General features: G+C 47.0%; 3 protein-coding genes across 4 annotated transcripts in view; all 3 read left to right on the top strand.

The window, feature by feature from the left end:
• Positions 1 to 7,956: 7,956 nt before the first annotated feature.
• On the top strand, positions 7,957 to 18,003 carry LOC121020774 (stromelysin-1-like). Of its 2 annotated transcripts, none has more exons than XM_040460784.1 (10): positions 7,957 to 8,060; positions 8,686 to 8,931; positions 9,023 to 9,171; positions 9,282 to 9,407; positions 10,863 to 11,027; positions 11,214 to 11,361; positions 12,916 to 13,049; positions 15,630 to 15,786; positions 16,514 to 16,617; positions 17,903 to 18,003. In XM_040460784.1, the coding sequence occupies exons 1-10, from the start codon at positions 7,957 to 7,959 to the stop codon at positions 18,001 to 18,003; spliced, it is 1,434 nt and encodes a 477-aa protein (XP_040316718.1). The 2 variants fall into 2 exon arrangements, with proteins under 2 accessions (XP_040316718.1, XP_040316719.1); XM_040460785.1 differs by having other exon boundaries at positions 7,957 to 8,066; positions 8,692 to 8,931.
• Positions 18,004 to 32,631: 14,628 nt separating this feature from the next.
• On the top strand, positions 32,632 to 47,740 carry LOC121020786 (interstitial collagenase-like). The gene is made up of 12 exons (XM_040460796.1): positions 32,632 to 32,655; positions 33,074 to 33,318; positions 33,406 to 33,554; positions 34,004 to 34,129; positions 35,130 to 35,286; positions 35,625 to 35,783; positions 37,195 to 37,316; positions 37,822 to 37,986; positions 38,527 to 38,636; positions 38,795 to 38,894; positions 47,397 to 47,423; positions 47,550 to 47,740. Exons 1-12 carry the CDS (start codon positions 32,647 to 32,649, stop codon positions 47,738 to 47,740), a joined length of 1,560 nt encoding a protein of 519 aa, XP_040316730.1. The 5' UTR covers positions 32,632 to 32,646.
• An 8,194-nt stretch (positions 47,741 to 55,934) lies between these two features.
• MMP8 (matrix metallopeptidase 8) overlaps positions 55,935 to 63,280 on the top strand; it is a 17,305-nt gene continuing 9,959 nt past the window's right edge. Inside the window, exons 1-5 of the mRNA XM_040460783.1 lie at positions 55,935 to 56,214; positions 58,141 to 58,385; positions 58,951 to 59,099; positions 59,187 to 59,312; positions 61,831 to 61,992. Of these exons, the coding sequence (XP_040316717.1) occupies positions 56,080 to 56,214; positions 58,141 to 58,385; positions 58,951 to 59,099; positions 59,187 to 59,312; positions 61,831 to 61,992 (817 nt within the window). The 5' untranslated portion in view covers positions 55,935 to 56,079. The remainder of the gene's footprint in view (positions 56,215 to 58,140; positions 58,386 to 58,950; positions 59,100 to 59,186; positions 59,313 to 61,830; positions 61,993 to 63,280) is intronic.

Below are 63,280 nucleotides of genomic sequence, written 5' to 3'. Positions count from 1 at the left end.
AGCTAATCCCATCTCAAGGCAAAGGGACCAGCTTTTGTACCCCTGTGTCCTCAGTCATCAGCCGAGGTCTGGTTTGGGGGAGTGGGGAGGGTGCATAGCTCCCAGGCAAGATGGCTTCTCTCTGGCAAAGAAATGGGACAACTGAGAATTGCGAGCCACCAACCCTTGAAGAAGCAGGAGGATGGGCACACTGGTGCTAATGGGGGTCTGGAGACACGACCAACCGTGTGTCCAGTACATTCTCCATTTCCCAGAGGCAACCCTCATGCTGACCTGGAACATCTGAGATTAAATCTGCCTGTTTTTGAACTAAATTAGATCCAGTATATACTCTCCCGTATCTCCCTTGCTGTGTTCAACATCATGTTCCTGCACCTCATCCACTGATGATGGACTTTGATTTGTGACCATCTGGGGGCTCTCATACACTACTGCTCTTATGTAGGCACTTCTGTTGATTTTATACCTAAGAGTGCAGTTGCGGGGTCATCCAGATTCCCAGTGCAAACACCCTCTTCAGATTCTCCCTTGGCCTCCTGTCTTGTGTTCCAGCCACAGCAGCAGTGACTGGTTCTGTCCAGGTTTTAAAGCAGCTTCTGAGCCTCTAGCTGTTCTCATCAGGCCTCTGCTTTCTGCTCTAGGGCTCCTGGCCTTTCCTGTTGATGTTGCATCAAGCACTGCTGTGGAACTCACTCAGAACACAAGCAGTCTGTGCGAAGAGCAGTCATTCGTGGAACAATCATTGTACCAGTGCGACAGACACAGATGAGTAAGTGGATCTCCCTCTTTCCTCGGTGGGATGGTCGCAAGATGGGTTCCAAGTGGGTCCTTGGTGCCATTCTGAGCAAGATATTTCTCATCTCTGCCTGGCTGACAATTCATCTTTGTATTGTCTCTTCCACTTTCCCTGTTTTGCTCTCCCCAACCCTCAATCCAGCCCTCCCTCCACATCACATGCCTTAATAGGCACTTATCTTTAAATTTTTTTTCAAGTTCTGCTTTATGAAAATATCAGATTAAGTCCATTTGTACTAGAAGTGGGGCATTGATAACCTTGGTATGTAGTGTCATCACAGTGGTGGAGATTCTCATCTGTGGTTGATTGTGAAGGAATAAAGGTGAATCATGAGTAATGGGTGATCAGTTGGCCATAACCCCTGAATGACATGGCAGGAGTGGTGGTTATAGGAAGTGGGGAGCGGGCTGGTTAACCACCCTTGGAATTTGATAAAAAGGAAGTAATTAGTTCAGGGCAGCTAAATGTCAACTGAAGAGCCACTGTGAAAGTCAAAAGACATTAATGACATTTAAGGAAATTCTCATCTATTGCAGGCTGTGCTGAAAATCAACCCCAGATCTCATTGCAAATTTGGGCACTTCCTAGCTGGAATAATGGGGGTACCAATCTGAAAATATGGAACACCTAAATTCTCCTGAAAGTTCCACATGGGCAGCAGTCCCTTTGCCAGAGGAAGGCAACGTCCCCTTGCATAGGGAATCAACAAAGCCCTTACCCGAGTCAGTACCTCACAAGATAATGTTCATCCTCCTCTCAAATTCCTTCCTTCACTAGTTCCCAAGCAAATAACTAGGGTCAGGTCTTAGTATAGTTCAAATTCTAGCTATGGCAGGAAATTGCTTATAAACCAAAGGCATTAGAGGATATGGCCCTTGAGTGCCATCAGGAACTAGGGGAACATGTATGAGAATGGACTTTAAAGGCATTGGACCAGGGTGGGAGGATGTAAGCCTGGACTGAGAAGAATTTATTAACATGGTGCACTCATTCTGGGCTCAAGAGTCAGTTTTCTGGCAAGGAAACTGGGACTTTGTCCAATACTCAGCTGATGTAAAGTCTCTAATCTTGAATGCAATGATGTCCTACAGTGTATGAGGTAGAGATGCCAGCCCTTTTTGTAGCACGGTGTTAGGGAATGAGCCAGAAGGCACAAGGAGATGGGAATCTTGAATGGATTTCCCATCCATTCATTTCCCATCCCCCATGAGATTGGGGGACTCACCCCCAGATCCTTTCTGGTCCACATGGCTCTCCATTCATTGAGGCTGCACAGAATGCACTAGTGAGGGGATGTACTGGTGTCTGAGATACACAATGATGGTTGCTCTCTGTGGGCTGGGGTGACAGTATGAGGTGTGGCTTGGCATTGGGCTCTCTAGCATCATAGGGATGCTGTGATTTCAGGATGTCAAGGGCAGGTGTCCCACCTAAACATCAAAGGCAAGGTAAACTAAAGCAACTCTCATTAACGTGGAGACTAGACTAGGACTAGAAGGCCTTCATTTCCACAGATCATGTGTTTCTAGCAGTAAGTAGATGAGTACACGGTAAAGGTGCTGCTGAACTGATATTTTAAAAATTAAAAACTACCGGTATCAGTTACTGCAACAGAAAAATCCTTCTCAATTTCCAAATCTAAAAAGATTTACAAACTCAAGCTCATTGATTGCAGAGGAGTCTAGGTCTCCTTGAAGAAGGATCCTTCTTCATACTTATGTATTTGTATGGCTTAAACAACACAAGTTTACTTTCTCATGATTCTGGAGGCTATGATTTTTTTGTTGGTTGGTTCTATTTATTTTTGAGAGACAGAGCATGAGTGGGGAAGGGGCAGACAGAGAGGGGGACAGAGGATCTGGAGCGGGCTCTGCCCGTACAAAAGAGAGCCCGATGTGGGGCTCAAGCTCACAAACCAAGAGATCATGACCTGAGCCGAAGTCAGATGCTCATGTGACTGAGCCACCCAGGTGTCCTGGAGGCTGTAATTCTGAGATCAAGGTGTTGACAGGGTTGGGTTCTTCTGAGGCTTCTCTCCTTGGCTTGCAGATGACCATCTTCTCCCTGTTTTTTCCTGTGGTCTCTCCTTTGTATGCACTGGTGTCCTAATCTTCTCTTCTAAATACAGACCCCAGTTACATTGGATTAGGGCCACCCTAATGATCCCATTCTAACTCAATTGGCTCTTTAGAGACCCTATGTCCAAATTCAGTCCCATCCTGAGGGATGGAGGGGCTAGGACTTCAACATATAAATTTTGGAGACAAAATTCAGCCCACAATACGCAGCCTGTGTGCCTGTGTGTGTGTGTGTGTGTGTGTGTGTAGTAAATTATCCCACAAAAGGACTTGTGTCCATTGACCAAGGTAACTGTGCTCTGGGGAAAGAGAAACATCCAGATTTTTCAAAAACAACTGGATACTAGATCTGAACTGACAATGACAAAGAGGCCACAAAATAGCAACTTGATCTTCTAGTTTAGAAAGGAGCCTTATGATATACCTGAAACTAAGAGTACACTGTATGTTAACTAACTGGAATTTAAATTAAAAACTTAAAAAAAACTAAAGAAGCCTTATGAAAGTTTAATGAACAAAGTTCTGACTCAAGCTCATCGTGGGTCCAGTGGGTCCATGGACACATCCTGTGGCCATTTTCTTGGTCAAACTTTCCTCTTGGTTTGCTTACTTGTGGCATCAGAACCTTATGTGGGAAGGATCAAATGAAAGCCTCTGAAACGGCTCCTCCCTAAATTCTCTGGCAAGATGATAACTTAGAAACACCAAAAAACCAGTACCACATCCTGGAGGATTGCATAGACGGGTAATAAAATCAAAGACTTCAAAACAACAAGGAGAGTGGTCCCTATTGGAACTCCATTCGATTTCTCCCTCTGGCCCCGGCACAAAGTGGATGGATCATGGTGGGTGATGGCAGACTTCTGTAAACTTAACCAAGCGGGTGGCATGCCCTGTGGCTATTGTATCAGACACAATTGCTTTACTGGAGCAAATCAACAGAGCCACAGAATCTCAGCATGGAGTGATTTAGGAGGAAGGTTTGAAGATTTCCCTTCTTCTATGAGCCCAGATGCACTTTGAAAAATAGAGTATTTGCTTCTTAGTGTTTTGGTTTGGTTTTAGCCCCAAATCTAACTTTTCCAGTTGGAAGCCTTGGGAGAATTTAGAATTTACCGTGATAAGGGGCAATAGTAGCTTTTTTTTTCTAGACCTCTTCTATGCGTGTTGAAGAGGCAGCATTCTGGCCAAGAAATTGCAGCGAAAGCCAGATCTGCTCTACTCAACTCTCTGTGATGTTAAGCAAATGATCTGGCCTTTCTGAATCTTCATTTCTTATCTGTGACAAAAGAAACATAATGCAGGGTTTTCCTGAAGATGGACAAGTCTACATCACCCAGCAGAGACCTGTCACATAGAAAATATCAAATAAATGAGAACTGCCTGTTCCTTCCCACACCCTCCTAAGCCCAGAGTTTTTCACCACTGTTACTTGCCTCACTAACAAGTTTCTTTCTACCAAAAAAGCGCACGATACTAATGACCCAACTCAACAATGAACCAGAATCCAGATTGAAAATACAGTAACATTATTTTGCGTATCCAACAAGTATTAATAATAGTGCTTATTATAGGTCACCATGTATAATCATGCCTCTGAATATTTACAAGAGGCACTGAAGCCACAATTCTGAAACTTGTCTAACCCCTGCTTTGACATTTTGCCTCCTTAGCTGATAGTCTTTATCAGGTCAGAAACTTGTTATCTAAAATACTTACCTAAATACCAGGAAGGAAATACAATGGGTGAAAATTCAGCAATAAACTATGTTCCCACTCTGCAACAAAGTGCTATTTAAAAGCATGGGAAAGGAAGTGGACTTCTCATTGTCCTCACCTTTGACCCAGAATGATAACCCCAACCTGTAATAACATCAAGACTTTCCAATGAAAGAAGAAATTGCACATTATTGTAGCTGGTATCATGACACAGCTCACTTAGGGTTATGTGTGTATCTACAGTCTTGGAATCAGAGGTTGCTGGATGTTGAAAATTGATAAGTAACCAGTTTTTCCAAGAACTGGACCATCTCTAAGTGGGGAGCGTCCTACATTTCTCAGGCTTGGTTACAGGACAGGATGAATCATAGACAGGTTCTATCTGGATGGCATCCGTACAACCCCCACATAAGGGTGCAGGCCACACTGAGTCCATTTCTCGCCCCCCCACCAGTGCACAGGTGGCATCCATCTTAGAGAACTACCCTGTGACTGCACCACTGTGCCCCTCGCTTCCTAAGAGCTGGGGATAAGGAGCAGAGAATGGGAGAGAGGAGGCGGGGGAGGATAGCTGTGTGGTAGGGCCGCACAGGACCTCCCACCTGGGTCACCCACCCAGCTGCCTTGTCAGTAAGTTACCCTGAATAAAACTCCACGTGAATGGTGCGCAGTGGCTTGCCTGGTTTTTCGGCATTACAGTGACTTCTCAGGCTGGAGGACACATCGCTGGCCTCCCTCCGCCTTCCGGCACCAGAAGGTCAGGTGATGGAGCAGGTGGACACAGACCAAAGGAAAAGCCCGGATTCACAGGATGGTCAGAGCATTGAGAAGACAACACAAGCTACAGAGGTCAGTTGAAGGCCCTTTCCCAGGTGTCGAGAATGAGAAAAACCAACAAAAAGTGTACAGAGGTGAGAGAAAGGCATTGGGGGCAGAGCCAAGGTTCAAGCCGAAAGGCTCGTTGATGGAAATGTAAGTTGCAGTGGTTGGGATTCTGAGTAACCACTTATCACTTGTTTGCTGGTTTACTTCATTTTTCTGATACTAATCTACACCACGGCATTGTTTTGAGCGTGGGAAATAACACACTTTTAGGGCCTGGCATATCCCTAGAAAGGTTTCTCCTTTCTTTAAGGAGCAGTTCCATACTTGCCTGACCATACATACGCTTTAAGAAGGTTGACAAAGCCACGAATGACTTATGGACAAACCTATAGCGCTCTTCCCGCCCCAGGTCATCAATTCCTTCGCAGTGTGGTGGGTGAGTGGAGGACACGGTACATACCAGCACCGCTCGTGTGAGGCCTGTGCTCTGGTGTTTCGACAGTTGTAATCACAGCACTTACCACCACATTAATTCTCATTGTGTCATGGCCACATCGTAAGATCCATCAACAGGATGCTTGACAGCAATAAAATTATGACTCAGATAAAGACGAGGACTCCCAGAGTGTGCCCCATCCGTGCCTGGGACCATTGCCACGGAGCTGTCAGGCCAACAAGCTTTGTCTGGTAAGAGACTTGTTCCAAGCCTAAAACAACCTCCCTGCGAGTCGGGTTACATCCACCCTGTTTCTACAGAGGCCAAAACAGTGGTCCACAAAAATGATACTCTAAGTCCCACTGACTTTCTCAGAGCCCCACGTCCCTCATTCTCCAGCTGAGGTCCGTTCCATGCCACTGTGGTAGAGCCGACCCTGTGGCTCCATCAGCCACAGGTGGACGGGACTGGCTCAGGGCACCCCCACGCTTTTTCCAGCTCTGTCTGCCTCGGTGGGGCTTAAATGGCAGGTGATTAATGGCAGGGCTTAAATGGCTGATGGGTGATTCCTGCACACTCATGAACTTAGACTCCTATCATGTAGAGTTAATTTGTCTGTAGCGAGAGAAAATCCTAATTCTACTCTACAAGAATTTTAGGGCTGTCTGTATTAATAGGTTAACTGGGTAAAAATAAGCTGTTGCAGACGTACTATGTGAAAAACACTGTATTTGGCTGAGAAAAGGAAAGAAAGAGACAAAGTGCTGTTTGTGTGCAGAGGTGAGTGGCTGCGTGGGGAGGGTCTGACATCATTCCCCGTGACATATCTCAGTCCGTCTTCTTGCCCTGTGTACTTGCAGACGAGGAACCGAGGAGATTTTTCTTAAAGCCAAGAAGGTAGGAGGTATTTCCGTTCCAATTCAATGGGTTTTTACGGACTGGTTTCTGTGAGCGTGTCTTTCCTTCTGAAATCCACAGCCTCCCATCCAGCACAAGCCGGGCCACAGGGGAATCAGTAGGTGCTCCGTCCTCCCCTCTGCGGACCTTCCTTTCCACCACCTGCTTCCTTCCCAAGCAAGCCCCACCCCAGGGACAGCAAATGCATCTGAAAAGCAGTGGTGACTGGGTTTTACGACTCAAGAAATGAAATATCTCTTCTAATATCTTCTAGATAACAATGCCCACATTTAGACCAAAGCGGTGTCTGTCCTTTATTTCCATTCATCTACTTCTACCTAACCTGCTTATATTTGAGTTTAAAATAAAGTCTTTTTTTGGGGGGGCGCCTGGGTGACGCAGTCGGTTAAGCGTCCGACTTCAGCCAGGTCACGATCTCATGGTCCGTGAGTTCGAGCCCCGCGTCAGGCTCTGGGCTGATGGCTCAGAGCTTGGAGCCTGTTTCTGATTCTGTGTCTCCCTCTCTCTCTGCCCCTCCCCCGTTCATGCTCTGTCTCTCTCTGTCCCAAAAATAAATAAACGTTGAAAAAAAAAATTTTAAATAAAGTCTTTTTTTTTAACGTTTATTTATTTTGAGACAGAGAGAGACAGAGCATGAGCGGGAGAGGGTCAGAGAGAGAGAGGGAGACACAGAATCTGAAACAGGCTCCAGGCTCTGAGCTGTCAGCCCAGAGCCCGATGCGGGGCTCGAACTCACGAACTGCGAGATCATGACCTGAGTCGAAGTCGGACGCTTAACCGACTGAGCCACCCAGGCGCCCCAAAATACAGTCTTTTTAAAAGAAAAGGTCACTGCTTCCAAATGTCTCTACATATGATGTGTTACTAGGCTTTTCAGCTACTTCTCAGGAAACACACAGAGGTGAACAGTCCTTTGTTTTTCCTCTTTCCAAACACAGAAACCATTTCTTGAAAATTAATCGCGATTACATTACCCAATTGAAAAGTTGACGGGAAGGGAAATTCTGATGTAGACCAGATCAGCTTTACATTAAATTTTTAAGAATATTCTTGATGTTCAGATAAAAAAAAAAAAAAACACGGGCATGAATCATGCTCTTCGGATATAAGCACCATCACCCTAGAAAGGGACGGCCCCTGGAGGGTAGACACCCAAGCCAATAGGCAAGATATTTTCCTGAGCTATGAAGCATCCTGCAGTCCTTGTGCTGTTTTGTCTGCCAGTCTGCTCTGCTTATCCACTGAATGGAGCAGTGAGGGAAAAGGACCCGAGCACGGATCTTGTCCAGGTACATCGTGATGGCGGCCACTGCAGCCGCTGGCCAGTCCCCCAGGGAAAAGGAAGCTGCCTGCTTGGTCTTGCAACACAAACTAGGCTGGTTTGATTGTCAGTCACTGTGTTGGACTAAGGTAGCATCGGGCACCTCGAGTGCTAGAGGTGGGTGTCCCTACGCTTGAGCAGAGAGGAAAGAGAGGTGCAGGAAGGGAACAGGGACTAGAAGTCTGAGCTCCTCGAGGTTGTAGGAACACACCGGCGGCTGCTTTGGCGCTAAGGGGAGGGACAAATGGGAAGTGCTCGAAACTTCTCTGGCTTTAGAATTTCTTTGGTGGAAATAATTAGGGCCGAGGAACATGCTCATTGTGACTTTCCAATAATTTCAGGTAATACTGTTCACATCGTTACTCATCATGTTTAGGCAAAAGATTTTATCCCCGTTAAGTCTTGAACCAGGAGTGGAGTAACTGTATATTTCTGCCCCCTTCCTGCCTTTAACACCGTTCCTTTGCTCTAGGTGGACAGACGTCCTTTACACTCCCTGGATGGGTTGCTGACTAACTCACGACCTGTTCAATAAAGCCAGTTTGATCTTTTCAATTCCTCAGTGAAGTTTTTGTTGTTTAACATCCCACTGGCAATGCCTGGAGAACTACTACGACCTCGCCAAGGATGTGAAACAGTGCATCAGAAGAAGGCACAGCGGACCTGTCGTTAAGAAAATCCGAGAAATGCAGAAGTGCCTCGGGCTGGAGGTGACGGGGAAGCTGGACGCTGACACTCTGGTGATGATACGCAGGCCCCGGTGCGGCGTTCCCGACGTGGGCCAGTTCACCACCTTCCCTGGCCTGCCGAAGTGGAGGAAAACGCACCTCACCTACAGGTAACGGGTCCAAAGAGGTGTTCACATCGCACTGCGATTTTACCAAGTACCACCGCAGGAGAAAATGATCTCTTCAATTTTTTTCTTAAAGGATTGTGAATTATACACTGGATTTGCCGAGAGAGGCTGTTGACTCTGCCTTTGAGAAGGCTCCGAAAGCCTGGGAGGAGGTGACACCACTTACTTTCTCCAAGATTTACGAAGGAGAGGCTGACATAATGATCTTTTTTGCAGTTAGAGGTAAAAAAAAAAAAAAAAATTACATGGATCATTTGTCCGGCGCTTACTGGAAAAGGGCATAAAGAAATTCTAAACACTTGTATTACCATTATTTTTTTTCCCTCTGCCAGAATGTGGAGACTTTATCCCTTTTGATGGATCAGGAAACGTTTTGGCTCATGCCTATCCACCTGGCCCTGGTTTAGATGGAGATGTTCACTTTGATGATGACGAGCTGTGGAGGGAGGATAAATCAGGTGGGCACCAGGTTCCCTGGATGGTTTCAGGCACAACGTCTAACGCTATCCAAGAATAGTTAGATCATTCAGCATGAGCAGTAAATGTGACATCCTAATAACTAAAATTTGTGACGGTTTGGGTGCTAACAACCAGAAGCACTGGTGTTTCGGTCATCATTGATGAACATTTTCTAATGTCTGCGTTTGCTTCTTTGCTCCCAACAAGCACAATATGGGAGGCACCATTCAATCTTATTTCCACAGCTCAGGGTCCCACGGAGCTTTTTTAGGATCAGCATGTTAACAAATGCTTCTCATGCCTTTAACTAGCAATGACAAAGGTAGAAGGAATTGCACTGAATTGGTTCCAACCTAAAATGTGCCCTGGGGTTCCTTCTTTTCTTTCCATTTGCCTCCTTTTCTCTTAAAAGATCAGGAAAATGCCAGAAAATAAAGGAAATTGTTAAGTCATCTCTTTAAGGAAACATATAACTATCTTTAGATTAGGAGCCTTTTCTTTTTCTAAATTAATTCTGAAAGACTTTACTAAGTTTAAACACAATGACCAAAATTAACTACATTTTTTTTCGAGGGGCTTCTGAAGTTTGGAAACACACAGTTGAACAACTGTTATTTTCAAGGTGGGTTGGGATGATGTTCGGTGCAAATGCAAAGAGCATCTTTGCTGAGGGTACACACGTGCCGTGAGCAACGATCTTGCTTTATTGGAACGACCATTCTTTTCTGCATAATTGCTTGGAGACTTGCTTAAATAATTTCTACTATTAATTTCAATAAAAATTTTTAGAAGGTAAAGAAAAGCTGAAGCCAGCTGTGTTTGTGCTGCAGAAAGCCGTTATTGGACATATTTCTATTCTAAGCTAGAGATTGTACCTATCCATTGGCACTGACTACAGAAGACGTTTGTTAACCACCAAAAATTGTGTGATTATGTTTGAAGAAGAGGAAGGACAAGTCAGATTAAATCCTCACAGGAAATGACCAGTTTTGTTGTGTAAGAGTGGAGGAACACGGCAAATACCCTGTGATTAATTTGAACTTAGGTTACAGCTGGCACACGTTACTAAATTTGAACAATAACTAACTTTGTATTTGTAGAGACAATGAAGAGTTATCTGTATTGACATGTAGTCTTGGTACCTCCAAAAAATTATTTTGGAAACAATGTTTATCACCGTCAGTCCAGGCGAAATGACCAGGTTTTCCTGGCTAAAGAGAAAACTGGGGAGGAGGAATATGGTGAAACCCTCTCTTATTATATTGACTTCAAGTCAACCTTGAAAAATAATTAAATTTCTATGAAGTATGGAATACGCCAATCAACGAATGAATCCACAAATAAGGAGAATAGTACCACGTGGTCCCAAGGATAGTCACTGGCATGTGTTCGTACGTATGTGTTCACAGAACAAACAGCTTTTCGATTCTGAACATTTATGGTTTTTCAAACAGGAACCAACTTATTTCTCGTTGCTGCTCATGAACTCGGCCATTCCCTGGGTCTCTATCACTCGGCCGACCCCACAGCTTTGATGTATCCCATCTACAACCCACGCACAGACCTGACCCGCTTCCGCCTTGCCCAAGATGATGTGAACGGCATCCAGTCCCTGTATGGTGAGTGATGCTGGAAAAAGGAGGCATTGGAGCTTTGCAGCCATGGTCTTCGGGAAAGCTTTAAAATGCTGCACAAAGCATTTGCAATTCGTCTCAATGCACTCAGAGAGTGTTTGGGAAGCATAGAAATCGACGGAAGCATCCCATTTCGCCTCATGTTCGATCCCCCACATCTGTTTCCTTTAGGACCTCCCCCTACGTCATCCCCTGATGGCCCCGCGGGGCCCACGGAATCTGTGCCTCCAGAACCTGGGACACCAGCCACGTGCGATCCTGCTTTGTCCTTCGATGCCGTCAGCTCTCTGAGGGGAGAAATCCTGTTCTTTAAAGACAGGTCAGACCAGAAGATTCTATTTCCCTATCTATTCTTTTAATGTACAATGCTTCGAAAGGAAAACAGAAACTTGCCAGAAATATTTAAATAAGATATTTCCTCTACACTTTACAATCATTCAGATCTGGCTCTTGTTGCATTTTATCATCTCCTTAAAGTAGCCTGGATCATTTTTTTTGCAGACGTACGAAGGATGATTCTGGGTCACTAGAATGTAAGCCAGGTGAAGGCATGGGGTTCTCTCTGTGTTGTTCGCTCTTTGATCCTGGGGGCCTATAACGGGCCCAGGACATGCAGTGTGTAAGGCGAACAACTGAATGATTGATTGGTGTATTTAACTATCATAAACCAGGTAACTTCTACTTCTGGAAGTCGAGCCGTACCTTGACCTGTGCGAACAAATACTACTATTTAAATTGATTAATTTGAGGGGCGCCTGGGTGGCGCAGTCGGTTAAGCGTCCGACTTCAGCCAGGTCACGATCTCGCGGTCCGTGAGTTCGAGCCCCGCGTCGGGCTCTGGGCTGACGGCTCAGAGTCTGGAGCCTGTTTCCGATTCTGTGTCTCCCTCTCTCTCTGCCCCTCCCCCGTTCATGCTCTGTCTCTCTCTGTCCCAAAAATAAATAAACGTCGAAAAAAAAAATTAAAAAAAAAATAAATTGATTAATTTGAGAAAAAGTGATATATGTTTCTGGCACAATGTTAACATAGCACCAAAAGACACAGAAGGAAAAGCGAAATCTCTCTCCCGTCTCTGACCTAGGTAGTCCCTATTCTCCCCGTAGGTTCAACCACTGCTAACAGCTTCCTTCGTCTCTTTACAAAGCTATTCTATTCACATACAAACATAAATGGGTATGTTTTTTCTTACTTTTTAAAAAAATACTAATGAGGGCATAATATACATACCATTTTATGGACTTCTAGAGCGGTGTAGCTTATCGATTAAATAAAAGTTACTTAAGAGACAGCCTGTGCAGGAAATAAATCTCCAGGGGAAAGGTGCCGTCTCTGTACCAAGCGGTAAAGACACATCTTCATCCCCAGAGATGGGACGTTTAGAGCCAAGAAGGCTGGGTAAACAACCCTTGTTACTTTTCACTGATGTGCTCCCCCAGCCCAAAGTCCGTTGAGGATTCCCTACTAATTAAAGATCCCACAGTTCAGTTCTCCTTTCTCGGTCAATGCCTCACAGATTTATGGTTTCTTTGTCTCGAAACTACGACAATTCCCTACGTCACTCACTTCTCTGGGTCCCAATTTCATTATTGGGCCTCCACATGCACGTAATACAACTTCGGGTTTTTTTTTCTCTGGTTAATCTGCCTCACATAAATTTAATTCTACCCGAAGGTAGAGCAGAATTCTCCTTCCCTTCGATGGGCACTGAGCTAAGTAGTTATATTACCATGGATTTCATCACCTCGGATCATAGGAAAGAAGACGGCCCAGTACAGACTTCTGAGTTGTCATTGATGGAAAGAGAGAGAATATGTTCTTTTATATATACACTGAAAGGAGAAAAACAATTGTAATTAATTTTTATGTTTTCCAGATATTTTTGGCCTAGATCTCGCTGGAACCTTGAACCTGAATTTCATTTGATTTCTACATTTTGGCCCTCTCTCCCATCAGGCTTGGATGCTGCCTATGAAGTTAATAACAAGGATACCGTCTTTGTGTTTAAAGGCAAATAAGATATAAGAATTTTAAGTTGTTGAAAAAGTTCTCTTGCCAAAATTTCACTGACGTGAATTTTCTCCATTATGTTAAATTTTATATGATTTATTACTGCAAAGACCTCGTGCCAATACTTAGACAAGATGTGTATAAGAACATTCTAAGTTTTACTTTCCATTATTCAATGACACTGGGGCACCTGGCTGAGCATCCAAATTCTTGATCTCAGGTCAAGTCTTTTTGTTAAAACAACTTTTTTTAAATTTTTTTAATGTTTATTTATTTGTGAGAGAGACAGACAGAGTGTGAGTGGGGGAGGGTCAGAGAGAGAGAGGGAGACACAGAATCCGAAGTAGGCTCCAGGCTCCGAGCTGTCAGCACAGAGCCCGACGTGGGGCTCAAACTCACAAATTGTGAGATCATAACCTGAGCCAAAGTCAGATGCTTAACTGACTGAGCCACCCGGGTGCCCCTCAGCTCAGGTCTTGATCTCAGGGTCATGAGTTCAAGCCCCACGTTGGGCTCTATGCACCAGGCATGAAGCCTGCTTAAAAAAAAAAATTCAATGATACCTAAATAATAGAAGCTACCCCACGTTCATGAACAGGGAAAGAGTAATAATGTAATGTAGGAAACATAGAGACCGTGTAGTAAAAATGTCAACTTATCTATAAATACAAGACATTTTCCATTCAAATGCCAAAATAGTTTTCATGGAACTTGACAAATCGGTTCCCTAACTTGCGTGGCAAAGCAAAGGCTGAGAATAGCCAGGGTACAGCTGGAGGAGAATGAGCCAGGGAGGACAAGCCAAGGAGGACGAGCCGGAGACGATGGCCGCATGCTGGAACCGGAGTGGAGAACACCGTGTCAGCGTGTTGACAGTAACAGGCGGCCAGGACTCTCTGGCCCTTTCTCAGATTTTACACCTGCTGGTTCAGTCTCTTCCACTGTGAATATGCTCTTTGAGTTCTTTTACTTCTGGAGTCAGCGTTGCTAACGTATCTTTCTAGGAATGTGTCCATTCCGTCCATTTTCAAATCGACTGGGATGAAGCTTTCTGAGCATTATTTTGTTATTTCACTTATCGCTGAAGTTCTGTTCCCTTTCCCCTTCCTGCTCTTGGGTCTTTGTGCCTCTCTCTTCGCCCATCTCATCGGATTACTGGATACTTAACAATTTCATTCGGCATCTCAAGGGACTCTCAGCTTTGCCATCCCCTCTACTGCATTTTGATTTTCTGTCCACATCACTATTGCCCACGTTTTTGCCATTTTTGAATGTGTGCTGTTACTGTTTTTTATAACTTCAGTTTGGTACTCCCAGCCCTTTCTTCTTTTCTGGTATAAACATTTATGCCTAAAAATATCCCTTTCTTCTCAACTTTTGTTCCATTCCTGCAAGTTTTGATGTGTAGCAGTTTCATTGTGTTCATTTTTAAGTTTTTAAAAAATTTTTTCCATTTTTGATGTTTCCCCTTGCTTCAGAGTTGTTTGGGAGTCTTTGTAAACATCAAACTGTGTGGGGATTTTTAAAAGTCAGGTATTTCTGACAATCTCACTTTTATGAGGAGGAAATGAAATCACCTGAAGTTGCATTGGCTACTGTAAATGTTCTCTAACTCTGAGGCGTTGCTTTCACCCGGGAATTTATGTGACATTTATTTATCCTTGCGATGTGCCAGTCAGGGTACTCCTTAGTGTAGTTCAAACCCGAAAGAGGCTCCTACTCCGGAGAGGGCAGCAGGGCTGAAATCGAGCGCGTTAGGAAAGATAAGAGCTGGGATTGAGGGAGCTCGCAGGTGCCGTGGGGGACAGCGCTGGCCCCGCATCCAGGGCTCAGCAAAGACCCTGGGACGGGATGAAGGTCAGGACGAGTGCTGAAGGAGAACTTTGTTGTGTGGAAAAGGACCGAGTGTGTAGAGTGGAAAGGCCTTCAAGGAGGAGGGACAGTCTACACAAAAGCAAGAGAACATCTGGAGATGCCCAGACAGGTGCAGGTCATTCGGGTGACGCAAGACAGACACAGGACAGACTGGTGTTTTAGGTCAGTTACCCTGGCAGTAACGTTAGGGAGGGATTCGGGGCATGGCAGGGGGTGTGATGAAGTAAAAGCAGAGAGACTGATGAGCATTCAGTGTCCTGATTCACTCACATTTGGGTGGCTTCCTAGGCTACTCCTAAGAAGCACAGTCTGGACTAGTGACCACGCGGGACCCAAGAAAAGTATCCAATAAGTACCTGACTTTGTGATGTGCAGTTACAAGAGGGTTCCTAGGTAGAAACTCAGACCAAGGAGTCACCAGCAACTGTAAGAGATGACCAGGACCAGTCACTGTAATTACAAACTGCAATCAACTGTATTATTTATAGATAATAAATATAAGACCCAGAAAGGACAGAGACCAGAGTTAACTACTCATTCATTCATTCGCTCATTCAGGGAATGTTTGCTAAATACTATCACCTGGGCGTTGGGTTAGTGGCTGGAACTAAAACCAGGATTTCCTGTTTCCCACAACAATGTGCTAATAGCTTCTCTAAAACCACAAGGCTTCACTAAAATTTCTTGGCTTCCTTTTTGCAAAAGGAAATCACTTCTGGGCCATCAGAGGAACTGAGGTACAAGCAGGTTATCCAAAAGACATCCACACCCCGGGTTTTCCTCCAGCCTTGGGAAAAATAGATGCCGCTGTTTCTGATGAGGAAAAGAAAACGTACTTCTTTGTAGAGGACAAATACTGGCGGCAAGACGCGGTTGGAATGACTCTGTATGGAGCCTGATTAGGGACGTTAGGTTCTTTCTTTACAGATATCCTCCCTCCAGTCCCACCCTCTAACTCGGTCTAACCTCCAACTTCCTGATTATGAAGAAGACGACTTAGAGTTACCCCACTTCTCAGATATAATACAGGGCTCTCAGAATGGCTGGTCCCCGGGTCATATATCCAGACAGCAGAAGACATCACGAGAGGCCACCTGAGGTCCAGACAGCAAGCCACCATAGGAAGCCCAGGAGTATAAGGCTGTGGAGACATGATCTACAGGGCAAGTGTGATAAATAACCAGAGTTTGTTTTTAGCCAAATGATTAATTCACTTCGCATCTTATGTGTATGCAGTCCTCATGCATTTGTGGCAGAAAGGCACTTGGGCTCTGTGTTGAGGCTCAGAAACTTGACCTCAGACATACAAATGGAGCTCCGATGGAATAGCATGATATCCTTGCCTCTGGAGTAAACATTGGTTTGTGTGCTAAGCTTACGGTCTAGGAAAGTCACACATTTTTGTAGTCCTGAAAATGCTTACCACTTCTTTACCCTACCTGAGAATTATCTGGGATTCCACACTGGAGCAGTAACATTATTTCCTACTGTCGTATGCAATGGGGCCTCTGCTCGATGTTGATATCATACTGTCGTATGTAATGGGGCCTCTGCACAATGTTGAGCTGTACTTCTTTCACTTGGTACAGATTTGATGAAAATAGCCAGTCCATGGAGCAAGGCTTCCCCGGACAAATAGCTGACGACTTTCCAAGAGTTGGGCCGAAGGTTGATGCTGTATTTCAGGAATTTGGTAAGAAGGCACCCACTTCATCGCCAGTGGGGACACTATGGGGCATTTTATGGAATCAAAATGATGTGGAGAGTCAATCTTCAAATCATTCAGTCTTATACCCTTTATTCTCTAAGTTTTTGAAAATTTTAACTTTTAGCTTACATTTATTTTTCCTGGATACTTTCCAAGTCTCTGTTTCATACCTGCACATAAAATGAAAGGGTGCTTCCTCACACCGTAGTCAGTATTCCTCAGGTCACTATTTGGTAAAAAAAACACAAGCAAGGGGCGCCTGGGTGGCTCGGTCGGTTAAGCGTCCGACTTGGGCTCAGGTCACGATCTCGCGGTCCGTGAGTTCGAGCCCCGCGTCGGGCTCTGGGCTGATGATGGCTCGGAGCCTAGAGCCTGTTTCCGATTCTGCGTCTCCCTCTCTCTCTGCCTCTCCCCCTCCATACTGCCATACAGATAGAGTTCACGCTCTGTCTCTCTCTGTCTCAAAAATAAATAAATGTTAAAAATAAATAAATAAATAAATAAATAAATAAATAAAAAAACACAAGCAAGTTTGAGCCAGATTACTGATGGCAGGCAGCCATTCTCCTCCCTCCCGTCCCATCCCAGGGGGCCTTGTGTGGCCTCGTGTTGAAGTCTGTAGTTGCCTACATTGAGTAATTCATTTGTAAATAAGTAGCAGTCTTCCCTTATGCTCAAAATACACAAAATTCAATTCCTGGTCTCGGTGACATGTGTGCTTGTTCTGAAGGCATTTTGGAGGGAGATGCTGGGGCTCGACAGTCATGAGGCGTGTGATCTTATTGCTAAGGTATCTTGACCTCTGTGCATACAGAGTAGGAAATGACCTCCAGTGCTTTGTGTTGTTGGCCTGATTCTCCTTGGTCCAGTTACCTCCCAACCTGCGCTTTAGGACCTAGAGGGGGAAGTGGGGTATTTAAAATACCATAGAATATTGTCAGTATGGAGGCAGTACAATCCAGTGTTTTAGAGCCCTGGCTTTGAAGTCAGAAGAGATAGAGTTCTCTCTCCACCTTTCATTAGAGATGTTACCTTGCAGAAATTGCAAAATCTCCCTAGTTCTCATTTTTACCCCCATTCATGACATCTCACACTTTTTTAGTTGAGAGAGAAGACATAAAGCGTGTAAGCACTCAGCACAGTGGCTGGCGCAGAGTAACAACAGAATAAATGCCGTTCATTATTAGTTTCCTCTCATTCTGAGCTTTGCATGTTACAAAATTGATTCATTTGAAGAATGTCTCATCATTTTCCTCATCTATACTTACAGGATTTTTCTATTTCTTCAGAGGACCGTTACAGTTTGAGTTTGACCCGAATGCCAAGATGGTGACACATGTATTGAAGAGTAACAACTGGTTATATTGTTAAGTGAGAAGTGAAAGAGATTCATTTTAAATGAATCTAATAATTATTCACCTATTTTATTTTAAGTCAGAGGGATGAATTTTTCCTGTGTGTGCAGTGGCCAAAGAAGAGGAGCCTTGCAGGCACTTTCACGTGTCATGGAGCATTTATCTGGGCCACTTCACTTGCTGTTGGATTACATTGACTAGAAGTTGGATACATCCATGTGCACTAGTCAGAGAACGTATTTCCGTGGGTGTTTTATTTGCTACTTAATAAAGATTTCTATTTTTGACCTGTTCCTTCTTTCTAGAATAATTCATTTTTAATATAAGGACCACAGCGTGGACTGAGCACTTAACAGCTGTTCTGCTGGTAGGTGTAATGGAAACACACACTCCAGGGATGTGGCATATGGCGGTCATGTGCCCTCTCCCATTCTCTCCACCAACAGGATCTTTATTTTTACCTCCCAGATATGGTAAACATTCCTTACACATCTAAGGAAGAAAGAGCTTAGTCCGTAGTTGTCCAGTAGGACTGGGTCTGAACAATGTTGGAAAATAGAATTCTAGAATATTGGAGCTTAAGAACCTAGCAAATCATCTACTGCATGTTATCACTCACACGCATGGAAACAAAACTAGTATGGAATCCAGCCACCATTTTTTTTTTACTGTTCTCTCCTCAGAGAGTCCCCCTTAAAATTTCTTGAGGGCCCATTTAGTGGTCACGGACTCCTTTAAGTTTTGTTTGTCTGGGAAACTTTTTATCTCTCCTTCTATTTTGAATGACAGCCTTACTGGATAAGGAATCATTGGCTGCATATTTTTCTGATTCAGCACATTGAATATATCCTGCCCCTCCTTTCTTACCTGCCATGTTTGTGTGGATAGGTCTGCTGTGAACCTGATCTGTCTTCCCTTGTAGGTTAAAGACTTTTTTCCCTTGCTGCTTTCATGATTCTTTCCTTGTCTGAGTATTTGGTGAATTTGACTATGATATGCCTTGTTGATGGTTGGTTTTTGTTGAATCTAATGAGAGTCCTCTGTGCTTCCTGGCTTTTGATGTGTGTGTCTTTTCCCAGGTTAGGAAAGTTTTCTGTTATGATTTGCTCACATAACCCTTCTACGTCTTTTTCTCTCTCTTCATCTTCCGGGACCCCTATGATTCTGATGTTGTTCCTTTTTAATGAGTCACTGATTTCTCTAATTCTTAAATCATGCTCTTTTCCTTAGTCTCCCTCTTTTTTTCTTCTTCAGCATTCTCCATAAGTTTGTCCTCTATATCACTGATTCATAGTTCTGCCTCATCTGTCCTTGCCACCATGGCATCCATTGGAGATTGCAGCTCAGTTATAGCATTTTCTATTTCATCCTGACTAGCTTTTACTTCTTTGATCTCCACAGAAAGGGATTCTAATTCATTTTCAATGCCAGCTAGTATTCTGATTATTGTAATTCTGATTTCTGGTTCAGACATCTTGCTTGTATCTGTGTTGATTAAGTCCCTGGCTGTCATTTCTTCCTGCTCTTTCTTTTGGGGTGAATTCCTTCATTTTGTCATTTTAAAGGAAGAAAAGGAATTAATAAGGTAAAAAAATTAAAATTAAAAAATTAAAACAACACACACACACACACACACACACCAAACAAATGATGCTAGATCCTAGGTTTGTTTTGGTCTAGGTGTTGAAAGGACCTTGATAGATTAGAGAAAAAGAGGGGTAGAGAAGGAAAATGTTTGAAATTTTGAAAAAATGAATACAAGGAAATAGAATAAAACGAAATGATGGAAGTAAAATACAATTTGAAAAATTGACAAAAAAGTAAAAAATATAGTAGAAAAAAATTAAAGAAAAATATTTTAAATAAAAGTTGGAAATAGAAATAACCTTTTTCTCTTTCTGTATTCAAAAATAAGAAAAGAAAAAAAGGAGAAAAAAGAAAACTGAATAGATGGAGTAAGGAAAAGACTGAAATACAGTTGGAATTACATCTGTTTCCCCTAGAAGTCAGACTGCGAAGTGCTTTATAGTCCGTAAACTAAGCAGGCTGGAGAGACTCATGTTCCTAAAGAGAGACGTTGGCCCAGTCAGGCGGGGCTTAGTGTAACTGCTCCGTTCTCCACTAGATGGCGCTGCTTAGTTTACAGGGGTGGATTGTTGCAATGCCTGTAGGTGCATATGCGCATGTGCGGGAGTGGTGAAAATGGCGTCACCCAGCTACCCAGTCTCTAGTATCGGAACTCTGTTCTCCACGACCAGCAATCCGGCACCGGTCCTTTGTCTCCGGCTTCCGTTCACTCCTCGCTTTTACACTGTCCGTGACCAAGCCTTCAGGCTGCCAGGCGGCACCTCCCTCCTGAGTTTTATCTCAGATGCAGCTGTGTTTCCCGCCCCCTCGCTTCTGAGGGACTGCGGCTTTGACCAGCTCAGATCCTCTGCCAGAGGGTCTCACTGAGCAGTGGCTGGAGCCAGGCACCCCCAGGAACATTTGCACGATCCTGTTGCAGCAGCACCTCAGGGATTATGGAAAATCACAACACACATCTGGCACCAGCCTTCGCCCTTCCCACCAGAGCACTTCCAGGTATCAGCTGTGGAGTTGCAGACTCTATGCTCCCCCTGTTTATAGTCTGAATGGAATTTAAACCCTCTCCTTTCTCCTTTCTCCCTTTTTAGTTCAGTCCCTGTGGCTGTTCCCACTTTTCCACTTTCTCTGTGGCTGCTTTTGAGGGGGGGGGGTGGTGATTTTCCCAAACTCTCACCCCAACCCCATCTCCGTCCTCTCTCCACAAGCAGAAACAGTTTCCAGCCCTCTGTGGCTTCTCTCTCCCCCAGTTCACCTCTCCGCACCATGTACCTGCTGAATTCTGTGGTTCAGGTTGTGCAGATTGTTGTGTTAATCATCAGATCAGTTTTCTGGGTGTGCAAGATAGTTTAGTGTTGGTCTGGCTGTATTTCATGGATGGAAGACACACAAAAACTTCCATGCTTGTTCCTCCATCTTGGCTCCTCCAGCTCCAGCCACCATTTTTGAACTCAAGTGTTATTTCAGTGGTGCTCCCTGATTGCCCTGGAGACCAAATATCTCATTTCCTTCTCATTCTTTCATTAAAATATTCTCTCATTACCATTTTGTAGCTGGCAGCTCCTGAGCGATAAATAGCTCCTGTAGACCTGCCAATTGTATGGTTTTGCTGAAGTGGGTTTATCATCACTCAGTTATATGTGTCACACCTTTCCAGTTACCCTACAGAGACTTGGTCATTCTTTTATTGATTCACCTACATGACAGGCACTTTCTTGAGTACAACATGTAGGACAGTGAGGAAAACACATTTGACCCAACCTCTTTGAGTTCTGCCTGGTGGGAGTAAGAAATCAAAGAACATGAACACAAATTAATATATAATTATAAATAGTAAAAATATTATTAAAGAAATGACAGAATGATAAGGGAGAGTAATGTTAGGGGTGGGAGGGAGCTACCAGCTAAAGCCCAGTTGTTCAAAAATGTCCCTCTGGGACAAGAACAAAGAAAAAAAATGCATAAATTCTGTTGGCCAGGCCAGTGGGTGGAAGGAGATCCAGCATTCTAGGAAGAGAAAATGCACAATAATGTCAAGGCTCAGAGGTGAAAGAATCTTGCCACGCTCCTGGAATTGAAAGAAGGTGGGCGCCTGAGTAGTGTGTTGGAAAGTGGCTGTGGAGTAAGAAGGTATCAGGCAGGTAGGAAGGATCCAGTCACGTCTGACATATTAAAGAGCTGTATTGTATTTTAAGTGCATTATGGATTTGCTGAAGGAGTTTTTAAGCAAAAAACCGACACAAGCCAGTGTGTATGCTGAGTGAGTTCCCTAGCTGGAGAGAATTGGAAGGAAGTCATTTTGCAAGTTGGACAACACATTAAAGGAGGTGATGGGGGACTGGGACATGTGATGGGCATGAGCTGTGTCTTAACATCATCTGATTCAGCAACAGGCTATCCCTCAGGGCAAAGAAGGTGTTCACAGCAACCGCTGGTTTCCCAGCATGAGTACCGGGAGTAGCAGTGACTCCAGGGTAGTTGAGGGGCACTGGGAGGGGAGCAGTTTTGTCAGAGATAGTTAAAAGTGAGGAAGAACGATCTCATTTTCCAAAGTTAGAAATTCCTGTGAGATAATCAAGTAAAGGCATCAATGGGCCTTTTGATGAAGGAGTGTGGAGCCCAACACAGAGCAGATGATGCTGCGGGAGATGGGGGTGTCTGTGAAGTCATGGGAACAGGTGGGCATGCTCGGAGAGCTGCAGGGAGGAGAGGGTGGTAAGGGACCAAAGTCCGTGGCATGAGTGTCACCCAGGCTAGACCAGGCTATGCTGTATTCACGAACAGCTCCCAACTTTCTGTGGGTTAAAGCTAAAAGCCCACCATAGTGTCCTGTTGGGATTTCTACTCCAAGTTGCCCCCTTCCAGACCCAGCAGATGGAATGGCCACCCCCTCGAGCTTTGTCTGTTGCTGTGCAGAAGGAAAGGTTGTTGCTGTGTCTCACCGACTCCCAACTCTGTGCGGATATAGCCAACATCCTTCTGTCTGCATTTCATTGGCCAAAGGAAGTTCACTTTGCCTCATTGAGTGCCATGGATCCACACATAACATCCTGTCATGTGCCTGAGGGGAGTCGGAAATACTTAGTAATCAACCACAAATCATCACCACAGGGGATTGTTTCGTTCAAAAAAATGTAACATTTACATTTTTTCTTCAAGTATTTCACATTAGACTCTGAACTGGAAGTACAATGGACCAAAGTCCAAAGGAAGAAAGCATATTGATTGAGTATAAAGTTTTTCTCCCTCCAACTTCCCCAGTTGTCTTTCCCAGACGTCAGCACCACTCCCGTCATCCGTGCCTCTGTTTTGTGCCGCTTACTCCATGCAGTGTGGCTGCGGTGTCCCGGGATGGTTCGAGTGTAGACGGATTGGTAGGTCTTAGGGCCATCTCCAGTTGTGGTGTAAGAGTTGTGTCCCCTACTGTTTGGGCTCCACGCTCAGAATAACAGCTGTATCCTTCAGGCCGGATTCTCTCGTGGGGCCCAAAAGCCACTGGCCTTATCTTTCCTCCATCTGTTATCTCTGTCCATACCATCTGTGAACTGTGCCTCATGGGCCACGCTACATCCACCACTGTGGGAAGGAGAGAGGACCCCACACCCGGGGCTGGCTCAGACCTGCGAAGGTGGGGGTGCTCAGTCCCAAACTCATCGTGCCGCAGCCAGCGAGCAAGTGAGAGCACACTTGATGTAGAGATGACAACATTGACGTTTTCCACTGAGAATGATATGAAGTGAGAAAGTGGAAAGTGGGCACAATCTCGGGGAGGTTTTGGCAAAGACAAATCTGCTGAAGCTGTTTTCTCTTATGCTTCCAGGCTAATGGATGCCTTTTTTTGGTTGAGGGGTAAGGAAAAAGTGGACTTTCAATCTACAGGCCCCATATAAGGTGCTTTATTTGTGCAATCCATTCAGGCTTCATAAAAACGATAGTAAACAGTAATGTCTAACTATTGCAGGAATCAGGCTCTGGGGGATAGACTTTCCCGTGATCCACAACTAGTCAACAGTCTCACCGAGATCCTACTCCAGACCTCTGTGGGTCAAACATCTTGCTCTTCTTGAGGCTAGATCGGAGACCTCAAGTCAACCCACACTAGTTTAGCTTTGTCTCCATCATGTGCTAGTTAACGTCTTTGCTTTTAAAGGCACACAAGTTCATCGAGATTGTGGTTCTCTGAGATAGCTGCACTAAACGCACAGGGTGTTCCTGATTGTGTAGACCTCAGCAGATCAAAACAGGGGAGGACAGTTAGCCCTGAGACAAAACAAGATTCTGACTCACCCTCAGAACTGGCAGATAGGTGTTGGGCTCATGGCCCTTTGTGCCATGTATGAACCCTCTAGATTCTTGGAGACAGGAGAGACTTGACTCCTATGGTTCTGCTGTTCCCTTAACACATGTGTCCTTCCCAGGCTTGTTACTTCTTCCGCCTTCCCTGGTTCAGGTAACAGCGCAAACTTCTTTTTTTTTTTTTTAACTTTGTTTATTTATTTATTTATTTATTTATTGAGAGAGAGTGCATGAGCAAGGGAGGGGCAAGGAGAGAGGGAGAGAGAGAGAATCCCAAGCAGGCTGGCCGCTGTCAACGCAGAGCCCGACACGGGGACTGTTCCGGTGAGATCATGACCTGAGCTGAAATCAAGAGTGTCACACTTAACCCACTGAGACACCCAGGCGCCCCACCACCTTCTTCTTACATATTCATCTTGGAATCTTCTTCTCCGACTCACAGGCCACATTCCCTCAGTTGCTGTGCCATCTGGATTCTTCATGTGCCATGTGTAGAGAGAGCAAAATAAAGGGCGTCAGCCGGAGAGTGGCATATGGGATGGGAGGAGGCCACGTGGGAGATGTTGTTCAGCCTTTGTAATTGTCTAACTGCATGCTGTGCTCACGCTGCCCGGATTCTCAACCCTCTCCCCATCTCTACTTGCACAACACCGACCATCCCTCGTGGCCTGGACCGTCTTCCACCTTGTCCATGCTATCCTCCCACGCAATATTAACTTCTGACGGAGATTCACGCGGTCTTGAAATCAGTTTAAGCATAACCACTCTCTTAGAGCGAGACACAGCTCCAGCAGGTGCCGATGAGGAGATTCAGTCCAGGGCAAAAAACACACATCCAAAAGGGGTATCAAACTGAGGTGGGGCATAACCTAGTCAAGCGCGTGAGGTTTCAAGTTGTGGTGGAGACACCGGCAGCAGGAGGACCGCTGGGCAGCGCAGCTGTAGGCAAGCGGTACCAGGAGAGCCGGGTGGCAATCAATTAGGACCCCCCGTCGGCCAGAGTCCAGCACTGATGTTCAGCTGGCAAGGATTCCCAGAGAGAGGCGCATCGGAGGTTACTGACTGACCTCTGGCCAGTTTTGGTCCAGGCGATTGGAAAAAGGATGCCCTCGTCTGCAGGAAAGCTTTGAGGAGACCAAGGAATGTTGGGGTAGTGAACGGGCTGGAACTCGTCAAGACATGGCTGGAACTCGTCAAGACATGGCCTCATGCCATGGGGCAATGAGATGGCAGAGAAAGGAAGTGAATACAACCTGAGTAAGCTTGGGAGTAGATTCTCCCCCATCTCCAGATGAGAATGCAATGCAGCCAATGCCTTGGGATTTTATGAACCCCACTATGCCACGACCACAGAAACTAAAATAACAAACTAAAATAAATAATGTTCTAATCCACCAAGTTTGTGGTAAGTTTAAAAGCAGCAGTACATATCTAACATGGCGCATGATTGTAGGTGGGGTTACAGGCACATAGCAATTATCCAGAGAACTCAGGCCAAAATCCAGTTCTGCTAAAGAAGGTCTGGAGGCAGAAATGTCTTACCCCCTTTTGGAGCTCACAATACCCTTGACATAGACAGACATGTGACTGTGTCTAAGGGGAGCTTCAAGGCAAATTTTGAAGTAGGGAAAATTGGTCAATGATGTCCTTGTTTGATTTGGGGTATCTTTCTCTTTCTCTTCCTGCATTTTTTACTCACCCCCTTATCAGGCATCAGGCAGCACCATCACACTGCATTTTCAGTCATTAAGGAAATTATGAATGATGACGAGTTTGATGCGTTTGAGTTATAATGTCCCTGTCTTGCTATTGAGAATTATGAGGGTACATGTGTTAAATACACATGGAGAGAGAAATAGTAGAGTCAGAGTAAAACAGAGAGAGAGGGAGGGAGAGAGATGAGAGACAGTGAAACAGACAAGGGAAGACAGCGAGAGAGAGAAAAGAAAAGGTGACATGGTGGAGATCCAGGACGTGCGAACAGTATTTGAAATGCACAGAGGTGATCCGGTCATGAGCAGACCAAAGAAGAAGAAGTCTGAACTGGTGGAGAGAAGGAGAGGCACCGTGAGTGGAGAAGGAAAGGGTTGGGACGACATCGTGTAGGACCACGTGAGGAAGTTACACTGGGGCCAGGCCACCTACAAAGTAACCTGGGGGTCGGAGAGGGGAGAGCAGCCTGGGGAGCAGTGTCACCCCAGCCCTGAGGTGAGACAGAAAACCTGGCACGAGGTCTTTATGCCTCACGTACCAGGAACAGAGAGAGTGGAGCTGGTCCACCTACGAAGCCGGCCTTGATTGCTCTCCAAGTGGGTGCCACACCAGGGACACAGGCACAGAGCACTGCAGACAAGGCTGTACGTTGTGGATGGAGAAGTGAGCGGTCTGGCTGATCTGGTACCAAGCACCCCAGCCATGATGGGGGAAGCCCATGGAGCTGTGGATTCACCTAGAAGGGGCTCCATCCCAATATCCAATACTGAAGGGTCACTGCAGGTCACCGAGAGGAAGAAACACCCACATGGAAAACCAAAGAGCAAGGATTTAGGAGCCAAGGGGAAGGGTGGTGGCCCAGGTAGGGATCAAGGAGAGTCTGGGGAGGCGTTAGGACCTCACACTCTGAAGAGGTGCTTCTTACAATACCTGCAGTAAAGGACCAGTTTCTTCAACTTTCAACAAATTACACACCAATATTTTTGTAAACATGCATTGAAAAGGAATTACTAGGAAAGTGAAATGTCAAAGATTTTAAGAGGGCTCAGTTTTTAAACTACTTGATTCAATAGACATAACTCGCTGTCAAACCGCGAGAACTTCAGACACTCGTTCTCCTTTCCTGTGTTTAACGACAGGAGGGTGACCAACAGTTCACGGGCACAAAGAACACTTGGAGCGGCCCTGACCTACGGTTTGCAAGTGAAGAGATGTATCACGGACAGGGGGACCTCGGACTCTCCTGCCGAAAGCACTTCCCAGGTGTAGCCGGTGTTCAGACTCTTGAAAACCAGGTCTGGAAACTACCCATGCACCTGACTGAATTGTCACAGTTGAGTCTTCCAGACCCCTCCTTGCTAACACCAGGGCAAATATTCTGATAGAGACAGCGGGGCCCTGGCGACCGGAACGGGGAGAGTTGGGGAACGAGCTGGCAGAAGTGATGGGGAACTCACTCTCCCTGTCTATCCCTTCTTCTAAGTGCTTATCACTGGGTGCCGTGCAAGTCTTCTACTGACTGACAATAAACCCTCTTTTGTGCAATGTGACGGACTTGATTAAAAACATAAACAACATAAACTTGATTAAAAACAGAACATAAACAGAAGCTCAAACACATCACAAAGGCTGTCCCCACGCCTCTCTCCCTTGTTCTCCACAGCTCAGCTCTGTTCTCCCACGTGTGTTACACACATCGAGCCCAGGGGCTCCTAAAATACTTCTCATGTTCCACTGTAACTTCTTGCCTCAAATTTGTCCCATATCAGGCTGCAACCTTCTTGAATTATTTACTACTCTAACCTACTCAAGGGCACAAGGATTGGCATGAAGCAGATGGTCAATACCTGATCGTTGGCTGAATGCAGAAATGGGTCCAAAGGAAATAATGCTGCAGCTTACAGTAGAGACTGGGAGTTGTCAGGCCACAGATCTGAGGGGGAAGGGCATTCCAAGGGCAGGGAACAGCATGAGGAATGGCATAGAGGTGTGAGAGGACTCGGAAGATGTTTGGTTAGAGTCCAGAAAAGAGTAGGCCCTTTTGATGCACATTGTGGAGATAAATGTTTGAAGCATTCAACTTGTCAACTTACAATTAAGAGCCTGGGATTTTATTCAATATATGAATCAATTGAGTTAAAAGTTTCCACAGAGTTCACGTCTGGCTTTACCTTTTGTTTTCTAGGATTCATTTACCACACTCATTCATTTGTTCATTCAATAATCATTTAATCACAGCATCAAACCCATTTTTTTAAACAAGCAAAACTTAAGCTGAAAAAGAAGGTGCTCAGCTAGGATGCACAGCCTATTCCATTTCTTCAATCCCCCAGTGCACACACACTATTTTGGTAAGTGTGGAGGGGAAGGAATGGCCTGTCCTCTGAAAGACGTGATCAAGGGAGATCATCTGGTTATTTGTTGTTGTGTACAAATAAACACACTCTAGCCTGGGTGGCTCAGTCAGTTGGGCAGCCGACTTCGGCTCAGGTCATGATCTCACAGCGCGAAGGCTCGTGGGTTCGAGCCCCGCGTCGGGCTCTGTGCTGACAGCTCAGAGCCTGGAGCCTGCTTCCAATTCTGTGTCTCCTTCTCTCTCTGCCCCTCCCCTGCTCATGCTCTGTCTCTCCCTCTCTCTCTCAAAAATAAATAAACATTAAAAATAATAATAAAAAATAAATACACTCTAAACCTTAGGAGCTTAAAATGACGATCCCTCACGGTTGTGTGGGTTGACTTGCAGCTCCCTACTTCTTGCTCAGGCTCATACGTGGTTCTACTCAGATGATTACTCGGGCTGGGGTCACTGCACGCGTCTTCCATCGCTTGTCCGGTGCCTGCCTGGAAGGGCGGAAGTTACCAGATCCCATGCCTGCAGCCTCTCTGGCTGGGTTGGGCTCCCTCAGGGCATGTGACCTCAGCAAAGACACATCTTGTACACGGACGCTCAGGGCTCCAAAAGCAAGTGTTCTCAGACAAAAACCAAAGGCTACCAATCTCTTACGGCACTGCACCATTTCTGTGTTATTCTGATGGCCAAAGCCACCACGGAATTCATCCGGATTCAAGATCAAGGACACAGACCCGATCTCTCAAAGGCTGGGGTGGAGGCTGGAATGCTAAAAACTGAAGGCCCTTGTTTATCTGCCACGCAGATACTTAAGGATTCGTGCAAACTCGATCCCTGAAAAGTCAGTAGAGCACACAGCTGTCTGGGGGAGAGTCTTCCCTGGAGTCTGGACTTGATAAGAGATAGATCAGTTGATACCTGAACCTGATTTGTAAATGATTGTATCAGTAAGCTTTCCTGAAAAGATTCGAGGGGCGGCATTGCGCTGTCATTAGCTAAACCACAGGCTTGCTTATGTAAGATACGTGACTCAAGGCACAGTTTATCTCTCTTGGAAGCATGTTATTTTGGAAAGTATTCCTAGTATCGCATTCCACTTGTGGTGATGATGGTGATGATGAAGGAACACGTGACCACACGGCTGTTTCTTGGGCGAGGCTCCCAAAGTCCTAAAGGAGATGATTCAATGCAGAGTCTATAATGTGGATACAGCTGAAAGTATTTTGTCTTTGTTTTGTCTCGCTGCAGAAACAATTTGTTTCAGGGTCACACCTCCTTTAAGGGGCTGAAATCCACCTCGGACGATCTCACCCATCCCTTGAATCACTTCCAGATCTCCGTTTTCCCTTCTGTCATGTAAGGAGGTTTAATTGGGTTATTTTTTAACAGATATCTTTCCATTCTAAAAAAAAAAAAACCATCAGTACTCACTGAGCAATGTATCTCAGTGTGACAAGAACTGATGCATACACATCACACACATTAGTGAGCGGGACTCTCCCGAAAACCTTTTAGGGAGATATTATTATTCTTGTCTCTGTTCTCCTGCAAAGGAAGCAGGCTTCACAGGAAAATCCGCCAGCCACGTTCTGCATGCCCAGTAGAGAAGACAGTCAGGGCTCACACTCCTCTCTGCCTCTCACCAAAATCTTAATCCTTCCAGTTTATTTTTATTTGAGTACAGTTGTGCACTACTGATGGGAATGCAAACTGGCGCAACCACCGTGGTAAACAGTACGAAGGCTCCTCAAAAAGTTACAACTACAAATACCCTGTGATCCAGCAATTACACTACTGGCTATTTACCCCCAAAGTACAAAAGCAGTAAGTAGGGTTACACGCACCCTACTGTTTACAGCAGCACCATCAACAACAGCCAAACTGTGGAAGCAACCTGAGTGTCCATCGACTGATGAATGGATAAAGAAGATGCGGTGTATACGCAGTGGAATATTACTTGGCCATCTTGCCCTCTGCAGCGATGTGCATGTAGCTAGAGACGATGATGTTAAGTGAAATCAATCCTTTCCCTGTAAAGGGCTGCCTTCCATCCAACATCCCATGAACCCATGATCATGAAATTATTCAGATTTTCAGTGAAGCTACTTAAGGTCTCAATCACTTAAGGGTTGTGTCAAACTTGTCCTGTGTTTTCACTACTTTAGTTTGTACTCTCTCTTTTGATGTCAGAGAGATGCTTTGTGAGCAACACTTCGCCTTTGTAATTCGTGATGATAGGGGAAATCTACCAGGGAAATAATAATTATCACAATTTCATCAGTACAACTGAGGGAGGATTCATTAATATAAGCTCGCTTTTAATAACCTGGAGGGAGAAGCATTATAATTTCCTTGTTTATAACTGAGCATCATAGACGTTAAGAAGATGGTCCGTGTGCTCAGTTTACAAGGGATGGAGCTGGGATTCAAACCCCAGCCCGCTGACTCTCAGCTGGGCTTCATCAAACGTGCTGCTTGGAAGGTATCCAAGTGCCACCTCCACCCTCACCCGTGCGTGACCGTCCTCAGACCCCAGGTTGTCACTCTAGGAAGCAAACCACGAAAACCAGAAAGAACACTGACTTAGAAATCCATTCATTCTGGCCCTAAATCTCAGGTATGTGTCACCCCGAGGAGGGTCATCTAAGTCCCAATTCCTTGTCACTTGTAGGTGTTTGGGGAGGGATTGTCCTCCCTCATCATTGGACAGATATCGCCTAGGATCTTGATAAAAAGCAACGCAGCATGAGCTGAAGTAACAGGTGAACTGCTGAGATCTCTCTGCAGGACTGCGGCGCCCACGTGAGGGAAACCACGTGCCCTGATTTGGGAGACATTTCAACTTTCGAATATTGTGCTCTATGGTCTGCCTTTGCTCCTGTGGGCTTGTTGACATCACGAGCCTCGATTAGGAGTACACTAGATGGATTCCCTCAAAGCGTAGACACTACCTGCCAGCCTCATGCGTTGAGCAAATTCTGGGCCAAACACTCAACTTTAGGCTGATGTAATGTGCTCCAAAGAGACTTGACCTTTCAGTCATCTGTGTGGGAGAAAAAAAGTAAAACCAGTCAGTTCTCACTAGTCATGGAATACAAAGCATACTTCTAGGTCTGTGTCAATAAAAGTAAATAATCTAACATCATGGTTTGGTTGGAGGCCCTGTGAATCAATATTTAATAATGATCTATCTATCTATCTATCTATCTACCTATCTATCCATCCAACTATCTTTCTATCTGTCTTCTCTCAGTAACTCATTCAAAAGCCAAGATGTCTGCATCGTTCGCTGATATGTACTTAGAGCTTGGTTGCCTGTTTTGTGTTCGAAAGACCTGGGTCGCAGATCCTCCCCAGCCGTGTGGTGGCTTTGCAACCTCAGGCCTGTCCCCTTAATTTTTGTGAGGAGCTAGCCTCCTCATCTATCAGGTGGAACTAATGATATCCACCCTAAGTGCTCTATAGAAGTGTGGTGAAGACGAAGTTAAGCTCACGTTGTAAAAGGCACGAAGCTCTGTGGACGTTACGTGTGGTACTTTTCATCCAGTGCGCATTTGACCAAGAGTTGACTAATTGACGAAAAGCAATAGATCAAACTAGTTGGCCTCATCGTAAATTAGGACAGAGGCATGAGTAACCTAGACAAATAAAACAACGATGCATCATGTGAAAATTCCTCTGTTCAAATTGAGGCAAATTCAGCAAAACAGAACATAATCTGTTTCATAATCAGAACCTGATTCACAGAAAAGGGATCTGAAGGCAGGAAATCAACACACATTAGGGAAGTCATAGTCTGGATTGCAGCATGACTAAGAGCCCACAGAGATGCCCCGGGCATCCCCATACATCTCAAACCTCCACGCGGGGGCAGACAGGTGAGGTCCTGGCTCGTCCCCGCTGAGGCTCTTCTTCAGAAGAGCCGCACCTGCCAGAGAAGGTCGGCTCGGCTCGTGTGAGGGCGGCGCCCTCCTCAAGGGTGTGCCGTAACTCAGAACACCTTCCGGATTATTTCATAAGGCACACCCGCGAGGAGACGTTTCTGGCCGCACACGAATCAAGCATGGAGACAGCGCGGAAGCGAAGTGACCTTCCCTTAAAACACCGACTCAGCAGCCCCTCACACTCTCACTGGCGTCTCTTAAAAAATTATTCCTCCCAAGGATAGTAAAACACACTGAATCTCATCATCCAGGGAAGTGTTTTTGCAGAAAATTGAACCTGTGAGCTTCAGCTCCTTTGCCCAGTCCACACTTGCGGGTCCTCTCCGAAGGGGCCACGGCGGGAGTGACTGCAAACTGTCCTTGCAAAGAAATCAATAAGAGAACTGTGTGTGTGGAGTGTGTCTCTGTCGATGTCCTGTTTGATCGCAACACAAGATAGTAAAGACAAAAGGAAAGATGGAAGGTTACCCCCCTTGAAGTCATGATTTTTGAAAGTGGAGCCCACCCGTTGCAAATCAAGAGGATGCGGCTCTTCTGGGCAGATGTGAATCAGCTAGCCTTTGTTTTCCTGCGGCTGCAAGGACCCTACAAAAGGGGGAGCCCTAAGGCGAACACCCTGGAGCAGCAGGAGGTGGGGGGCGTCGGAGGTCTTCAGCAAAGAAGGACAACCTAGGTGAGCGTGCCCAGCCTTCCCCTGCTGCTGCTGCTGCTCTGGGGCGTGGGGGTTCACGTCTTCACAGCGCCTGCTGAAACACGAGGGCGAGATGCCACGATGGTCCAGGTAAATGCTGATTCCCACACGCCGTCCTCACGTTTCCAAGGTCAAGGTCTAGAAGCTCAAGCAAGTCTGGGATTCATTCTGGGGTAACTACTTTCTCGGAAACAGGTTCCCTCATAACAAAACGAAACATCTCTTTACACATCTGTAGACACTTCTTTGGAAGATAGAGGGAAACAGAGAGAGAGAGAGAGAGAGTCCTGACTACCTTAACACTGACTTCACAGTGTTATTAATTATTGGTAAGCCTCATAAAGGCTATGAAATCATCACAGATGCAGACAGGTTTTTTTCCCCCCTCTTTGCCCGAAATCTTCAAGACAAAAGAACTTTTTATCCCCACAGTGAAATCCTGAAGATTTTCAGGCAGTAAATGAGAAAGGTTTCACGTTTCGTGTTTCGATATTTGCCTCCTTATCAGAAATACCTACAAAAGTACTACAACTTGAAGACTGGGACCAACAAATCTGGAAGGCAGAGAAACAGCGGTTTAGTGGCTGAGAAGCTGAAGCAAATGCAGAAATTCTTTGGGCTGAAGGCGACTGGGCGGCCAGATGCTGAGACCCTGCACGTGATGCAGCAGGCCAGGTGTGGGGTGCCCGACGTGGCTCCCTATGTCCTCACTGAGGGGAACCCTCGATGGGAGCACACAGACCTGACCTACAGGTAACGGGCACCAGAGCGAGGACTCTATTCCCCATCAGAGCCATGGCGGAGGAGGTCTGACATGTCTCTGTTTTATTTCACGTGAAGAATTGAAAATTACACACCAGATCTGCCGAGAGCAGAGGTGGACCGTGCCATTGAGAAAGCCTTTCAACTCTGGAGTGATGTCTCACCCCTGACCTTCACCAAGGTCTCTGAGGGTCAAGCGGACATAATGTTATCCTTTGGGGAGGTAAGCCCTTCTTATCTCCCAAATCCATTCTGGATTTTACCTCCTGATGCTCGCAGGCCTTCTCCACGGGGGGTGGAGGGGTGTTGATTTCATGGGCCAAAGAAAGGAAGCTTCAAAGATCAAGAATAGCTTTGGGGGGCGCCTGGGCGGCTCAGTCGGTTGAGCGTCCAACCTCGGCTCAGGTCATGATCTCACAGTCCGTGAGTTCAAGCCCCGCGTCGGGCTCTGTGCTGACAGCTCGGAGCCTGGAGCCTGTTTTGGGTTCTGTGTCTCCCTCTCTCTCTGCCCCATCCCCACTCATACTCTGTTTCTCTCTTTGTCTCAAAAATAAATAACCGTTATTATTATTTTTTTTTTTTTAAGAATAGCTTTGGGCTCTTTGTCAGCGCCCTCGCCTTTCCCGGGGAAGCCAGACATAACGGGGATATGCCCCTGCTGTCCTGCTCTTCACAGATCATGGCGATAAGTCCGACTTTGGCAGAATCAGAAGCCTGCTTGCTCATGTGTTCCCACCAGGAAGGGGCATGGGAGGAGGTGTTCATTTTGATGAGGAAAAAACATGGACCGATGACTTCAGAAGTGAGTCCACAAATTCTTCCTATTTCCCCCTTTTGTGGGTCAGTGTTTTCTCTACAAGAATGCCTTTAGTCAAGTGGGCCAGCTCTGTGATCAGCCTTAAATACTTTAGTAAACATAAGCTTTTATTAAAACTATAATTGCTTAGAAAGCCAATGGGAACTCTTTGATCTCATTTATTTTTTTTTAAATGTTTTATTTACTTTTAAGACAGAGAAAGACAGAGCATGAGTGGGGATGGGGCAGAGAGAGAAGGAGACACAGGATCTGAAGCAGGCTCTAGGCCCTGAGCTGTGAGCACAGAGCCAACGCAGGGCTCGAACGCAGGAACGGTGAGATCATGACCTGAGCCAAAGTTGGACGCTTAACCAACTGAGCCACCCAGGCACCCCTGGTCTCATTTATTTAAAATAAGGGAATATTATTTCTGCAAGGAATACCATTTTACCCATAAAAGTACGTTACTCTAAAAATGTTGCTAGGATGTTTTAAATCACACCGTCACATATATTATCACATACCCAAATGGTTATTTTTGGTAAAGTGATTTGGGGGAAGTTTTCTTGGTGCTTTCCTACGTTATCTAAATTTTCAGAAGTAGACATAGGAGATAATATAAGATTTATGAGCAGAAAACAATAATAAATGTCAATAGAATCCTATTATTCCTCTAGAATATAACACTTTCTACCTTATTTTATGATAGTTATTTATCAGTGGGATTTTTCTTTGTCAGTTGAGTTTCTTCCGGGAATTATACTAGTCCAATCTCAGAAATTCAGACTTTCCTCAGCCCACCTAAAATTATGAAGACACTCTTCTTCCTTTGACGAAACGTACACACACACGTATACCCCACACAGACCTACCACCAGCTACACACCAAATCTGCACAAAGAAAGTAAAAAATAAAGCTTCTGAGGTTTAGATGTTTACATTTCCCTCTTGGGTTCCTCAAAAGTGCATTCCAGTAATTGCAAACATGTTCTGTTGGTCTTTTTAGACTACAACTTGTATTATGTGACTGCACATGAGTTGGGCCATTTCCTTGGACTACTCCATAGTGATGACATTGGCTCTTTGATGTTCCCCAGATACATCTACTATGGTGATGCCCTGCTGTCTCCGAAGGACATTGATGCCATCCAGGCCATCTTATGGTGAGCACAAAGTAAAAATACTGGACAATTAGGGGTCTAGATGTGGGTTTCAAATAAACAGCTTTCAGCTGCGTCCTTTAAGAAAGAGTCTTCGTTCTGTGGGGCAACTGGATGGCTCAGTCAGTTGAGCATCTGACTCTTGATTGTGGCTCAGGTCATGATCTCAGGGTGGTGAGATCGAGCCCTGGGTTGGGCTCCGTGAAGAGTGTAGAGCCTGCTTGGGATTCTCTCTCTCTCTCCGCCCCTCCCCTGCTTGCTCTTTCGCTCGCTCGCCCTCTGTCTCTCTAAAATAATAAAAATAGAGGCTTCATTCTAAATGTTTTTGTGTTAACATAATATGCCAACTTAACTTACTTCAGAACTTCTATTTATTTTTTAGGACCTTCCACAAATCCCACCCAGCCGAAAGAACCGCCAATCCCACGAGCCTGTGATAGCAAGTTCACATTTGATGCTGTCGCCAAAATTCGTGGAGAATCATTCTTCTTTAAAAACATGTAAAAAAGAAAGAAAAAAAGAGGGGCTCCTGGGTGGCTCAGTCAGTTAAGCATCGGACTTCAACTCAGGTCATGATCTCACGGCTCATGGGTTTGAGCCCCATGTCGGGCTCTGTGCTGACAGCTCGGAGCCTGGAACCTGCTTCAGATTCTGTGTCTCCCTCTCTCTCAGCCCCTCTTCCACCCATGCTCACTCTCTCTCTCTCTTTCTCTCTCAAAAATAAATAAGCATTAAAAAATCTAAAAGAGAGAAAGAAAGAAAGAAAGAAAGAAAGAAAGAAAGAATTGAAGAAAGAAAGAAAAAATCACCATTAATACTGATATGCTTTTAAGTTGTTCTGACATTTTTGTTGAACGGTCTCTGTTTCTTTAGCAATATATTTTAATTGGTCATTTTCATAGTAGTGCATTTGCATGAAGTGGTTTGTTCTTCAAAAATTTTTATCACAGGTAAGGGGCACCTAGCTGGCTCAGCCCGAAGAGCATACGACTCTCGACCTCAGGGTTGTGAGTTCAAGCCCCACGCTGGGTGTAGAAATTACTTAAACAAAAATAGAAAGAAGAAAAACAAATTTTTATCATAGGTAAGTCATTCAATCGCCAGAAAATTCATGAAGTCAAAGGCATTATAAGGCTTCCACTCCACACTGGCCCACAGGCAAACTTGTGGGTTAGGCAGACAGACAGATCACAGGCTTGTCAGTAATGGAGCTGGAACTCGTCTTCCAACTCCTTTCACCAACCCCTGAGCTGTGAAACTCCTGAGCTCATTTCTGCTGTCTGGGATGATAAACGTGTTAGTGAGTTGGAACAAATAGGTTCTTCCGAGCAGCACCGCTCAAATCAGATGTCTACACCACGCTGAGGGCAATGTAGTCTAGGGCCCAAAAAGGAAGGTCCAGGGGATGTCAAGAGCTGAGAGGGACTGATGGGGGCCAGTGCCGACACTGCAGGGGGCTTGGTGGTGGGTCCAGGGACTGCGAGCAGCGGCTGGGCCTGCTAGGAGGCTAACAAGGAAGGTTCTTTCCGGGACATGAGCCCTCTGGTCCTTCCCAAGGCTAGTGGCTCACCGTATGCTTCCATTCGGTGTCTATGGTCTTGAGAACACTCCCGTCAGCCCACGTAGGAGCCTGTGCTGAGCTGTCACCCTGGTCCCCAGGGCGTGACACAAACGTGGCAAAACTCCCAACCGGAAAACCCTACGATGGAGAAGCTTGGTCGGAGCCTCTCACACCTTCTTTAGCCTCGTCGGTCGGCCTGTGTCATCTGCTGGCACGTAGGATCTCTGTGAGATGAGACATCCCGCAGGCAGAGGGCCCAGCATGGGGGGGGCAGACTCGTGTCCAGAGAGAAGAGCTGGTCATCAACCCAGGCTGTTGCACTTACAATCTTTTCCTCTCTTCTGAATCAGGTTCTTCCTACGCACAGGTGTCTTCTACGAAACAGTGGATCCCGACGTCATTTCTGACTTAGGTAACGGAGTAGACACTGCTTATGAAGTTGCTAGAAGAGATGAAGTTTTCTTTTTTAAAGGTAACGCTTCCGGGGGTTTTTTTGGTTGATGGGTTTATGAGTTACGTGTTTCATCAGGTGTTTGTTGCTTGTTGAAAATTAAGGGGGCCATTTCCATAAGTCAAGAATCTTGAAACAGATCTAACGTGTGCGGAGAAAACAGGAGGGTTTATATACACACGAGGTCTCACACTGCCTTCTTGTGAGGCGGTCGCGTGTTTGTGCTCATACTGCGGCATCATGACGTGCGATGCGCTGATGTGCTGGAGATGCTAAGCGAGCACGTACCAAGTCCTTTGCCAGGAGCTGAGAGGGGCCTCCCGGGGAGGCGCCATGGCCGCAGGACCCCTGTGCATCTGGGGAAGCCAGCCACCTGCACCCCGGACAAATGCCTGGCTCGGGGACACCACACTGGGGAATAAAACCCTGTATCCACCTCTCGTGAATGAGTGTCTGCGGGAAAGCCTGACTACTGTCCTCAGAGCCCTGGGCACAGTGTTTTCATGCTCGGTTTTTCTGTTGACAGGTGGTAAATACTGGGCCATCAAGGGGCACCGGGCACCGTATGGCTATCCCAGGGACATCTACAGCTCCCTCGGCTTCCCCCAAAGGCTAAAGAAAATCGATGCTGCCGTTCACGAGGAGGAGACTGGGATGATGTACTTCTTTGCTGCCAGCGAGCATTGGAGGTAAAGACAGGCAGATCACTCAGCGGGAGGAGTTGCCTTTTTAAAAATCATTCTCAAACCCTGCAGAACCTCCATCCTCCCTTGGTGAATGGACGCAGCTAGACCAAGAGTCACTCGGAAGCCTCTCTGTTATCGTCACGCCATGTCTGTCCTTGCGAGGCAAGGGACCTGTAGGATGGAGTTGAAAAGGACGATAGAAAGCGGGAACAGAAAGGAACCTTCTTTCCCACGGTAGTTCTCCTTGATAGGGCAGACAATGGAGTCGGAGATAAAGTTTGAATCAGATTTTAGGGTTGATGCTGCTCTAGTCTGTTCCAGTCTCCCATAACCCTATTGAACTGGGACCCTTGCCAGTTGAAACCTATTATCTCCATGCTGGCAATGCCCCCGCTCACAACTGTTTACAGCGGTGGTTTTCCACAAAATGAAAATGAAGGCAGCCCCCACCTCTCAGATTTATTGTGAAGAGTTAATGCTGAGTATTACTTATTGCTATTAATCACACATTCTGAAATTTCTAATATATTTTTTTTTTACCGGGCATGATGAAAACACGCAGTCCATGGATGCGGGTTTTCCCAAAGAGACAACTCAAGACTTTCCCGGAATTGGCAAAAAAGTTGATGCTGTCTTCCAAGATGGAGGTAAAGATGTCTCCCTTTTGTGCACATAGAAATGACAAATGTACTGTTCCTTAGATATGAAAGCAAATTGCCTGTGTGGAAATGGATATTTTTTTTTTCAAGAGTTCATATGTAAAATCACCATCTATTTGTCTCATAGGATCGTTACCTTTCATTTTCTTCCTAGGATTTCTATTTCTTTCGTGGAAAAAGGCAGTACAAATTTGATCCTAAAACCAAGCAAATTTTGACTGTCCTGAAAACCAACAGCTGGTTCCACTGCAGAAGTAAATGATGATTGACTATCACAAAGGAGAAAAGAAAAAATACCCCTGATGAGCCCAGGGGAGGTGTTTCCCTGAGGACCCAGACATTTCAGTATTTTATTCTTGTCTCTCGGCGATACTGAGGCACAGGCGTATGAGTACAATCTGATTTAACCTCGATCTGGAGATAGTCTGGGTTAACGAGATTGTACTCCTTCACGAACTTCCACACCTTAGCTTGACCTGAGTGCTGAGGGTCTCATGGCTGTCGCTCATCCCTAGGTTTACCTACAGAAAAGCTTTTTGTCAATATTCTATGATATTTTAAGTAATTATGCTTCTCAAGATAACACCTTCTCACGTGTTGTGTCTGTAAGGCTAGGCAAGCTCACCATGAAGTTTGTGGGAGGACAGATGTACAGAGTTTCAAGCACATTCCTTTGTCATGGCGGAGGCATCACCTGAGGGGAAGGGGCTGGTTATTGAGCCACCTCTCTGGTTTTGATTACAAACTAAGCCTTAGGTCAAATAATGGAAGGGATTGGGAGTGCCTGGCTGGCTCAGTCAGTAGAGCACGTGACTCTCGATCTTGGGGTTGTGAGTTCAAGCCCCACATTGGGCATAGAACTTACTTAGAATTATATATATATAAAGAAAAGAAAGAATAAAAATGAGCAGCTTTTTAATAAATAATCACAGTGGAAGAAGGGATTTACTGAGCTTTGGCTGGGGGTCCCGGAGGGAGCCCTGGATTCGGTAGGTTTATGTATATTCCCTCAGCCCTATTGAGGTGACTTCTCTCCAATTTCTCAGTGACAAAGTCCAGAGCCTGAAGCCAGCACATAGCCTCAAATTTACTGCAGAAACATGAGTGGGCTGCTTAGACTTCTCCGCTATCATCCTAGCTATCTTCATCAGGTTAGGAGCTGGTCCCCGAACAGTAGCCTGAGGGCTCTTGTCCTCCAGGGGGTGTTCCGTGCAGAGCACTCTGGGTGGGTCACATTATGCAGATACACTTTGCAGAGGCTAGTGATTGCTGCTGAAAAACAATCCAGGCCGTGCAAATCCTCGCTTCTGCTCACACAACTGATTTCTCTTAGGTTTCCTGATGCTGCTCTGTGCTCAAGGTGCCTCGATTTTATAGTGAACTATTTGTATAATGTTTGTGGTTGAGTATTTTCTTTTTCTGTTTACCAAGATAATAAATGCATGCTCAGTAATTCTGCGGGCTCCTTCCTGTGAATCAAAGGCGCAGAAGTAAGGGGAGGCCGGTGAATCCTAGAATAGACGCAAGCGGGGAGAAAGCCTGAGTGGCATGGGAAGAGGAAACAGCACCCCGATGGGTGAGGGACAGCTGCCTCCATGCGGGGGCGGGATTGTGGAAGTGGGTTCTACTGCTGCCCCTTCTCTCGCGTGTTGCTGTGGACCCCGCATCGGCACGGCAGGCCTGGACGGGGCAGGATGAGCGAAAGAAGAGGGGTGAGGTCAGGGCAGTGACCCTATTTCACGCTCAGCGAAGGCTCAGGCCCCTACAAGGCCCTCCAAGCCTGCTCTCTCTGCACCTCGTTGTCTAGCGTTCTCCCTCTTGGTTGCTGCATTCCAGCTGCACTGGCTTCTTTGCTATTTGTGGAGCGTGTGACACGTATTCGGACCTCAGTGCCTTTTCACCACGATTCCCCCAAATACTTGCATGGCTGAGTCCTTCACGTCTCCTGCAACTCTGCTCAAATGTCCTTCTCAGGGGGACCATCGCTAGCTGCCTCTGTCGGTAGTACAGTGTGCACCACCCCTCCACAGAGACGCGGAGTCCTGACTGTCCTACACCACTCTACAGTGGTCACCTTCTAGCATATTCTGTAATTCAGTCTCTCCTTACATCTGCTGTTTACTGCCTGTCTGCCCTCTACAAAGCCGGCTCGTGAGGACAGGGGCCATTGTTAGTTTCTGTTTGATGTTTGTCATTGTTATAATTCGGGAGCCAAGGAGGTACACACAAAAAATTAACAAATTAATACAGAATTGAGGCGGGATGCCAGCGGAGCCGGGACGCCAGTAACAAGGTGTGGGGTCAGCTTGACCAGCTCCTGAAGGACCCGGCTCCCCGTCCCCCCAGCCCGGACACGGCAGCGGCTCCCAGAAATGCTCGGAGCCGGACACAGAATTTCTGAGCGGTTCCTGGTGGGGTGGGACCCACTGATGAGGATGAGAAAAATGAGAACAGTGGAGTGCAGACTGTCTTACCAAACATCTGCCCCAAGCTGCTTCCATTCTATCTTGGTCCAGCTTGCAGAGAACACACCAGGACCCAGGCCTTAAAACCATCCACAGAGTCCAGGGAGACTGACAGTTTCGTGGAAATACGAGATCACGGGGGAAGTGCGTATTTCTAATACCTACATCTGACCAAGGACTTGGATCCAGTAGAGATAAAAAGTTCCTACAAAGCAATAATAAAATGACAACCCAAGTAAAAATACACAGAAGTCTTTTTTTTTTAATTTACATCATTATTGCCTATAGTGCAATAATGATTTCAGGAATCGAATCCAGTGATTCATCACTTACATATGACACTGAGTGCTCATCCCGACAAGTGTCCTCCTTAATGCCCTTTACCCATTTAGCCCATCGCCCACCCACAACCCCTCCAGCAACCCTCAGTTTGTTCTCTGTATTTAAGAGTCTCTTATGTTTTGTCCCCCTCCTTGTTTTTATATTATTTTTGCTCCCTTCCCTTATGTTCATCTGTTTTGTATCTTAAATTCCTCATATGAATGAAGTCCTATGATATTTGTCTTTCTCTAATTTCGCTTAGCATAATCCCCTCTAGTTCCATCCACGTTGTTGCAAATGGCAAGATTTCATTCTTTTTGATTGCCGAGTAATACTCCATTGTATATATAGACCACATCTTCTTTATCCATTCATCAGTTGATGGACATTTGGGCTCTTTCCATACTTTAGCTATTGTCAATAGTGATACTATAAACATTGGGGTACATGTGCCCCTTCAAAACAGCACACGTTTATCCTTTGGATAAATACCTAGTGGTGCAATTGCTGGGTCATAGGGTAGTTCTATCTTTAGTTTTTTGAGGAACTTCCATACTGTTTTCCAGAGTGGTTGCACCGGTTTGCATTCCCACCAGCAGTGCAAAAAAGATCCTTTCTCTGCATCCTCACCAACATCTGTTGTTGCCTGAGTTGTTAATGTTAGCCACTCTGACAGGTGCGAGGTGGTTTCGACTCGTACTTCCCTGATGATGAGTGATGTTGAGCATCTTTTCATGTGTCTGTTTGCTGTCTGGATGTCTTCTTTGGAAAAGTGTCTATTCATGTCTTTTGCCCATTTCTTCATTGGATTATTTGTTTTTGGGTGTTGAGTTTGATAAGTTCTTTACAGATTTTGGATACTAACCCTTTATCTGATATGTCATTTACAAATACCTTCTTTCATTCCGTCGGTTGCCTTTTAGTTTTGCTGAGTGCTTCCTTCACCATGCAGAAGCTTTTTATCTTGATGAGGTCCCAGTAGTTCATTTTTGCTTTTGTTTCCCTTGCCTCCAGAGACATGTCGTGTAAGAAGTTGCTGCGGCCAAGGTCAAAGAGGTTTTTGTCTGCTTTCTCCTTTAGGATTTTAATGGCTTCCCGTCTTACCTTTAGTTCTTTCATCCATTTTGAGTTTGTTTTTGAAAAAGACACAGAAGTCTTAATCAAATCAAACTCTTCATAAAGGAAGACATATAAATGGCCAATAAACACATAAAAAAAGTATTTAACATCATTAGTTACCAAGAAAATAAAATTCTTATAAGACATTACTACAAAACCACTAAACTTATTAATATGAATGACTGAATACACTCAATGAGGAGCTAGAATATCTATACCTTTCCTATGATATGGAAGTCACTCACAAAGTTAAATATTTACCTACCTTATGACCTCTTCAATATATTTTCCTGGGATAAATGAAAACACAAACCTACAAGAAGCTTGCTTGGGAAGGCTCGTAGAAGCTTATGCATGTAGCCCAAATCTGGAAAGACTATATTCACGCGGTACAATACCATAGAAAATGGAGTATAAATGATCTACGAGTATACACCACCACACAGATGAAGCTAAAAACTATTATTCCAGGCAAAGACTACATATGCTTGGTTCCATTTGGATGACCTTATTGATTAGGAAAAGTAATCTGTAGGGAAAGAAATAAGAACAGTGGTGAGTCTGGGGAAGGATTCAGATCGGGTGAGAAAGCCATAGAGATCTTTCTAGGGCGATGGAAATGTTCTAGTTCTTCGTGGGGGGGGGGGGGTGGATTACATGGGCAGGTACATTTGTAAAATTCACCGAATTATGCACATAAGACTTGTATCCTTCACTGTATGTCAGTATCTCAAAAATATTTAAACCAAAAAGAAACTAACAGAAAAAAGAAGTCTTAATCATTAGATAACTACTAAAACAATTAGAAATAGTGATTTACAAATCTTCCCCCAAACACTGGCCCAGATAGTTCTATGGATTTTTTTGTGCAAAAACTCATTTCAAGGAACAGATGGCTCCAATATTACATGAACTCTTTCAGAGAAAACAGTGTACATTCTACTATGACACACAGCAAATACGGACACACTTCACTCATTGTCCTATTAAATAAATGCAAATAAGACAAAACAGCCTACATCACTGATGCTTATTCCACATAGTCTTGGATACCTGGCTGACAATTTGGACAAGAAAAAAAATGAGAAAAAAAATAACATGAGTTATAAGGATCAAAAGGGAAGAGTCCAAATTACCATTATTAGCAGGTCATTTGATCACTTCCATAGAAAAGCCCAAAAGAATCAAAAGTCCTCAGACAGGACAGACCTTTCAGTGTTCCCAAATATAACATCAACACATCAAAATCACTTATGCTCCTACACATTCACAATAAACAAGTAGATAACATATAGAAAATAAAATACTGATAGCTACAGGAAAATCTATAAATCTATCTAGGAAGTAATCTAGCAAAAACAGAGTAAGACCCCAATAAATAAAATTTTTCAGACCCTATTAAAGATAAAACAAGAAAAGCTAAAAAAAAAAAAAAGAGAGAGAGAGAGAGAAAGAAAAGAAAAAAAAAGAAAAGCTGATGACCTACAACTCCAAAGATGACCAATTTTCCCCAACTTAATTTGTAAGTGTAATGAAACTTCAATTAAATCCCAATGGGATTCTTTAGGAAACTTGAAAAACTGATTTTGAAGTGTTTACAAAGGAATAAAAGCAAAGACAGAGAGAGTCCCCCCCGCCAGACATGTTACAAAACCACTACGTCGCCAGGCGCTGAATGGATACAGAAACAGAGACAGAAGGAAGCTAACAGAACCAAATATGAGTCCAGAAACGCGTCCTTGGTGTGACAGAGGTAGCGTCACCAACTCGAAGGAAAACAACGGATTATTATACGATGCCTTGGAGAAGACTGCATGGAATCCAGGAAAAAACCCAGATGCGTTAGATCTCTCCTCAGGTGTTCATGATTTATACATTTCACCACGTGTTTTCGGGTCCTCTCCTGCTGGACACAGGGAAGGGTTACCCGTTCCAGCCCATTTGCAGTGTTTTGGGGTCAGATCACTCGTTCTGGACAGTGAATTGGCAGTGTCCACCAATGGCGGACATATGGCGTAGGCCAGAGATGAACTTCTGTTGCTTCGAGAGACCTTAAAGAATTCAGGGCTTCTAATCTCCTAGAATAAGTTAGCCTATCCTCTCTGATATAAACCACGTACAAAATTAAAGTTCGAATGGATTTAAAATCTCAACGTGAAAGACAAAACTCTAAAAATAATTGTAAAAAGGATAGGCAATTTTTGCCACCTTAACGTGGGGAAGAAGGTCTCAAACAACACCAAAAACGCTGAAGCTCTATGGGGTGGGGCTGACAGGTTTGACCACATCAAAATTTCAACCGTATACCCGGGTAGCCAAGAGCAGGTAAAGGCATATCCAACTGTGCAATCAGAAAAATAGGAAACGTAGACAGGTTGTAGATTTCTACCCATCGAAATGGCAGAAATTGGAAGTTCTGGTAATCCTAAGGGCTCGTACAAACATGGGGGGGGGGGGGGGAAAGACGTTCATTCTAGCTGGTGGCACAGCTCTGCCCGAACCCCAGTGATTCCACTGCTGGGTGTTCATTCTGATCACGGTCTGCAGGAGAATTGTCGGAGGGTGACCGTTAGAGCAGGGTCGGTGACAACAGGGAGCTAGCCGCGGCCTGGGGGCCTTTGCTGGGAGCTGACCAGGGGGATGGGACCCATCCCCGCACGTGATCGAAATATCAGAATACCACGCAGTGGTGGGGGGCCGCACACCAAACGGCACCAGACCAGCAGGGACTGACTCGAAGGCCAAGTGTGAGAATGAAGAGCCAAGGCCAGTGCCATTTATAAAAATAGAGAGTTTACACACAAAACGGGGCCATGTGCTTTTCAAGAGATACGTGCAAATGTACATGAACCTTTCAAAGGAAACTGGGAGGATATATATTAAATACATTAGGTATTTGGTTTTTGTTCGGTGGCAAATCCTTTTTTAAGTTTGTATTTAAATTCCAGTTAGTTAACACAGTGTAATACTGGTTTCGGGTGCACAGAACGCGACTCAACACTCTGCACGTCACCCGGTGCCCGTCACAGCAAACGCCCCCCTTAATCCCCATTACCTGTTCCCCATCCCCGCCCCACGTCCCCTATGGTGACCATAAGTCTGTTCTCTATAGTTAAGAGTCTGGGTCTCAGCTGGCTCTCTGTTTCTTTTATTTCCTTCCATTTGCTTGCCTGTTTTGTTTCTTAAATTCTGCGTACGAGTGAAATCACGTGGTATCTGTCTTTCTCCGACTGACTGGCTTCACTTAGAATAATCCTCTGTAGCTCCATCCACATTACTGCAAATGACATTTCATTCTTCTTTTTTTTCCTTTTTTTTTTTTTTTTTTAGGTAGGCTTTACTCCCAGCAGAGCCCGACATGGGGCCCGTCCCGGGGCTGGAACCCACAACCCTAAGATGAAGACCTGAGGTGAGATCCAGGGTCGGGTGCTCAACTGTCTGAGCCACCCAGATGCCCTAACTTCATTCTTCTTTATATCTGAGTAATAGTCCATGGGAGTGGGGGGGGGGGGGGTAGGGGTGGTGTGGGTAAAGTAGAAAACTGATAAAAATAATAAAAGGAGTAACATATAGACTAGTGAGGATAGTACGGCCTGAGGAGGAGAAAAAAAACCAGAAAACAAGAAAATGGAAAAGATGGAAAAGAGAGGGGAAGAGGAGAAAGAAACATTGAAAGAAAACTTTAAAAACCCTAAACATTCCAAAAATAAATCATTTACAATGTTACCACCCAATGTTAAGCACCGTGAATATTTTGGCTCATAAACTTGTACTATTTTGATGCTTACGTTTCTCTTTATGAATATGAAAACACATTGTACCCAGGTTTCTATCGCCTGGATTTTCCTCCTAGCAAATGTCATGATATCAAGTAGCCTCTATATCGTATTAAGTGAAAAAAGTCCTAACTGACCACCTACTATGTGGATGCGGCGTTATGCGCTTCGGCGGCATCGGCAACATAGTGAGAGCTGTCTTCGTGGGGTTCACACTTCTGCTCAGGGAAGACAGACACAGAGTCAACGTAATTTAAAAAGAAAGCCTGGGGGCGCCTGGGTGGCGCAGTCGGTTAAGCGTCCGACTTCAGCCAGGTCACGATCTCGCAGTCCGGGAGTTCGAGCCCCGCATCGGGCTCTGGGCTGATGGCTCAGAGCCTGGAGCCTGTTTCCGATTCTGTGTCTCCCTCTCTCTCTCTGCCCCTCCCCCGTTCATGCTCTGTCTCTCTCTGTCCCAAAAACAAATAAACGTTGAAAAAAAAAAATTTAAAAAGAAAGCCTGTAGGAGGATGATACACGTTACGGGGGAGCACGCAGGACGAGCGAAGGAAGAGTGTGGGCACGGGGGTCCTCCGATCCCCGTAGCGTCGCAAGCAATAGGGTCAGCACTCACAGACCAGGTGTCCCTTGAGGGGAGACTCGGAGCACAGGAACAGGGCACTGATCGCCTGGGGGAGCTTGCTTGGCACAGGTCACCAGCCAGGGAGGACGCCCCAGGACGGGACAGGCACCCCGGTGCACGTGAGAGCCACGTGGCATCGTGGCCCCGGCTGAGTGAGGAAGCCAGGCGTGGGAACTGAGGCAGCAGACGGGCCGAGCGGACTGGTCACCGTGGGCCGGTGTGAGGACTTTGACTTGGAACCCGGACGCCAGGAGCCAGGAGCACGCTGACCAAAGCAACGCACGCTCACTGCTGCTGGAACACACGCCGCAGGGCACCAAGAATACAAGCAGGAAGCCTGTTGTCCGGGCACGAGATGACGGCGGTTCAGACCACGGTGGCAGCAGGGGACACACATGACGGAAGGCACTTGTAGGTGTCCTGTTCTCCTCACAGACATCTCTTTTCTCGCAGGTTCTACTGGGCCCTCTCCTATCGGTGGTAGGTAGTTACTAAGCCTTCAACTGTTATTTGACGGACAAAATGTTTTCCTTTTACCATTTCCAAAGCAAATTGTGACTCACTGGGCCTCTGGGGACCTGCAGATGAGGTCCACCTGTGACCCAGCATCCACTGACTTCGCTGAGCAGCTGCTCTTGGTGAGAAAGCTGCGTGGCCCGGCAGCTGGGGGGACAGCCTGTGTGAAGCACGTTCAGGCGCTGAGTGCTGGCCACTGTGTGACCACGTGCGGCCTCTCAGTGACCTTGTACAACTGCTACCCACAGCGTGACATCAAGAAGATGCTCTTCAGTCCCTGAGGGACAAAACTGCTTCGGGACTCCATGGCTGCTCCGTGAATTCCCTGCCCTGTGTTCTCACCCACAGCAAACTGCGTTTGAACGAGCTTTGGCTGAGTCCCTAGTGCCCAGTCGTCCAGCGACCCTGCCTTGTTCAGAGCCTGGCCCGTCCTCCCCAAATGAGATGGTGGCGGCCTGTGCTTCCGTTCCCATTCAGGGGCTGCCCGAGTGGACTCCGGGCGCCCTCTCCTGGCCTCACACGGGCGTGACCAGCTCCAGCCACACCAGGGGGGACATGTGTCCGGCATCCAGGTTTCCATGGCTTCCACGAGCCCAGCTCCGGGGTGTCTGGCATTTTACACTGGATACACCGGAGTCCTGGAAGCTTCTCCTGTAACTCATGGCAAGCTCCCGTATGTGCCACGAACACACAGAAAACTCCCTGCGTGGAGAGAACGCACGTTGACAGCCGTCACCTCTGGCGGAGGCTTAGGAGGGTCACATTGACCTGTCGTGCTTAGGAGTGTTTGAAATTGCTTTTCACAGAAACGTGTGTAGTCCTGTATTACTAGAATATTTTCAACGATTTTTTGTGAGTCCTGTGAACTTCAGTTTATGACCTGCTTTCCATCCGCTGCCTCTAGGACGCACGGCTGTCCCGGGAGATCGTCTCTTACACGACTGACGGAAAACGGTCACTCTCGCTCTGGGTGCCGGGCGGTGGGCTGAGCGCCTCCCGTGACACCTGCACCTGCCTGGAGTCTTTACAGGCTTCCAGCCACGGGGGCACCACTGAGGAGACCCAGGCTTCAGGATGGGACCCCGCGGCAATAAGTGGCTCCTCAGGGATGTGAAACCGAGGCACAGAGACTGAGGAACCTGTCCAAGGTCAGGTGAATGGAGGTGGGGGGTGGTGAAAGGTCAAACTCAGGCCTCCAGACCTTGGCCCCACCTACAAAAGAGAGACTGGCCGCCTGTGAGGACACCAGGCTCTTCAGTTCGGGCTCCACCCCCTTGCCCTAGGCAATCACACTCGCAGAACTGGGGAGAAGAAAGAGCCAGAATGTCCCCATGGTGACCTCAGTACAACATCTAAACAATCCTGAGATGACAGGTCAACTCTGGTCCGTGACTTCGCTGAGCTCCAACAGAAATAGCTTCGGAGGTGGGGTTATAAAACCAAACCTGGGCCCCCAACTCCATTTACCTGTTAGCTGGGTGACCTTGAATCACTCGCTTAACCTTGTTTACATGAAAGTGACTTTGCAAAGGCTCTGAGGACAACACCTGGCCTATAACGTCTGTCCAGTAGACATTTACGTGACACAGTCTTCCTTTCCAAAGTCAAACTGAGGGCCAGGGTGGATGCAGGTGGTCCTGGGATTTTAGGACATAATCTTCTCAAACCCCATGCCAACCCACAGATCCTCAGGCGCAATCACTCCACAGTTACTAACCACCTCCCGCTGAAAATGTTCCCTGTGAAAATGATGGCCTGCGGGAGGCGGACAAGGGCCCCCAAACGCCCCAATTCCAGGATGCCTAATCCCTGAAATCTGTGAACACGTTTGCTTACGTGGCTGAGCAGACTTTACAGGTGTGAATAAGGTTGAGGACCTTGACGTGGGGGAACGGCCTGGGTCATCCAGGTGGCCTCAATCCAATCGCGCAAATCCTTAAAGTGGAGAAACCCTTGCTGGTCAGGGCAGGAGGTGAGGCAGGGAGAAGGGGTGGGGAGAAGCAGCCTGGCTGGCTTTGCAGCCGCAGCAAGGGGCCACGGCCAAGGTGTGCAGGCCGCCCTGGAAGCTGGGAACAGCTCCTCTGGAGCCTCCAGAAGGGACCGGAGCCCTGCTCACAGTTGGGTTGTAGCCCGGAGAGACCCCCAGCAGATCTGTGACCACAGAACGGTGAGATGATCCATCGTCTTGTTTCAAGGGCACCGAGCTCGTGAGTAACTTGTTAAAGCAGCCAGAGGAGGCTGGGGCACTGCCCGGGACACACCAGTCGTCAGGGGGTAGGCCGTGTTTTTCTGGTATTTTAGGCCGAAAAAATTAGTTGAGATTCATTGACCCAGACGAGAACAGAGTCTAGTGGGGACTTTGCAGGTGGGAGGCAGAGCTAGTCCAGAGGGGCTCCCCTCGACCCAGGCGGGGATGGGCTAGGGGGGTGGGGGGCAGGAGGTGAGGAGCAGGGGCACCGTGTGATGGTGTGAGGGTGTACGGAAGGGGGCGCACGGAGCAGGGGCGCGGTGGGAGGGCGCACGGAGCAGGGGGCGCTCAGAGCAGGCCCCAGCCCCCGAGGAAGGCTGAATGCGAGGACAGGAGCTCGGGATGCGGGGGGGGGGGTGGTTAGTTTTCCACCCCAGGGGACACCCGCTGCTGGCAGACAGGGACAGGCCGTGTGGCAGGGTGCGAGCTACTGCAGAAACGCGGGCACGTCCGCGGACACCGCGGGGCGGTTCCCAGGGGCCTGGGGTGACGGACGTCACAGGTGACGTCATCTCGCGGGATAGCTGGGCGGGAGGCTGGACGCTGGATGGGAGAAGCTTCAGGAAAGACTCCGCTCCGGAAAAAGGACATCAGAAACCGCAGCCACAGGCCAGGCCGGCTGACGGGAGGAGAGAGACTTTGGGGAGATCCACTCCGCGGCTTCCTGCCTCCAGCAGAGCCCCCTAGAGAAGTGGCATCGTGCCCCGGTGGGGACAGGTACTGACCATCCGTGCGGTCTCACCCTCCCTGTGCTCTGCCTGGGAGGAAGCACAGGCTGGCAGACTGGGCAGGGGTGGGGGTGGAGGTGGGGGTGGGGGTGGGGGGCTCCCGCTGCCGCCTGCAGCCATTCTGCACGCGCATGGCCACCACAGCTGCTCCTTTGCCCCACCTGCCACCCGCGGGACCACCCCCTCACTCATCGGGGCCCTGGATGTTAGCGGTGTGGACGCCCCAGGGCACGTGTGTGACGCGATGGTACCTCCGGCCTCCTCCACGTCCTTCCTCCCCATCCAGCCTGCCCCCCAGAGCTGTGTCTCCTCGTCCTGGAGGAGGACCCAGGTCACCATGCCCCTCACCCAAACTCCATCCCCCCCGGGTCTGTCCTGGAGGCTGTGGCCAAGGTTACCTGCACTGACTCGCTCAGGAACCGACGGCGGCCGCTTCTCAGCGGCCTGTTGATGCTCAGTCCTGTCCCTCCACCGCTGGGTTCCAACCACCACTGCAACTTGCTTGTCTTAATAAGCTGGACACACATTCACCAGGAACCGTGTTAACCCCCTGGGACAACCCAACCTTCCTCCTCTCTCTGCCCTAACCCATTGCAACCCATCCACCCCAGCCTCCATCCCAAAATCCAGCCCATGTTCAGAATTTACCTCCTGGGCTTTGCTGAGCTCCCCAGTAGGACGTGACTGTTCATTCTTTTCAGCCCTGGAGGTGTGATGGTCCCCTCTCCTGTCAAATGTTCTCAATCCTCTTTGCAGCAAAGATTTTTTCTTTTCTTTTTTAAGTTTATTTTTTTTTTTGAGAGAGAGAGAAAGTGGGGGAGGGGGCAGAAAGAGTGAATCCCAAGCCAGCTCGCTGTCGGCACAGAGCTTGACCCTGGGCTCCCGCTCCCTGAGAGCATGACCTGAGCCCAAGTCGAGAGTCGGACACTCAACCGACCGAGCCACCCAGGCTCCCCACCGCAGAGGTCCTGAACTCCTTTTCCGAGTCGCCCGGGATGCTCTCTAAAATGGCACACGCCTGGGAACCGCCCGAGAGACTCGGGCGCAGCAGCCGGAGCGGGGTGCACCTGTCTATGTTTGATGCACATCCTGAGGGTCAGCCAAGAGGGAGAACGGTTGCCTCGTTTTGAGTTTTTCCTCCCTGGGAGCAAAGGGGAGAGATGCTTGGAAGGATCCACAGAAAGGCCCATTTGGTGGCATCTCTGAACCTCCTTGTCCTTAACTTTAAGATGAGGATGCCAACCCCTACTTCCTCGGGTGGTTATGCAGCTTACGGGAGGGGAGAGAAACTGAACACCCGAGACTGAGTCCAGACGCCCCACGCGCACCTTTACCTCCGCCAACAGCAAAGACCGCTGGCTCGGCACAGGGGGTCATTCGTGATGATCGGAGTGATTTCTATCCGAACCACTTGTGCTCTGCACAAGGAGTTACCACATGTCCTCTGGCGGCACCAGGCTCTGGACACAGACAGAAACCGCATGGAAGTGATTTCGTCACTCGGTGGCTTAAACGTAAACACTTCTCTTTCTGGAAAAGAAGAGCTTTTCGACACTGCGACCTCGGTTCGCAGAATGGAAGCGCGGCCACCGCATTCATCCCCCAAAGAGGACACCGCCCTGGAGGCTGTCCACAGGTTGTCACCTACAGCGTCTCCTCTAAACGTCCTGAGGCCGTGCGAGGTGTCCAACGTGCGGAACTCACGACAACAGAAGAGCTGTGAGGAGTTGCACGAGTAGGAAGTGGCAAAGCTAAAAGTCGAGCCCACTCAGCACAATGTCAAGTGCAATGTTGTTTACGCTTCACCACAACCGACCCCAACAATCACCCTGCTAACCGGCTCACGTGTGTAGACCTCCATCCTGATCATAGAGTTAAAATGCATGAGGCACAGGACGCGTTCCTTGGCTGCTATGAAGCAGATTAGCCGTGTGCCACATGGGGTTTACTTCCAGGCTCGGTGACCTTGTTTCCTACCCCAGATCACGTTCCTGTTAGCAAACTCCCACTCCGCCTCCAAATTCAGGCACACATCCACATGTCCGGCTTTCCCTGCCACCTATGCCCATGCCAGCTGCCTGGACCCATTTTTTTTTTTTTAATTAAACAGAAAACAGACTAAATCTTGCAGTTTGAGTCCTTTGGGGCTAAGATGCAAAAGCGAACTACAACAGTACAACTTGCTGTCGCTGCTGGGGGACAGCATATCAGATCATCAGACGAGGTTGCTGCCCAAGACGGAAATAGGGAGACCCACCATTGCCTTGGATCGTCTGTCCAGAACTTAATTTCCTCCATCTTCTTAATCCCAAACGCCTCTTCTACAGAAGAAAGACTTCATTTTCTAACAAATTGTTTGCTGCTTTTTTTTTCCAAGTAAGTTGACTTAAAAGGCAAATAGCCCCTAAATTCGCACTAAAGTGTAAATGACTGACAGTCGACCCTTGCACGTAGTACATTTTCTGAGGGTAGAGGGCCTGAAAGCAGTGTGGGCTCCAGGCATCAGAAGGGGTGAGGCACGGATGGCAGGCAGACAGGCAGCGGTCACGTGTGAAGGAAGGACTCAAAACCTGGAGGCCCAGAAAACTTACATCGTCTTCTCCACCTCTTGTCACAGCTCCAGAAGCGTAGGTGACAAACGACAGTAGCATCTGGTGTAGAAAATCATGATTCTACAAGTCCACACGTAACCATGTGTTCACGGCATTGGGCCCTGCCACCCTCTGTCCCCACACAAGGTTATTACGGTATTACTGACTGTATTCCTCAACTGTACTTCCCATCTCCAGCTCACCTATTTGATAACCATGGGTTTGTATCTCTTCCCCCCTTCACCCACCTCTTCTGTCTCCCCGTCCCCTCCCCTCGGGCCACCCCTCATCCTCCATATTTGAGTCCGTTTCTGTTTTTGTGGTTGTTTGTGCATTAGGGTTTTTTTTTAAGGTTTGAGGTTTTATTTTTAGGTAATCTCCACACCCAACATGGGGGTCAAACTCATGACCCCACGATCCAGAGTCACATGCTGCATTGGCTGAGCGAGCCAGGCCCCCCTCACTTGGTTTTTTAGATTTCAAATGTAAGTGAAATCATATGGGATTTGTCTTTCTCTGTCTGACTTATTTCACTTAGCATAATACACTCTCGGTCCATTCATGTTGCCACAATGACAAGATTTCATTCTTTTTTATGGCTGAGTAATATTCTATTATATATAATTATCCTATTATATATAATTTTTCACTACATATTAGATATATATCTGTATTATATATATCACATCTTTATCCATTCATCTATCTACGGACACTTATGTTGCTTCCATATTTGGCTGTTGGAGATAATGCTGCAATAAACATAGGGCTGCATATATATATATTAGTGTCATCCTCTTCCTTGGGTAGACACCCAGAAGTGTCTAGAACACTAGACATTACTAGAACATAAGGTCCTTCTATTTTTATTTTTTTGCAGAATTCTGTCTAGCATAACATTTATACAAACACCCCAAGTTTTGGATTCTTGCATAAATCCCTGACCAGGATGTTCAGAAGAAAGTGCCTTTATGAACCTTGTAAACAAGCCAATGCATCAAAATATCTCAACACAGGGTAGACCAGTGTTCAGGCAACCTTAGTGGGCAGAGGATTTGTCACTAGAGATCTAAACTAGGGGAAGCGGGGCACCTGGGTGGCTCAGTCAGTTAAGTGTCCGACTTCGGCTCAGGTCATGATCTCGCGGTCCGTGAGTTTGAGCCCCCCGTCAGGCTCTGTGCTGACAGCTCGGAGCCTGGAGCCTGTTTCAGATTCTGTGTCTCCCTCTCTCTCTCTGACCCTCCCCCGTTCATGCTGTCTCCCCCTATCTCAAAAATAAATGTTAAAAAAAATACTTTAAAAAAAAATAAACTGGGGGAAGCCACATCCTGATTAAGTTGTGCTCCTGGGACGGTTGACACGATCACGACCTTAGGACGGCTTGAGAAACCCGAGGAGGTTGCACACGCATTCAGGGCCTGGGCTTCTGCAACTGTGCACGTTTGCCTCGTGTTTGCCCTTCGAGGTCCAGTTCTAGCTCGACCTCGTCCGTGAAGCCTTCCTTGATTCCACCTTCCCCCACCATTGCTTTTTCCTCCAGACTCCCGTAGCATTTCATCCCAACCGCTCTGACCTTCTCTCCCATAATCGAGTACCCGTCACAGCACCTGGCATATGGTGGGTCACAGGAAACATTTGGGTGAATGCAGGAATCTACACCAGGAGCCTTAATCTGCTGCCCAGATATGTTCTAACCTGAGACGGATTTCTTTGGATTTTTCCAAAGCTCATGAGAAACTTGTAGAGGGACCCGAACTAAGTACTGTATAGCATCCCAAACAAAGGCCTATTTCCATATCAACACATGTCTCACATGTCCTATGTCGTAAACATTGGTCATGTTGACAAACACATTTATACACCCCACACCTGTCCTTGCAGGATACATGTAAATATATGTAAATGAACACACGCAAAGACTGTCTAGTGACATGATCTACATGTACATCAGAATAACTGTGACCAGGTGACATGATTTAAAACCTGCCCAGGGGCCCCTCAAAACCAGTGCAGCCCATTTGCAGCCACAGGGGCTGAAAATCCTCTCCCCACATCTTTTCCCCGGGGGCACACGCACACACACCGTCTCGTCCTCCTCGGTGAACACAAGCCAGGGTCCCCCAGTTTGTCGCAGGCCTGGACCGGGTGCTCATCGTGGGGCAGCTGGGCTCCCAGGTGTGGCTGCTGGAGTGCCTGCCCACTCGGAGTCTCAGGACCCATCGCTTGGATTGAGTCCGAGCCACCCCCCACCCCCCTCACTCAGCGCATGACCTGTACAAGTTCTCTTCTTCGGATCTGATCTCCTCTGCAAAATGCAGGACATGGCAGCATCCCGAGGCCGTGCGAGGATGGCCGGACACAACAGATGTACAGCAGGTACGTGTGGGACGTCGTACGTACTCAACACACTGAGTACTCATCATCATCACTGTTGCTTTCTTTGTCCTTCCCATGGAAAATCCAGCTTGCGGCCTGGGGATTTTCTAATACACTGACGCCCAAACCCCATCTCCCAGAAGCTGCTCCAGGACCCCACACGGGCCCTGCTTGCTGACCACACGCCCAGCCACGCTCTCCTCACGTCCAGAGAGGCTCTGGGATCCCCGGCCCCAAGATAACTACCATGAATCCAACAACACCCCTGCATAAATTAACCCGGCCCCAGCATCTGCCACACCTAGGAAATGGAAACCCACAGGTAACTGCTGTTCTCGAACTTCAGGATCAAGCTTCCCTTCCTTCCCCTAGACCAGACAGCTTGGCAAGAGTAAATCTCTGACCAAAAAACCCCAAGAACAGAGAAGAGCACGTTGCAATTGTTTTTCTGTTGCGGGACACCGCCACCCCACCGTGGAGTCCCACATCGCGTTGTGGCATTGCACAAGTCTCCGAGCATCACTAACCCGTGTTGCTTCATGTTGCTGATGGGGCAATTGTTCAAAACACAGCTTTTATAAGAGACCAGAAGAGGACCGTGAGGGACGTCTGATCCGCTGAACTCGAGGGTACCCAGGAGGGGAGGGCCCTGCCCCGAGGGCCAGCGCAAGGCCAGGATGGCGGTGCTTGCGGGGAAGGCCATGTTCAGGCTGACGATGCTTCTGCCTCTGCTCTCATTCCTCCTGCACCTCTCCGGGGCCTTTCCGGTACGTTGGGAATCCCCGGAAGAGGAGACCACGCAAGTCGTTCAGGTAAGTTGACAATCCAGCAGGCGCGTGGTTGATGTGCCGCTTATTAGGAAATCGTGTGGGTTGTTTCTTCTTTCGAGTTAAATCAGCCCGAATGGAATTGTGCGGTTGCTTTGTTTGAGCTTGAACGTCTCGTGTCAGGGCTTCGGAGGGCCCCAGGCAGGGGCTCTTCGATCCCAGGAAAAATATCGCTGTTGGGCTCCCTCCGGCTGGGGAGCCGTTGAGCAGGAACGGTTTTAATTGCAAGACTAAATGATTTTCTTTCTCGCAAACCTAAGATTCCCCCGTTCGCTTACATGCAGCCCAGTGACTCCATGTCCGGTGTTGTCTGTATGGACTTGTCTTCGCAGCCAAAAATCTCAGGGGGACTAGAGAGCGTGAGGACAGGAAATCAGAAGGAACTAGAAAGCAATGCGTAGTGCAGTGAGATTTCCTACTCCAGATTCTGAGGCTGTCTACGAACTATTCCGGGCACCATCGAAGCCAAACCTATAGCTTTTCTCCTCATCCCATAGTACAAGAGTCAGGCCACATTTTGAAGAAGCACCGGGAACGCTGTCACCGATTTGTCACGTGCAGTTTTCTTAGCATTGCAGTTGTAGAAAAGCATTCTTTCTTTTGCTTTTTCCCTTTGCTTTGTTCTTGAATATATCTTGCAGTGAGAATACTAAGCCCCAGGCTAATAGCTAGAGCTCACAGAGTGCTTACTCTGCACAAGACACCCCACTAAACGTTTCCCCAACACTGTCTCATGTCGACCTCACTGCAGCCCTGCAAGGGGGGATTATTGTTCCCACTGTGGACACTAAAGTGAGTCTTGAATCACTTCTGTGATGTGCCCCAAAACTCAGTTAATCTAAGGCAGAGCTAGTATTCGAACCCCAGCCTCTGTGAATCCCCCTTTCCCCATTTCTGTGCTCTGTCGTGTGCCCCTGGCCCCTTCCAGAGGATCTGCGGTGGATAAGAGGCTAATGCCGATGATGGTGCCGTTGCCCCAAACCTATCCGGAGCTCTCGTGAAACTGTTCGTTCTCACTTAAGAAGCATCCAGAAGGTCTGGGACTTGAATGGGTGTCTCGGCAATTTCCCTCCACGCACGCACTTGCGTGTCTTAGCGACAGGGACTAAACCTTCTCTAGAGGAGCAAAAAGATACGTAAGAGAGACTCTGCATTGATGCAACTGATACCTTAAAACATCAACAAATGCGGGGGCACCTGAGCGGCTCGGTCGGTAAACGTCCGATTTCAGCTCAGGTCACGATCTCACGGTTCATTAGATGGAGCCCCACGTCCCACTCTGCGCTCACAGTGTCAGCAGCGTCTCATTGGGATTCTCTCCCCCTCTCTCTCCGCCCGTCCCTCCTTCTGTCAAAATAAATGAACTTAAAACACTTCAAGAAATCAGGAAGGCCTAGCCAGTCTCCTGACTGCATACAAGCATCTTGCACGCGGCCTTGGACCTCAACCCTTATGGAATACCTGTTTTTATGTTTTTTAATTTTTTTTAACATTTATTTATTTTTGAGACAGAGAGAGACAGAGCATGAACGGGGGAGGATCAGAGAGAGAGGGAGACACAGAATCTGAAACAGGCTCCAGGCTCTGAGCTGTCAGCACAGAGCCCAACGGGGGGCTCGAACTCATGGACCGCGAGATCATGACCTGAGCCGAAGCCGGCCGCTCAACCGACTGAGCCACCCAGGCGCCCCATACCTGTTTTTATGTATAAACATTCCCGGGAGCGCCGAATGGAGGGGCCGTGCTGACCAAGGGACGGCGTTCTCTCAACACCGGGCTGCGACTCTGTGTTTGCTCCCGTGACTACCAGCTTGTTAGACGGTTGGGAGTGACTTAGGAAGGACGCCGGGAAGCCTGGAGCACCGACGGAGGTGACTGAGCGAGTCCCCTCACGTGTGTGTCTCGGCCCAGAATTACCTGGAGAGGTTCTACCAGCTGCCGCGGGGCAGATACCGGTCCGGACGGAGCAACGGCACCAGTGTGGTTGTGGACAAGCTCAGAGAGATGCAGCGATTCTTCGGCTTGAACGAGACGGGGAAGCCAGATGAGCAAACGCTGGAGATGATGCAGAAGCCGCGCTGCGGGGTGCCTGACAACGGGGACTTCATGGTGACCCCGGGAAACCCCAGGTGGAAACATACGAACCTGACCTACAGGTGAGATTCCTGAGCTTCGGGACGCGTTAGGGGTGTTCGCGAGCGTGTGTGACGCACCAGGCGCTGCTCCAGGACACGGGGCCCACGGGACCCCGTGTCCCCACCCCGGGGAGACCAGAGTCTAGTGAGTGAGGCCGGGGGGGGAAAGAGCAAAGACCCCACAGGCTCTCCTCACCCCAAAGCCTGGAGTTTTCGTGCTCCTCCTCCAAGTCTAAGGGACGATGGCCACATCAGACTGTCCCTCTGCGAGCCCCCTTCAGGCCCCGACAAAGGCTTAGTCATTACTCCCCGCGTATCCCGATGAGAACGATCTCCATCAAATACCACGATCTGCCGAGTCCTGAGTGGAAGGCCCTACATGTATTGAATCCCCCAACAGCCCTCTGAGAGGGGAGCTATGTTATGATCCTCCTCTTAGGAACAAAGACACCGAGTTTGAAGATACGGAGGGACTTGTCCGCAGCCCCGAGCCCTCATTAGACCCTGTCCAGGGGCAGCGCATCATGTCACTGACCCCCAGGTGGATGAGCTCAGTGTGGTGACACCCCGTGTGCTCATTTTGAAGGATCCTGAAGTACACCACGCAGTTGTCCCAGGCCAAGGTGGAAACTGTCATTAGCACAGCCTTTCAAATATGGGCTAACGCATCGTCCTTGACCTTCACCAAGATCTCGCAGGGAGAAGCGGACATCAATATCGCTTTTTACGAAGGAGGTAGGCCCTCCGCCCTCGAGCTCAGTTTTACTTTCCCGAGCTAACCTGAGACTCGGCAAAGACCTGATACGGGTTGTTCTATTTCAGATCATGGTGACAATTCTCCATTTGATGGACCCAATGGAATCCTCGCTCATGCCTTCCAGCCAGGCCCAGGTATTGGGGGAGACGCTCACTTCGATGAACAAGAAACATGGACCACAAATTATGAAAGTAAGTTAACCAAGGGCATGTCCACATGCAGCTTCTGAGTGAACTTTGTCATGTTAGCAGCACCACGTAGATACATACACACATCCAAGGGGTTTTAACATTTCAAACCCACACAAATGGACCTTTTTAAAATTTCCCTACCCCATATTAGGTCAATTTAGGTTTTTGAAAAGCCTAAGGCTAAGTACTGACCTTGTTTCCTAGGATAGAAATCAAAAGGCTACAGACGACGGGTAAATCCAGCCAGTCCTGTTTGTATAAAGTTTCATTGAAACAAGGCCCCCTTGTTTATGTACCATCTATGGCTGTTTCCATGGCACAACAGCAGAGTTGAGTACCTCCTACAGAAGTACTCGCAGAAATCACAAAGCCTAAAATATTTACTATCTAAACCTTTACAGAAAAAGTTTGCTGACCACTGCTTTAGGGGATATCTTTCTTTTCATAATCTGAAATTTAATGATGTTTGGAAAAGGTCCCTATTTTTGGAAATCCAGAAACAGTTGGGTTCATTTAGAAACCTATCCCACTTGGAAATGAGCCGCCATCTTTCTTGTCAAGTTATGTCATCTTTGTGGAGCTCTTCTTCAGTGGTGTGTTCCTGGGGACAAACTAAACCTTTCAGGAGAAGACTCATGATAAGAGTCATATCACCTGAAGGGAAGGATTGAGAATAAGGACAGGTGTATCTGGACCATGTGGTACTTCACAAGGCCACAAGTAACAATACGCCACAGAACACATTCGAGAAAGTAGGAAAGGAACCTTTTATCCTTGCTTGGGACCTGTTCTTCCCACCATTTTCTCAAAGAACCAAGTTTCTCCCACCAAGTTCTCAAAGAACTTATTCTACCCAAGTCCCTGTGCTAGGAGCTGCCTATACCCTAAGACAGATAACACTCTCCGCTACTTAGAATTCCTAGAGCCCTCCTCACCGATCCACGTGGTCATTCCCTCTTACCTGAACTAAATGACACAGGTTCCCACCTGGACTCTTTACCTCAAGTCTCTGCTCCCTCTAATTTTTCCTAGCACGATAGCAAAATTTATATTTGGAAAGCCTATCTTGGATTACATTACTCTCCTACTTAACCTTGCAGTGTTTACATTTTCTGCAACAAATAATATCCAAATACCTTTCCTTGGCATTGAAGCTCTCAGTAGTTTTACACCCTCATCTTTCATGGCTGTCTTCCTGTGTCGCATGCTGCAGCCACCTTGTGCATTCACCGTTCGCACATGACAGCACCTGCTTTCCAACCTCCCTACATTTGCTCACATTGTGCCCCAAGCCCCCCCCCTTTCAAAATCTCTTTCTGTGCTATGTCACATGCCACCCCTCTGTTGTCTTGCAGCTGGAAACGAGGACATTCTCCTCAGAATCCCGACAGTCTTCGTGTCTCTTTCTCTAGCTGCTCTCCTCACTGTTTGGTGCTATCCAAGTTGTTGGCATTCATCTCTCCTTCTAGACTGTGCATCATGACAAATCCCCCACGTTTGCTTGCCATTCAAGGCCCAACACTCAGAGATGTTTTTGGAGATGCATTCATGATTGCAAAAATACCAGGACGTGATGGTCAAGACAAAAATGTCTTGGCGCATGGGTAGAATTAGTGTAGGCTAATTGTCAATAGGAAGTTGAACGTTGTAGTTGGAGAATGGGGCTTGCCCTTGTACCTGGATTTGACCCCAGCTCTACCACTTACTATTGCAAGACCCGTAAGGAGATACCTGAAATCTGTGGGATTCATTTCCTTTACTGTAAAAACATTTCTAACAATACTTCATACAAATGTTGCAAGGACTAAATAGTATTATACTTCCTAGTATATGGAAAGTACTCTACAACCCTAGTTACTAATGTATAAGAGATAGGTGTGTAACAAAATGCTCAGCCTGTCTGTGAGATGGCCAGACTGAGAGATTCACATCACGAGTCAAATCCTCATGTGTCTGCTGGGCAAGTGAGGAGGTCTTGGACTCGGCCAAGGAACTTGGGTACTAATTGCCAGGAGCGTGAACCTTGGAAGTTTGGGTTCCCAACTGGCAAAGTCATTGTGCTCCTGGAAGTTAGAGATGGGGGAAGGAGCAGTGTTTGTCTGTTTCTGGAGGGGAATCCTTGAAGCTGCTTCAAGAATTCAGAATCTGGGAAGAGCTGGTGCCCGCTGAGACTCTACTGAAGCTGAGGGCTTGGGAGGCTGGAGAGGGCTGCTGAGCATCAAGAGACCATGGTGGCAGCCTCAGGTCCACACTCATGGAGTACCGGAATCAGAATGAAGGCAGCTTTTCTTGGTCCTAAGGTTTGATGCGAAGCTCACTTAATCTGAACGTGTAACTCCTACCTTGACTGATTCCAATCTCCATTTCTTCAGAAGCCTGCAGGAAAAATGCAAAAGAAGGCTTGGGCAGTGCTGTTTCTCCAGGAGCTTTTGGCTTGGAAGCTGCATTCCTTGAGATCAGAATTTCCTCCACCCTTGGATCCACTTGGAGCCATTCACCACATGTGCTTGCATTGCAGATTATAATTTGTTTCTTGTTGCTGCCCATGAATTTGGCCATTCCTTGGGGCTCTCTCACTCCACTGACCCGGTTGCCTTGATGTATCCCATCTATGCTTTCCGTGAACCCAGCACCTACACCCTCCCTCAAGATGACATCAACGGCATTCAGGCCATCTATGGTAAGGTTATCGGAAGAACACTGTGGTACACGGTGAGGTGTGGCACATCAAGGATGTTCTTCCCGGTCTTGTCTGTGGTGGTGGAAGTTGGAGGGCCCCTGGGGTCTGTCGGGAAGAAGGTACCGGACATATTTGGTGGATGTGCGCCATAAGCTAACGCCAGGCAGGGACACCACTGAATTAGAAGTGCGCGTGGCAACAACAGAGATGGGTCTTCAAAACTTTGTGCTTCGTGGAAAAAAAAAAACAGAATGATGCATATCACACAGTGTTTAAATTACACAGTATATGATTCCACATACATTAAAGTGCATATAGGCAAAGAAGGCATTTCAAGAAACATGCCAGCAAGCAGATACATATTGCCCATAATAAAAGTGTTGTCTGTGGAAAACAGAATGGGAATAGCAGTGGAGGATGCAGAGAAAGAAACATCTTTTAAGGACATGGCTGATGCTCTCAGGGAGGGACATAGACAAGCCCAGATCTTACACATCTCCTCCTGCTGCCTTCCTGGTCTCTAGAGGCTGTAAGAACGAGAAACCCGTGAGATGGTAGGAGGGTCTGTAAACCAGTGTGGAGCAGAGTTGGGGACAGCAGCACAGAACCAGGCACACCAGGAACCCTAGCTCGGGAACCTTCTCATGATGATAGAATTTTCCAGAAGGACGAGACCTGCTCTATCCTCCCCAACTCCTTTCCCCAAAAAACACCTCCTTCCTTTTCCCATCAGTGTTTTAAATTCTCTCAGCTACTAGCATAGCCCTTCATTCTACAATGAAAAAACACATGAAAACACAAATACCCATAGGAAAAAAATACTGCTAAAATATGACTTAGGTTTATGCTACAGGTTCAAGGACCAATACCAGTTCCCTTCCTGAAGGTGGGTTTGGCGGGGAAGCAAGAAATGGATCCTGGGTGACAAAAATGTGGAAAGAACCAAGAAGGGGGAAAGGATGGGATTCGGATTTTAAAGTGGAGGGCGGGGAGGGGGAGACATAGAATTCAAACTGTCTTACTTCACAACTTGACCTGGACCTTTCTCTCTAAAAATCACCATGGTTGTTTAAAATAATGATAATAACTTTAAGAGGGCCAAATGTACATTCCCTTCATTGCCTTGTGAGATAGTCTGGTAGGGTTTCTCTTCATGCGGAAACCCTTCCCCTTCTGAGAAGCAATGGGGGTACTCCAAGAGTCACACTGGATTGGACTTTAAAAAGCTGCTTCTCTTTCTCCTCCTCCTCCTCCTCCTCCTCCTCCTTCTCCTTCTCCTCCTCCCCCT

Source organism: Herpailurus yagouaroundi, unplaced genomic scaffold (assembly GCF_014898765.1).
Source record: "Herpailurus yagouaroundi ecotype Mexico unplaced genomic scaffold, PumYag 251, whole genome shotgun sequence".
Classification (NCBI taxonomy): Eukaryota; Metazoa; Chordata; class Mammalia; order Carnivora; family Felidae; genus Herpailurus; species Herpailurus yagouaroundi.
This window is presented reverse-complemented; position numbering and strand designations above follow the sequence as displayed.

What these genes read in the sequence shown, in the direction of transcription:
- LOC121020774 (XM_040460784.1), top strand. Translation starts at nt 7,957, where the DNA reads ATGAAGCATCCTGCAGTCCTTGTGCTGTTTTGTCTGCCAGTCTGCTCT. An exon ending in CGGCATCCAGTCCCTGTATG is followed by an intron (nt 11,028 to 11,213) that starts GTGAGTGATGCT and finishes TGTTTCCTTTAG; the next exon opens with GACCTCCCCCTACGTCATCC. An exon ending in TGCTGTATTTCAGGAATTTG is followed by an intron (nt 16,618 to 17,902) that starts GTAAGAAGGCAC and finishes CTATACTTACAG; the next exon opens with GATTTTTCTATTTCTTCAGA.
- LOC121020786 (XM_040460796.1), top strand. An exon ending in GTTATCCTTTGGGGAGGTAA is followed by an intron (nt 33,555 to 34,003) that starts GCCCTTCTTATC and finishes TGCTCTTCACAG; the next exon opens with ATCATGGCGATAAGTCCGAC. An exon ending in GCCATCCAGGCCATCTTATG is followed by an intron (nt 35,287 to 35,624) that starts GTGAGCACAAAG and finishes GTTAACATAATA; the next exon opens with TGCCAACTTAACTTACTTCA.